This window comes from Podarcis filfolensis, assembly GCF_964270895.1.
Source record: "Podarcis filfolensis genome assembly, chromosome: 2".
Classification (NCBI taxonomy): domain Eukaryota; kingdom Metazoa; phylum Chordata; class Lepidosauria; order Squamata; family Lacertidae; genus Podarcis; species Podarcis filfolensis.
The window spans coordinates 79,748,052-79,820,140 of NC_139605.1; the positions used below are offsets into that span (position 1 = coordinate 79,748,052).

The following is a 72,089-nucleotide window of genomic DNA, read 5'->3' on the forward strand; positions in this document are numbered from 1 at the left end:
TATGTAAAAAAACAACAACCAACCTTTATGTGACGGCATATGTTGGTGTATCAAGGTCCCTTTTTTATGTAGTGTTTTACTAACATGCAGGAGCACATGTGCACTTCAATGCAACATTGCCCCCAAAGATGTGGGTGTCACATAAGGGGGGAAAGGTTCAAGTGAGCTGGAAGACCCAAAAACAATGTGCATGCTTCGGTTCTGGATTGTGTTCTAGAAAGCTTCCTGCTTAAACTGGAGTTGCAGAGGAGTAAAATCTGAAAAGGGAGAAGCAACCCACCCCTTTCAGCCCAGCACATTTGGCTGCCTGAAGCAGAGCCCCATTGGCAGTGTTGTCTCTTTGTTAAGGTCAACGCTTTAAAAAAGTCTTTTCAAATCGTTCAGATATGGATTCCTCCAGCTCATCAGCTTAGTTGCATCTGGCCCCAAGTTGTGCATGAAAGGAAGCTTGCAGATCCTGCTCTTTTATGAATTTCATTTATTCATTTATCAAAAGTTATAAAGTAAAGGTAAAGGGACCCCTGACCATTAGGTCCAGTCGTGGCCGACTCTGGGGTTGCGGTGCTCATCTCGCTTTATTGGCCAAGGGAGCCGGCGTTCAGCTTTTGGGTCATGTGGCCAGCATGATTAAGCCGCTTCTGGCGAACCAGAGCAGCACACGGAAACGCCATTTACCTTCCCGCCGGAGCGGTACCTACTTATCTACTTGCCCTTTGATGTGCTTTTGAACTGCTAGGTTGGCAGGAGCTGGGACCAAGCAATGGGAGCTCACCCCGTCGCAGGGATTCGAACTGCCGACCTTCTGATCGGCAAGTCCTAGGCTCTGTGGTTTAACCCACAGCGCCACCCGCGTCCCTATCAAAAGTTATACATCACCTTAAAAAAATCTAAAAGACCTTGACTTAAGCAGGGTACATAAAGGATGTTAAGGTGTTATTCTGAGTCTGGTTTGCTTTGTTATAAAATGCTACTGTCCCTGGAATATTTAAACACAGCATTAGCTCATGTTTTCCCATTTAACTTGGTGGGACAAAGGCTGCAGTCCTGTGCACATTTACTAGTCTTATGCACATTTACCAGGGAGTAAGCTAAATTCTGCAGGACTTACTCATGAGTAAGTGCTCATAGAATCAGGTTTTAGGTCAGCTTAATTACAAGTGTGCTTGTCTGAATTTTTTGGTTAAGTGGCAGCCTCTCACCCTGATGTTTGTGCCAGTATTATTCCACCACCATGCTATGCAATTTGATACATGGCCTAGAAAAGCACCTTGTAGGGAGCAACAATTTGAGCATAAGTGAATAATTAAGCCCAAGCTTCAGCCCTGAGCTATTTAGAGACCGAGCTAAAACACAAAGGGAATCAATAGAAGGACTTGTTCCAGTGATCACCCTCCATGGGGTACATACTTTACATGGATTGTGCCAAGAGTTCATAGTGATGTCTTCAAACACTGAAGTATTTTACATTCAGTGAACAGAGCCCCACAATTGTCTTTAGAACCAGTCACTTAGCCCGGTGAGTCTTTTGGTCCTTTGTCACACCTGAGTTTGCAGCCATCAGTTGGTTTGATGGTCATTTCGAAGATGCATTGCAGTAGGTTCAAAAAACTGAAAGGAAAGAGTCAAAGGAAAATTCAGTAAAATACTCCCTCAGGGCAGTCAATCAGCAACACGGGTGCTATTGATTTTCATTTGTCTCAGAAGACCTAAATCAGCAGCTTATTGTATGGAAGAATCGTAGCTGACGTGACTCAATAAGGCCTGATATGAAGTGTGCATGGCAATGACTCTCTAGCTATTTCTTTTCTACACATTCCCCTCCCACCTGCCTAGTAACTGAAATGTAGCTCCATAAAAGCTTACATGTGAATAATTCTGAAGTTCATGCTTAAAAGTTTTAAGAACTGTGCCATTGTCCACATGCCTTGTTTTCAAAGCACATGGGGGAAATGGGTCACCTGACGTCACTGTGATGTCAGGTGAGCAACCCCACCAACCTGTCAAACATGGCCCATTAGGTAGGGGTGGGGGAGACAAGAATCCAGCCCATCAGTCAGATCCAGTTCTCCACCTCAACACAACTTTTTATTTTATTTTATTTTTCATCTTTTTGAAACAAAGAGCAAACAAGTACAGTGGTACCTCGGGTTACAAACAGCTCAGGTTACAAACACTTCGGGTTACAGACTCCTAACCCGGAAGTAGTACCTCGGGTTAAGAACTTTACCTCAGGATGATAACAGAAATCATGCGGCAGCGGTGGGGCGGTGGTGGGAGGCCCCATTAGCTAAAGTGGTACCTCAGGTTAAGAACAGTTTCAGGTTAAGAACGGACCTCCGGAACGAATTAAGTTCGTAACCAGAGGTACCAATGTATATGTTCCATTGTCATTGTGCTGGCATCCATCTTCCTCAGAAGAAAATGGAGGAGCGTGCCTTTGGGGGTGAAGTCAAGCTGTTGGGAGGTCGCAGAGCCTGCTGTGGCTGTAGAGACCGATGTGGGAGAGACATGTTTTGTTGCAGCTGGGGCAGATGAAGATGTCCAGTTGTGCTGCTGCAGATGCACCATGTAGTTTCTTCTCTCTGCGTTCCTCCCAGCAGATATTTCATTATCATTGCAAATTAGACAATATACCATAGGTATACTTATACTTTATACTTAACAATGCTCTGTGGCTGGTTGTTTCAAATAAGAGTGTAATATCCAGCTTCCTGCTATTCCTGTGTCATTGGATTTCCTGGTCAACAGGGTCCATGACCTTCCCCCCCCCCCCAAGCTTAATTTCCTTTTCTTTTCATCACATTAAATAATATATTCTTCCTCCTCGGTGTAAGGCTTTCCCTCTCCCCCCACTTTTCCTTGTACTCATAACTTCCTGTTCTCTCAAACCATCCTTTATCTAGCCTGTTTACTCTTTTACCCATCCTATCTTTCATTTTTCCTTTTCTGACCCTTCTGTCTGCTCTTGAATTCCTCTTTCCACACAGCCCCCAGATTGCAGCTCTGCCTCCCTGGGCTCCTGTCTCTCCCGCCCAACAAAGCATACAGTTACAGTGTGAAGTTTATCTTCAGCAAAACATTAATCTTATGCTTTTTTCTCAGAAACTGTGCTGTTGATAAACATTCTGATAGTGAAATTCCCTGGCATCCTAAAAGCTCAGCTAAAGACCTGGGTGAGTGGTGGCTTGAAGACTAAAATATTCATTTGTCTATTTAAAAAAATGTTTATAAACTTTTTTATTTTAGGTCCACATTTTTTTGTAGCAAATCTTCTTGACATGAGAGAATCTATTTGTGGTATTTCCAAAAATTAATGTTCTTTTGTCCCTAATTCTACATTCACACAGGCAGCTTCTTTAATGGAATGGAAAGGAAAATCCGTACTCCATCAATCTCTGTACTTGGCTTGTGACTGTCTGTGCTAGTTTGCAGAGTGGTAAATCCCACTGTGATTACCAGAAGTGTGTGTTTGCATTAGATAAACTACGAAATATATGGCATTCGTCCAAAGTCATGTGCGTATGATAGAGAAGCTGTGTACTGCAACATTCCATCTAGATTAATTGCAAATTGATCTTGCGTAGAAGGGGATGTCTGTCCTCTTAAAACAATGATATTAATACTTTGATTTTGCAAATTATAAACATCACCAGGCATGCTTCTGCAATTAAACATCTGTCAGCATTTCAGTGGTAAACCCACATTTCCCCATGGCAGCAAAACCTGACTTTCACAAAGTGCTGTAGTCTAAATACCTCCGCTTATAATTTTACCTTGGAGATTGTGTTTTGGATTTGTCACTTTGCCCCAGATAAATTACACTTGAAGAAACACTATGTGGGATTCCTAAACCACACAACCAACCAATTACTCCTCAAATAGAATTCTTTTCCTGTGCCTGAAGATCTAGGCTACCACCATACAGTTAGGAAACAACTTATTTCCCCAGGAGTCGCTATTCCTGTTTGTGGGGAAACATGATTTAGCTTCATAGATAATTTCACTGTAAGTAGATTTTCAGTTTTAAAATGCCCACCCCATATCAGCCAAATATATTATAATATTTCATTGCCAGGTATTATTATTATTTATTCCTTGTGAACAGGGGTAATGCAACTAGTAGGCTGTTTTCAAATATAACTGGATGCTTCCTAATGCTTTTATTATCACATATGAAGAGTCAAATGACATCAACAAGTTCATAGGTGATGGTAATCATATGAGGGCTCAAGGCAGCAGACTGTTCTATCCATCCTAGGGGCAGCCAATATGATGCGCTGTAGATGTTGCTGTGCTACAGCCCCCGTAAACATTGACCTCTGGCCATCTTGCCTGGATGGAAGTTTGGAGACCCAACAACATCTGAAGGGCTCTACATTGATTACCCCGATTCAGCCCATCTCCTGGTCAGATTAGCTGGTGACTCCCAAAGCAAACCACCAGGTGTTCATCTGGCTTTAACTTCTGAACAACCATTGCATTTGTATTGCCATCATTTGCCACTTTCAAGTACTGTTTGGTGGAAAGGCAAGATACAAATTTAACAAACAAATACAAAATAAACATATTGGCTTGGATCCTAAAGAAGAGTTAACTTGAGGAAGTTTACAGAAGGAAAGTTCTGTATCCCATCCCTGGCCTACAACTACCCCACCCCACCCCATGCCCCATTATTCAGGAGAGGCCCCAGACCCTATAGAGAGGCTGGCAGGGGTGTTGCAGGAGAGAAGGAATGTGAAACTTTCTTATCTTAGGAGTCAAGCTATATTCTCTAGCGCTCTCTGTCTGTCTGTCTGTCTCTCTCCCTCTCTCTCACTGTGTATACACCGCTGTGCAGAAGGAACTCCTGAAGGAGCCAGCTTGCCCAGTCACTTTAATAGAAAAAGAAAATCCATGCTTGCACCCTCCCTTTTCATGAATTGATTTTTTCCTCCGTCAAAATGAAAAGTAAATCCCTTTTGGTCATGGCCTTGACCATGACTTTAAGATACCAACTACAGTAAGCCTGCAAGACAAAGTTCTCCACTTCTCATTTATTTAATTCCATCCACCCAGCAGGTTTTCCTTGCTTACCAGGCTTTGGGAAGGAGGTGTGAGGGCTCTGGAAGTGTCCCTGAGGCTGGTAACGAAGGCACCTCCTCACTTACAGGGGTCTGGGAAGGTCGAGGGAGGGCTCTGGGAAGCTCTCATGGGCCTCCCGTGACCTTCTCAGATCACAGTAAGCAGCAGTCCACTTTGTGGAGGCAGTTCCAGGGGTTCCTGACTTTTGCAATTTGGCCTTTGTGCGTGGACCCCTGGAAGCAAACTCTTACAGTACTTGTATGTGGTGGGCCCATGGTATAGCTATTCATTCAAAAACTTCTCCTTTAGTGTTAAATTCAGCTCAATACAGATTCAGGTTTCATATTGCTGGAGAATACTGCTACTCACTTCCATAGTGTCCTTTGAAAGGTAAACCACCCAGTATACCAGGTTGAATCCTGCAAATGCCACTGGAAAGAGGATCCTGGAGTACTGATCTATTTTACTCGTGCCTCCAATTAGTGGTGGTGGCGGTGGTGGTGGTGGCGTAGTAACAGATGTCTGTTGACTTTGAGATGCACTATTGGACAACATGCTTGTTTCGAGGGATTGATCTGTTTGAGACGTCATAGAGTTGACTCGCTTCTTCAAGTTGCAGTTGGAGTCGGAGTGCTACAAGGAGAAATACAGTTACGACACAGTTTACAAGAAACTCGGCTCTGTGGTTTTATTCACCATACTTAATATTTAAGAATATTAAATTCTTGTTTTCCCCTCTTCCATTTTTTAATCATTCTCCCACCCCCTAGCTGCCACTGCCTGCTCTAAAATCAACATGAAACAAACAAGCACAGAAACACTGGAAGTCATTGCTGTCACCCTTGAAATCTATGTATCTGCATCTTATCCCTCTGATCTCCATTCTTTGTTGGCAGGTTATATTTGGTGGAATGCTCTGACATTAAATGAGAAAACATCCTTATAGAAGAATCCAGAGACGTCATATTTTGTTGTGTGTATGCTTTAAAAAAGGAAGATTGGAAGAAAGCCAACAACTGTTTAATTTCTGTAGCGAACTGCACTTTCCTCTAATAAATTGTAATTTTCCAAGGACAAATTCAAACATCAAATATTGCATTCACTTAAAAACTGGACCAAAATGGTCTCCATATGCTGTCCCCCCTCTCCTATAATTTCCTAGCAACCTCTCCTTTCTGGACTTGAAGAATACTTTGCTCTCTCAATTTCCACCTCTACCAAACGCACATTATTATATGGCTTTGTTTTCCACATCTCACTATGGCCTGCAGCATTTACAACAGCAGTTTGGGGCTAATATATTTAAGAGTCATTTCATGTTGTGTGTCACCCAGCAAGGATACATAATTGTGTGTGAGTGTCTGCAAGGGAGGCTTGAGGACAAACACATTTAAGAGTGGAAGAAACCAAACGGAGCCTCAACGCTCACTACTGAGGGGATACAGTCACGGATGCAAGCAGGAGAGTGAAGCTTTCGGTTCAAAGCAATGGGAGCCCCAACACTGGTTCTGGGCTAAGTGCTTTCACCTGGTTTTGCTCTGCATTGCCAAGTGTTCTTCATAAACTAGAAATGTTTTGGAAATTTTGCCAGTCTAAATTTCTCTCAAGATTCTGGATTATATTATCATATTTCTGAAGTGAAGCCAATGCAGTCCGGGTTCTCCTTTGTCCCACTGTTGCCTTTTCAAAATTTGCAAACTGCACAGTTTGCCACAGATTTCAGTTCCTTTGGTCCTCTCTTGGGACATTCCCCTCTCCCTTTCTCTGTATTGATGATGTGCACATGGGCTTTACAAAACACTATTAAAAAACAGCTGTCAGCAGTTTAAGGATTACATCAAGATTTGCTTTCTTCTATGCTTTACTGATGTAGAAAGGATAGTTGTATGCTTCAATGGTCAATACAATCTGGATATGAGTGTATAGTTATTTCCATTAATATATCATCATCATCATCATCATTATCATCATTTCTATACTACTTTATATTTTTAAGAAAAAAGTTCAAAGGGGTTTACAAACTACATTAAAACATGAAATAAAACAATCCAGAATAAAACATTACAGGAGAAAGTCAAATATAAAGTTAATATTCCAAGCAATATAATTAACAAGAAACAAAAATATTATCTTGCCAATTTAAAAATAAAGCATTACAAAGGAAATCAACTACAGAATGCACACTTAATGCAGCAAAGTTAACAATATATACCGTATTTTTTGCACCATAACACTCACTTTTTTCCACCTAAAAAGTAAGGGGAAATGTATGTGCGTGTTATGGAGGGAATGCCTACGGGTGGCATGCCTACGGATTTTCCTCCTCTAAAAACTACGTGCGTGTTATGGTCGGGTGCGTGTTATAGAGCGAAAAATACGGTATATATATTGAACTTTTCATAAGAAAAGCCCTCTCCCACCATGCAGCAATCAGCACTGTGTAAAGTGGGGGACAGTGGAGGACACAGGCTGAGGGTGGAATTGAGGCACATAGGCTTTTCCTCTGCAAAACCTCCCACTTCACTAACAAACATATCTCAGAACCAGAATAATCTTCCTAGGCCTTCGCTGGCTGTGGTGCAGACTCATGGTGGCAAACTCATTACCAAACAGAGATGCAAACTTTCCCACAGGGAAAAAGAATTAACGTCACATGTTAATTGCATTAAATGTAAGCACACTTTTCAATTATTTAAATGTATGCAGATTTTTAAATTGAGACTGAAAAAGGAAAACAAAAGACCTAATGCAGCTGTCTCAGTAGCAAAAAAAAATGGGTCTGTTCTTAGACAGGTCTCTTGCTTTCCTTAGTAACGGCCCACATCTCTACAGGGAAGACCTCTTTGTCATCCGCAGGCCATGGTCATTGACAGAGAAAGCTGGCACATGATGGGATTATTACCAAGTGATCTGTTTACCTGAATTGGCCCTGGGAGAATATTGCAAAGCTTATGAAGCTCATTTCCACTGTGGTTCCCTGCCAGTGATCTGATAGTGTGATACAGTGATAGCACCAAGTGTTTCCATTGCAAAAGCAGAAGATTCATTCCGTGCTACACAGCAAATGCCACTGACAACTTAAGATGGTGTCCCTTTACCTAGTCCACTCCAACTCCATTCATCCCTGCCTGTGGAACATACTAGCAGGGGCTGATAGCACACCAAAGCACTTGCCAGGTTAGAGAAGGCCGGCTTAAGTGCTGTGCTTAAGCACTGGCTCCACAGTTACAAATTAGCCATCCAGGAGGCAACCCTGTTCTAAAATATCCACTGTATTATTGCATCTTTGGTTAGAATATTCACATAAAGAGGTACAGTGGTACCTCAGGTTAAGAACTTAATTCGTTCTGGAGGTCCGTTCTTAACCTGAAACTGTTCTTAACCTGAGGTACCACTTTAGCTAATGGGGCCTCCCGCTGCCGCCGCGCGATTTCTGTTCTCATCCTGAGGCAAAGTTCTTAACCCGAGGTACTATTTCTGGGTTAGCAGAGTCTGTAACCTGAAGCGTATGTAACCTGAAGCGTCTGTAACCCAAGGTACCACTGTATATAGAACATGAGAGTCTGTCTCTCCCTCTCTATCCATACATGAAGCCTTCACACTTTTGAAAGTAGAGATGGAGCTTCTGCTACAATCCTCTTTCTCACTGCAAATATATTCACTCATGTGCTACAGACTGCCATAATAAAAGGAGGTATAGAGAACACAAGGATATCTTCATATCCCAGCAATCCTGAGACAAACTCCCAAAAAGCTAAGATAAGGGGTGGGGGAGGGATTGGAGAGAATTCCCATTTCAATAGCAACTGGCAGCACCTCCTAATAGAGGCCTCTTTCAGAAATGGAATGGAAATACAACATTTGGATATATGCACAGGATCCCCAGTGATGGGGATAATTGGGTGTTCTCCCATCGTATTTGATTTTCAGAAAGAGAAGATCTTCTAGTGACCTACTTTTCTGTAGACCAAACAAACTCAGTCACTCCTGCTCCCCCCCACCTCCCCATTCTAAAATGTCCATTTCTTGAATCGTCATTCCTTCGCCACTCACATTAACCCAAATAACTGGCAGGGAAAATGCTTTGCAGAAGGTTCTAAAGTCTACATGTACATATATACGATGGGGCTCTGCCTATCAGGAACACAGATGTCTGATTTTCTATTTTCCCTCCTACACAGCAAGCCGAAGACAGATTTAAAGGGGAGATCATCCACAGATGTGTCACAGAAGCAGAAAGAGGGTTATCCATGTCCACTTGCACTAATCATCATAATAATCCTGCTCTATAAATGGAGTCTTTGAGCCACTGCTTTCAGTCACAGTCACTTTCCGATTTGGCTTGAGGTGCCTTTGCTTTACAAAAGGAATGAAAGCGCTGCCGCCTGCCTTATTAGAATCCTTGTCCCTTCTGAACAGAGTTACACCGCATGCTAATCACAGCACATGTCACACACAGGTAGGTCCAGAATTCTGGGGCCTTCTTCCAGTTCTGTTTATGATGGAGGGGGGAAGGGAGGAGAGTCAACAATGTCAGGATAAGCAGGAAAGCTTTGGACCAAACCCAGTCTTTCACGTTCCAACAAAAATTCAGAATGGATATCCACTTCTATTGCAAAGACTGCCCGTGCCATAACAGCAACTACAGATGGTTTCTTAGTGGGAATTATTTCTAATGGATGAAAGGAAATCTCATGGACACTGGGTCAATTCATATATTATATAAATAGTGACCCTTACTTTCATCCATGGCAGTTAAGCTGGGGTGTTAGTGTTGGTTTTAGCTGTTAAGTGTTCTCAACTTGAATTTCTATGAGATTTTATATTTCTTCTTAGTATGCTAATACTTTCTCCAAGAGGGCAATAAATTTGAGCACATTTCTTAGATAGGGGCTTGAGGTCTTAAAATGCAGCTACTATACTTTATTGCATTGCATTCTGCTAACACTTGTACTAACTTATTTTGAGGGTATTATTTATTCACCCTGTACTTTAAAGAGGCAATTTATACCTACCATTCTATATTTCTGTGGAATACTTTCAAGGGGTATTCATATTAAAATATCACCAAATTGTGTCCTCTTTGTGCTATGGATATTTGATTCCTGCTATCAGTGCAACTTGTAGTCAGGCAGTCACATAAAATGAATACTTCTCTATGTTCCTAGATGCCATAAAAAGTTTACACCAAGACATCGATATAGTTATTATTTCTACTTTCCATATATCTGCGAATTATGTACCTTAGTGGCATCTCCAGTAAAGTTAAAAGAAATCAATTACAATAACATCAAATTGGCAGTCAGGAAATGGACCTCTCTTATTTCCTCTGTAATGTATTAGATTCAGGATATAGGTGTTTGATGTTGTAATGCTATTGTGGGAAAAAATCAGATTATTACCTTTGCTCAATATGCATGCTTCACATTTAACAAGCAGATATATCACTAGAAGAGCCTTTTGGCATAATTGCCATAGATTGCCAATAGAGTTCCCATTCTTGCAGTTCTTCTTAAAAGAATAATGTACAAAAAATACAATTCCCACCTCCTAATCCATTTAACTAGCTTACGGCAAGAACTGCCTCCTGTTCCAATTGCGATGCCAGACCTCAGTTTGGGATCAAAATATATCTGCAATTTATCTCCAGTGTCTACAGGCTGCCGGTTCACACTCAGCTACTCCTACTGTCCAAGATAACTCAGTCAGTAGAGCATGAGACTCTTAATCTTAGGGTTGAGGGTTCAAGCCCCATGTTGGGTAAAAGATTCCTGCATTGCCGGGGGTTGGACTAGATGACCCTCATTGTCCCTTCCAATTCTATGATACTAAGAAGCTTCCTAAAGGTACCCCTGCCCGTACGGGCCAGTCATGTCCGACTCTGGGGTTGTGCGCCCATCTCACTTAAGAGGCCGGGGGCCAGCGCTGTCCGAAGACACTTCCGGGTCACGTGGCCAGCATGACGAAGCTGCATCTGGCGAGCCAGCGCAGCACAATAGAACGCTGTTCCCGCTGGAGTGGTACCTATTTATCTACTTGCACCCGGGGGTGCTTTCGAACTGCTAGGTTGGCAGGCGCTGGGACCGAGCAATGGGAGCGCACCCCGCCGCGGGGATTCGAACCGCCGACCTAACGATCGGCAAGTCCTAGGCGCCGAGGTTTTACCCACAGCGCCACCCGCGTCCCAAGAAGCTTCCTATATTTCACTAAATCTCTCTTCGTAACAGCAAATCCTCTCCTTTGGTTCATGTGACTGATCAGATCAGCTTCACAGTTTTAAAAATGGAATTCCTAGTGTGATGGCATAATATGAAATGGAGCTTCCAGCTCTCAGGCCTTGAAGTCTATCTCCATTCTCCCACCTTTGGTGGTTGGTTGGGAGGGTAGTGAGTTGTTTTCTGGCCTTTTTAGTGTTCATCTTTTAGTCAGGTGAATAGGATTTGTTCTTTTAATATCATTTAGGTATTGTGTTTTACTCCTGTTTTATACATCTGTAACGCATTTTATGCTGTAAGTTGCTTTGGAGCAGTCCTGCTTGTGAAAAGTGACAAACAAATTTAATAAATAGAAACAGAAAATAAGGGACTGGCTAGCCTGGGTAACTATGCATTTTGGCCGATTTGGAGGCTGCCATTTGCTGCACCTCCTCAGGCAGTATAATGTCACAAGACAGCACTGACATTGGGCAATGCGCGATGATAGCCCTGGGGTCTCCAGGGTGATAGGACCACAGGTCTTTGTACTTCAGCAATTATTACAACTGCAAGTACATGGATAGCTAAAGCTGATATTACCTATGGGTAATTCAGTTAAACGGAAATTGCTGCAAGTGACAAATATTACCATTAAACAGCATGAGTTCTGTGAAATTGATATCATTACAAGAACACAATCTAATCAAGCAGTCTGGAAGTTCACAAACAATGGATGGTGGGTAATATCCTTCTTGGTCTCCAGTATTTAGTAATCAGAGGTATACAGGAATCCTATTTTTAAGGTGGTGTAGCTAATAATCATTGATAGATTATTCCTCCACAATGGTCCCAGGTCTCATACTATTAGTGGCAATCACAGTATCTTAGAAGAACTGAGTTTATATCTTGATTTATGTTGAAGATATAATTTAATTGTGTGTTGCATGAAAAACTGTGGCCTCCTTGTGTTCACTCAGTCTGTTGGCAAACAGGTGCATTGAATGCCCTGAGCACCAGCTCTTAGAGAGGGTTAAAAGGAGAGAATCTCCCTTTACCAAATATCTGAGCAGCACTTCCCACATTGTGACAGCCACGCTTGGAGATTACAACTGGTAAAAGAGAAAGCCTCTCAATAGGTGGGTCCTATCCCATGGAAAGTCTCTCCATCAAGAATCATCCCAACAATAAACCATGCCGGCAATAAAAGACTGACTAATAATATGAGAGACAATCACTTAAATGATATTATTGTTATTATTGCAACATTAATATCCCACAGCACTGCTAATTTATAAAACACGTGTTGATCTTCTTCTTCTTTTATCCAGGCCTGTTCCAGAATTCTATTCAAATCTCCAGTCTAAATTAATTAAAGGACAGCCTACATTCATTTTTCTCTCTCCCTCTTACCCATTATCTGCTTCTATATTTGGGAAAGAAACTTCTGCAATTTGGTCTCTTGATGCTATTAATGTCAGTAGCACTAGCAGCAGGAGAAATATACAATCCTGGCAGGTAAAAAGCTTTTCCATGCGCCATTTAAAGATGCATTATCTCCCGATGTCACTGCAGTCTCATGGAAGCAACAGATCAAGATTTGCACAGACACTAGTCAACCTGATGCATCACTTGCTGGGTTTGTTTTACTTGTTTTTAATGAGTTGTTATGTGTATATATACAGAGAATGTAAATACAGAATGTAAATATAGGACAAATCCAGCAATTTAAATGTAGTATATTGTCTGCTACCAGTATTACTGTGAACTGTGTGCTGCAATTCTAAGAGGAACTGAGATATTCCTTCAATGTTCTTTACTTTCACAGTTGCTCTATTTTAATATAGTCTCCTACAACTATAACACATAGCTCAGATCGAAATCGGATTATAAGCAGAAATATCTATTGTGCAAGAATGAAATAGAAAACATTTGTTTGTTTGTTTTTGTTTTTTAAAAATCCCCGCAAACAGGGATATATATATATATATATATATATATATATATATATATATAGTTCCACCTCTCCTTTTGTAATTCACTGTTCTTGATGCCAAAACGTTTAGTCCATAGAAAGTGAATATATTCTGAATTCCCATAAATTCCCCATAAATAGACCTTGCTGTACTTGACTTACAGCATTATGCATCAAAGGAGTTGATGTTACTTGATACCCTTTTAGAAGATTTGGTTGGGGGCCCAAGCAAATATTTTGCCAATCACCACCATCACACATGGAGACTCCAATACCCTTCTGCATGCATGTTGGTCATTGTTTTTCTACATAAAACTACATAATACCACATAAAAATGTTCCAATTTGAAATGTTCCTGCTTATGTGTTCTAGCCAGCCAGCCATCCCCTTATCCAGGATACTCCATTCAACTCTCCATTTCATGGAGAGCTTCGGTTCTGAAAAGTGGCACTCAAATAATGCTAGTACTGTTAAGTTGCACTCCATTTGCGTGCCTACAAATTCAGAAACAGAGTCCAGCACATCTCACTCCCAGATAAATGTGCACAGCATCCAGCCCTAGTCATTAAAAGGGCCATCCACTCCTGTTGTCTGGCATTGGTTCATGTTGCTTTTGTAAACCTTATTTTGCTCTTACGCTGTGTACCTAATAGGCAATGTGATACCGACAAATCAAATGATATTTCAGTCATTTCTACTGAGCCCTTCTCAAATGTCATGACATTTTTTAAAAGCTATATAGCATTTTCTGAGCGTTGGCAAGCCTATTATGTGCGCTTATTCTTACAAGTGTCTATAAGGCATTGCAATGAAAAATGCAAACATTAAGGTGCTGCCTTAGGCGTACAGGCCCTATCAACTGCAGGCACTGCCAGCTATCATCAGCTGGCAACAGAGCTGGAACCAGCTTCAGCAGGATGGCAGGCAGGCTTTATCCCTGCTTCTCGAGCTGATCTTGAACTTGGGGAGAGGGGTTATGTTGTCACCAAAAGGCAATCTTTCCAACCACACTAATTTAAAGTGTGTGTGTGTGTGTGTGTGTGTGTGTGTGTGTGTGTTTAAAATACATAGGCATATTTATAAGCAAAATGCCAGCTCTCCCTTTTGTTTGAGCACTCCTAATGGCAATAATGAAGGGACGCGGGTGGCGCTGTGGGTTAAACCACAGAGCCTAGGACTTGCCGATAAGAAGGTCGGCGGTTCGAATCCCCGCGATGGGGTGAGCTCCCGTTGCTCAGTCCCTGCTCCTGCCAACCTAGCAGTTCGAAAGCACGTCAAAGTGCAAGTAGATAAATAGGTACCACTCCGGCGGGAAGGTAAACGGCGTTTCCGTGCGCTGCTCTGGTTTGCCAGAAGCGGCTTAGTCATGCTGGCCACATGACCCGGAAGCTGTACACCGGCTCCCTCGGCCAATAAAGCGAGATTAGCGCCGCAACCCCAGAGACGGTCACGACTGGACCTAATGGTCAGGGGTCCCTTTACCTTTACCTTTAATGGCAATAATAGCCCTTCAAGAAACTATGGCATCCTGCTATCTCCCTATCCTCTCCAGTCAGTTGTTACTACAATGGTACCTACGAAGTTGAACGGAATCCGTTCTGGAAATCCATTCGACTTCCAAGACGTTCAGAAACCAAGGCCCAGCTTCTGATTGGCTGCAGGAAGCTCCTGCAGCCAATTGGAAGCTGTGGAAGTTGTATTGGACGTTCTGGTTCCACAGAACATTCACAGACTGGAACATTCACTTCTGGGTTTGCGGCATTCGGGAGCCAAAACGTTCGCAAGGCATTCGGGATCCAAGGTACGACTGTATATGCAATGTTGATCGCACAGAGGAAGAACAGGGATGAGCACTCATGCCCTGTCCTCTTTGGCACATACCCAGCCATTCACAGTAGGAGGGTGGCCATCAGCACTGTGTATCAGGGAGTCTGTAGGAGTTGAGCAAGCTCCCTGCTATGGACCATCACCCTCCAACTCATGGAGGGTGAACGGAAATGCAATGGAACAAGTGGAGTAAAGGTGTTCATCCCCACTGCCATATCTATATGAAGAGGAACAAATGCCTGAGTAGGGTTTCTGTCCCTCTTGATCCCATACTAAATCCAACATTGTTATATCACACGTAGGGATGGGGGAGAGATTTGATTCAGTTTGCATTTAAATGAGAATCTAGAAAGTTCACAAACCAAAACACAACCATCTTTCAAAATCTGCACTTTAGCAATGCAGTTCTTCAGAAAAGTAATATATACAAAAAAGCACATGCTAGGATCCACAACAGTGAAAATAACACACAAGCATGCATTATATTCCCCACCTTGCAACCAACTCCAAAACACGTGCATAGAAAAACAGCATGCCAGGGAGCAATATTTAGCCTAACTTTTTTACTAACATTTTTCCAAATGCAGGTGAGGGAGATTTTGGTGGGGAAGCATTCAAACATGCAGGAAAGTCACAGTCCAGGGGAAAGCCTTATCACTGGAATGTGCTGATTGCAGAAATCAGTGAAAAAACCTGGCCCCTGAGTGTGGTACACTGACCAGAGTTCGGCTTCCTTTTCTTTTTGTGTTCTTTAAAAATTGCCATTTAACAAGCAGTAAAAGGTAAAGGGACCTCTGACCATTTGGTCCAGTCGTGACTGACTCTGGGGTTGCGGCGCTCATCTCACTTTACTGGCTGAGGGAGCCGGCGTACAGCTTCCAGGTCATGTGGCCAGCATGCCTAAGCCGCTTCTGGCAAACCAGAGCAGCGCACAGAAACGTCTTTTACCTTCCCGCTGGAGCAGTACCTATTTATCTACTTGCACTTTGATGTGCTTTCAAACTACTAGGTTGGCAGGATTAGGGACCGAGCAACAGGAGCTCACCCCGTCACGGGAATTCGAACCACTGACCTTCTGATCGGCAAGCCCTAGGCTCTGTGGTTTAACCCATGTGTCCCTCCTTGACAAGCAGAGACTCAGGTAAAGCTTTTCTTCCCACCTCAACATTGTGATGCAGTGAGTGGTGGAGGAAATGTCCCCTGCTTCTGGTTTTCTGCATCCGTAAAGACAAAGAATGTTTTGTCCATAAAAGAGATGAATACAAGGTGCAATCTAAACCCACCTCCCTTCTCCACCGCAAGCAGATATGACTAAACAATAATATCAGCGTTAGTAAAACCTACACAGCTTGATCATCAAACACATGGCTGACCTCCTACACTTCAGCAGCCTATACAGTGAATAACTGGCATGCAGGACTACCAGCAGGAGTAGAAATGAAGAGGGAAAGCAACTGGGGTAGGGAGTAGGATATATATCCTCAGCACTATCCCATTCCAAGTATCATGACTCCTCTTGGACGGAATTCATTTCTGTAGTCACGCTCCAACCCACTAGCAGTAGCTCTTAAAACACCCAAGCCTGTGTTATCCAAAGAGCAGCACCTTATTTTGGGGTGTTCTAATATCTGAAGGGGGATGCGAGTGGTGCTGTAGGTTAAACCACAGAGCCTAGGACTTGCCGATCAGAAGGTTGGCGGTTCGAATCCCCGCGCCGGGGTAAGCTCCCGTTGCTCAGTCCCTGCTCCTGCCAACCTAGTAGTTCGAAAGCACGTCAAAGTGCAAGCAGATAAATAGGAACCGCTCTGGTGGGAAGGTAAACAGCATTTCCATGCGCTGCTCTGGTTTGCCAGAAGCAGCTTAGTCATGCTGGCCACATGACCCGGAAGCTGTACGCCGGCTCCCTCGGCCAATAAAGCGAGATGAGTGCCACAACTCCAGAGTCGGTCACGACTAGACCTAATGATCAGGGGTCCCTTTACCTTTTTAATATCTGAAGGAGTGGAGGGTTTCCCCCATCCTTCACTTAACCTGTCCGTATGCATCTGGCTATTATCAATTCAATATAATTGAATTATGCTGTCAACTCCATAATGTGGTCAAAGCATTGAAGACTTTTTTTTTCTTTCAGGGTTCCTGTACTTTGAACAGCTGTACAACTAGTAAATGTTCAACAACAGAACCTTTAATGACAGGGAAAACTTCAGCTCCTCAGTTGCTTGCCTGTCATGCAGGCGTTAATGGAACAGGAGGTACAAGTTTATTAAAGAGCATTTCTCCCTTTCCTGGTAGAGCTCCTGTACCGTAGGCACCTGCATAAAATTCAACAGATGTTTTTCAGGGCATGGAACAGTAGCAGTGTGGAAAAGTGTATCCATTAAGCATCTGCCCATCCAACATAAAATTGTTTAAAGTTCCGGAAATGCTTCCAGGAAAAATATACCAATCATGGCATAGAATAGCATCATAAACCGATTTGGAGTTCAGTATGTGGTAAAACAGCCCTTATGTTTACTTCACCACAGCAACCCACTTTAAAGGAAGTTACCCAAGGAAATAAATAAGGGGGGAACCCGTAACAGGTTATGTATGCCATCTTCTAGCTTCCTGGGGCCCTATCTAGTATCAACACAGAAAGCAGCCATACTAAGCCAGGCCACTGACCCAAGTGACAACTGAAGCCACAATCAACTGAAGATGCTGCAGTAAGGCATGGAAATGCGCCATGACACAGAAAGCACTTGCATCAGCAGGAATGATTGACAGGCAGTGGCATAGCAAGGTCAGGTGGTACCAGGTGCAGAAAATTTCTTGTCACCCCCCACCCCACATTGAAGTCTAGTTGGACTCCCAAGAGACTGTGATCTAAAGATAAAGGTAAAGGGACCCCTGACCATTAGGTCCAGTCGTGGCCGATTCTGGGGTTGCGGCACCCATCTCGCTTTATTGGCCAAGGGAGCAGGCATACAGGTTCCGGGTCATGTGACCAGCATGACTAAGCTGCTTCTGGTAAACCAGAGCAGCACACGGAAACGCCATTTACTTTCCCGCCGGCGCGGTACCTATTTATCTACTTGCACTTTGACGTGCTTTCGAACTGCTAGGTTGGCAGGAGCAGGGACCGAGCAATGAGAGCTCACCCTGGCGCAGGGATTCGAACTGCCAACCTTCTGATCAGCAAGTCCTAGGCTCTGTGGTTTAACCCACAGCGCCACCCACGTCCCTTTTATACTGCGATCTACTCACAGTATAAAAAGACTAGCTGTGATCTACCCATTGTCATTGCCAGGAGTTGTTCAGCTTTTTTTAGGGGAGGGTTGGCCAAAGTTGTTGAGCTTTTTTTGGGGGGTACAGGGTTGGATCCTGAGTTGAGGGAGCTTCTGCTTCTCTCCTTCCCTCCACCTGCTGCTTGTTTGTTTGCCCGCCTGCCTCCTGCATGCCTCCTCTGATGACACCCGGGGCGGTCCGCCCTCACCACCCCCACCTTGCTCCTCCCCTGTTTACAGGTAACATCAGATGGTGTCACCTCAATGATAGGTGGGTTTGGCTTGCAAGAAATGACCTCATGGGCCATTTGGAAGGACTACCTGCACTCAGTGTTGTGAAGAGTGGTAAACAAATGGAATAAATAAGAAATGAATGAATGAATGAGCTGTTCCCATATCCCTGATCTAGCTCATTGTTGTCTGTAGGACTTTCCCAGCCCTATTGAAAGATGCCAGAGATTAAACAAAGGACTTTCTGCATAGCTAGCATATATTTTACCATTGTGCTATTGTCCTTTCCATCTGTGTGGCAAGAATTTATCAGGCCACCACTGTAGGGCTGGGAACCTGTGGCCCTCCAGGTATTTTTCAACTCAGGGTCCCATCAGTTCTAGGCTAAGTTCACCATCCCTACACTGCGGGCTCCCTGTTCAGTGAAGTTGACTGCAGGCTTCCTCACTCTTCTTCCTGTACCAGATCCGTGTGGAGGAAACAGGGCAGAGGAGATGGCTCTGTCCCTGTGACTCTGCATAGAGGTTCAGGAGCTAAATTTTCCTTGACACAGAAAGAAGTGATGGGGAAAGCTTCACCTGCTTAATTTCTCTGTGCTGGGTTGCAGATGCAAATGAGCAGGGGTGGGCAAAAAAAAGGTAGGAATCCCAGTGAGGAGACAGGAAAGAAAGTTTAGAAGTATATTGGGGCCATCTAGGGAATCTCTGAACCATGAGGGCATTGAGGAATCAAAGAGAGGAGTGGGACTTTGCCCAGAAGGGTCTCTCTCACTGCTGCATCTGCCAAGCAGTTCTTAAATTGCATTTCTATCATGATGGAAACACAAGATGTTTGAAATTACCAGCGCAGCAGCTTTTCCTTCTATGAAGTAAAGCCCTTTAATATCTCATGTGAGTTGGGCACTGAGAGATTCCAGCCATTCCATAACTTTTGCTGGGCTGCATCCAAGACAGCCAAGCGTATGGGAAGATGCCAAGTTTCTGTAAAGTCTAATCCCCCCTTTCTCCCCCCCCCCCGCAATGACCCACTTAAAGAATGCCAGTTACAAACTGATCCAAGAATATATGGCGTGTGCACATCCCCTTGAAGGGTATACTGCGTTGCTTTCCATGCCAGTGACACAGAAAGCGCTGGAGAAATTTGCCTGGCAATATTTCCTGCCGTGCAAACTGGATAGGCTGAAAATTAATATTCTGATAAAATGGATATGGAATACAGTCATATATATAAATACACACACACACACACAAAATAATCCCTGCGCTTTCACTTTTAAAAGTTTGGGGAAACAACTTACTCAGCTCCTGCATTGATGATGCGATTTGATTATGCAATCTCTCCCAGACTAAGATCACTTTAATATTGTTCAATTGTTTGGCATTCACTACTTTGGCTGTCTCTTCCTATACGATGCTTATTATCAGAAATGTGAGCAATTACCGAGACTATCTCGTCCTCCGCCGGTACGGTAGCTGCTGAGAGCGCGGCTGCTAGTGCGGCTGCCCTGGCTGCCTTCTTCATTGCTCTCTGAGTCTGAAGATTGGTAAAGTAGTTGACAGCTGCAAACTCGATAAGTGCAGAGAAGACAAAGGCAAAGCACACAGCAATGAACCAATCCATGGCAGTAGCATAAGACACCTTGGGCAAAGAGTGGCGGGCGCTGATGCTCAACGTAGTCATTGTGAGGACAGTGGTGATCCCTGCAAAATAAGGGTGACAAGGAAGCTGTTAGGCCTCTGTATGTATCCTTTTTCAGGCTTCCAAGCTCTGCACACACCAACTTCTCTTTGTGTAACTGCCATGTACCCAATAAACAGATTTACAGCCTGAGCTAGAAGCCACAGCAAGTACTAATCATTTCCACTGGCAGGAGCAGAGAAGCGTTCAGTGGCACTCAATTCCTAGAGCCGCAGAGCTACAGGCTTGCAATGAGATCCTATGGAAGTTCATTAGAAACCATCTCCCCAGCAAGAGTTCAGTTAGATCCATGACTACACAGAAGATTCAGTGGCACTTACCCCCAGGTAAATCCTCAACACATAGTTTTCCTCTGTCACATTCTTTAATTAAAAACAATGCTAATCTCTATCGCAGTACAATACCCTGAACGAACGAAGCAACGAGCAAATGAAGGTCATGAGAAGAAAGCATGAATACCAGCCACAGTTCTTGCTGGGACAGCTTCTTTGTTGATCCAAAACACAACTTGGGACAGGATTACAGTCATAATGCAGGGGATGTATGTCTGAATGAGATAGTAGCCTATTTTCCTTTGCAGATGAAAATAGAGTACCTGAAGTGAATACTCGCCTATGAGAAACACACAAAGCAATGAAAAATGGTGGATAAATGGAATGATGCAGAGTGGTTTCGGGCAGAGATGATAATACCAGCATACCAAAAACTGTCCTAGCTGGAACAGACTCCTTATTAATCCAGAAAGACACCTGAGAGAGGATGACTGTCATGATGCAGGGAGTATATATCTGAATCATGAAGTAGCCCATCTTCCTTTGTAAGTGGAAATAAACAGTCATTATTACGTATTCACCTGTTAGGAAACAAGTATATCAGCATTATCTTTGTCCATGTATTAGAGAATCTTGGAATGTCTTAAATAAACACATAGGGAGGGCTGTGTGTATTCATCATTAAAAAATAATAATTCTGCTATCAGGAAAACCTGCATTTGCAAACATATTCTACCCTTTTGCATTTCCCCTGTATTTTTCAATGAATTCTGGTTTATATTAGGGAGGCCTTGTCCACGTCCCTTTGAAATGCTAGGCTTCTCAGATTTCAACAGACATTGTCCACAAATTTCCAGGCATAACTTCACAACCATATGGACTAAACAAATTTTTTTGGGGGGGGGTAATGAAAGAGAGCACAGGAAGCTGAATTTTACACCCAAGACAACATCTTGTATTTCCCAAGTGTTCCTGCTGTATATAAACCTTGCAAATAAAATGGAATTTTAGCTAGTTTTGCCTAGGAAGCTTTGAGGCAAAGTGTGAATTCATTGTCCCATAACACACCCGCTTCCTTGCCTTTGCACCTCAGCCTATAACCGCCTTCTGCATGGCAGAAAAGAGATGTGGCCTGGAACTGGGAGGAGCAATCAGAACTCCCAGCAATAGATTCATTATCATTTATTCTCCAAAGGACTAGCAGTTGGAGCAAGCGTGCCATTGGACACATAGACAAGTCACACTGTGAGCATGTAAAAAGTACCATGTTGAAAATCTCAGTGGTCATATTCTAATGTTGGCACTCTGCATGCAGATGTGATCTTACCTGTATTGGATTTTATCGTTTCACTAGAGACTGTTTGCCCTATAAGATCATACTGGAGAAGACTGGAAGATTCTTGTGGAATTTCCACCGAATACAATGGTCCTTTTTTCCAGGTGTAAATAATCTCACTTTTAGGATAGGCATCTGAGTCAGGCAGGGAGAGAGAAAGAGAGAGAGGAGGGGGGTTGTCATGTGCTAATTATACTTAACTCCTAGTGCAAAAATAAGCAGCAAATCTCTTCTTTGGTAGACGCTGCTGCTGAAGCACACAGTGTGGTGTGATCTATGTTCTATGCACTGTTCCCGTTGCTGTTATTGAACCATCACATGCTCTAGTTCAGAATGGCCAGAGAATACTGTACTTTGGCTTCTGCAGACTCCCTGTTTGGGCTAGGGGGTCTGAGTATTGAAAATGCAAGGAGAGGTATTTCAAACTCTCCTGGTTAAAGAGACTCAGGGATTTGCTCCAGGCTTATCTCACAGTCTAGATTTAAGGGGGAAATAGACACCCCCATATTTCATTTGCTGTCGGAAAAGCCAACAAGGCAAACGTTTTCTGCTTCTCCAGCACGACTCTTTAGTTTCCGTGCAACTTTCACACTTGTGGACAGGAGGTCCTAAAAGCTGGGAAACGCAAAGGGTACAATGCAGGCCCTGGCACAATGCAGCCACTGGCGGAGGAAGAGGAGTGCGGGGGGAGTGCACCGCCCCTGCCAGCGCGATCCCCAGGGTGCCATCAGGGCTGCTCCCCCACCCGCACTGGGCGCCCTGCCCCCGCAGGTGGTGCGTCACACTCCTGAGACGTGCGCCAGCCATGCGCCCGCCTCCTCTCTGCCCCCGGTGCCAGAGCATGAAGCTTTGCCACTGAATGCAGCTCTCCAAGCCTCTCTGTCTGGCTCCTGGCACTCTGCCCAGGCCACACCCCTCACTGACCCTGTTTTGCACCCTGAGTGTTTTTGCCAGGCTGAAATCTGCCCATGAACTCAGTTACTGCCTCTTGTTTGCCTGGATGGGGGATGCATGAGGGTATGTGAGTGGGTGTAGAAACTAGCCTATTCTACAAAGGTAAAATTTACATTAATTGTTCTGCCCACTTCTGCCGCTGGCCTCACTGCCGTTGGCAGCTTGCCCAGAATGCAGTACGTAGTCCTCAGGCTGAAAAAGGTTCCCCTTCCTGGCACAGCATAAAATTTAAACGCACACCAGATTAGCACAGCAGCCAGTCACAACAGCATTATTATTCCCCCATCACGGTTTTATTTATTTATAATATTTCTCTTACCCGCTCTTCATTACCAGAGCAATCCCATTACCATCACATTGACATTAAAATCACGTACACGTTTAAACAACAACAGGCAGGAAAATATCCAAATTAGCACGCAACCAGCAATGTAAAATAGCAACGCAAAAAAGGCATTCAGCTGATGCCAAAAACTCAGCAGAATCAGCACCAACCACTTATGGGAAGGGAGGGAAGTCTAGAAATGGTTTGGTGAGTTTCCTTCATAGATCTTAACTCATAGGCAGGTCTATAGAATGAAGACTCTCTGTCTTCAGTCAGTGCAAGCAGCTTGAACTTTGCTCAGCAGCATGTGAAAAACATCCATGGAGCTCTTTCAAGACTGGTGCAATATGTTCATGGTGGCAATCCTAGCCATGGCTGTTCCAAAGTAACTTCAAAGGCAGCCTGGCATATTACATTAATCCAGTCTTGAGGTTACCAGTGCATGGATCATTCTGGCCAGACTATCCAGGAAAAGCCACAGTTGCCTTACCAGCCAATGCCAGCAAAATGTGTTTCTCTCCATAGAGACCACTTGTGCCTCCAATGACAGTGATGGCTCTCAGAGCATCCCCCGGAATATGTGTCTGTTCCTTCAGAGGAAGTGCAGCTCTGTGCAAAACAGGTAACTTGCCCAGTTTCTGGGCCTGGGAACCAGCCACCAGCCAAGTCTCCATTTTATTGGGAACCTGTCTCAATGTTGGTGTCCATTTCAGCCTATGGGCAATCAATTTTATTCTCAAGGTACCTCAGAAACTTGTCACAGCAGCTTTCTAAGGTTTCTAAAATCATATTAACAGGAATCAATCTTTAAAAATTCCCCTATGGTGGAGTCAGCTGGCAGGGGTTTTTGTTTTGTTTTATTATTTTTATTTTTATTTTTATTTTTATTTTTATTTTTATTTTTATTTTTATTTTGTTACAACTGCAAATACAAAATTGAAAGAAATAAAAATTCCCATACCACTCAGAACAACTCTGCCACATGGCTATCTGAGGATGCAACAGAGATCCTTCTTTGCCACCTTCACCACCATGTGGTAGGAAAAATCGTGTGCTCTAGCAAACTTTGTGTCATCTTCCTGCTGAGATTTGCTCTACTTGCATTCCAGCCATTGTCCAAATTGCTTCATTTTCCCAAGCTGCCTTGAAAATAAGGGGGAAGATGGGGCTCCGTGCCACTAGAGAGGGCGCATAGGAGCGGTCACATTGATTACCTGCTTCACCACACCGTTCCACAGCAACAATAGGGCTCAATAAGATCACCGCCTCTGTCACAAAATCCCTAAGAGTATTCAGGAATCCATCAAATTCCATTAGTCTCTGGGAGTGGACCATCTTCATGTGTCCCCAATCCCTGAAGTGGAAACTGATGCCATCAGACCAAACCTCACCAAGGAATCGTCTGACCATGACAGTGGATTAACTTTCCTGTAAACCATTTAGACATGACTGTTGTTAAGTGGAAAACAGATACAGTGGAACCTTGGTTCTCGAACTTTATCTGTTCCGGGAGTCCATTCGACTCCTGAAACTGTTCGAAAACCAAGGTGCGGCTTCTGATTGGCTGCAGGAGCTTCCTGCACTCAAGCAGAAGCCACGTCAGATGTTCAGGTTCTGAAAAACATTCGAAAACCGGAACACTTACTTCCAGATTTTCAGCATTCGGGAGCTAAAATGTATGAGTACCAAGGCGTTTGACAACCAAAGTAAGACTGTAAAGAAAAAGAAACTACAAGCCCCCTGCTCCAGACTATCCTCTTTAAGTTCTGGCGCAAATACCAAATCAACGGCATGCACTGCAGCATGCTCCTTGGCGGCTGTGGTAGCCGTGAAGTCCTGAGTTGGGGTGGGCGAGGAACCAGCAGCACCCCTATTTTGCCTCCCGGGCCCACACAATCCCTTGAATTCTACACAGGAGTGGAACGGTCTGGTGAGTGAGACAGAATCCTTATGGACCACAGTGACATCCTCCTTGCCCTGCTGTTTACCAAAGTACTCAGGTAGATAAAACTGCACCAGGCCAATTCCACCCAACTAGTCCACCCAGGTCTTGGTAATACACACCAGCTTACCTCCCTCATCTATGACCAAATTGTGAGTGACAGATATTTTCTTAAAGACCAACTTGGCGTTAAGTAACCATACCAGAGTGGCTGAAAGGACAACCTAGGTCTTGGTGGATGGAGAAAAGACTCAAAAAGGGCACAGCTATCAACCATCTCACTCCCCCTGCTCCTCACTTTCGTTGTATATGGTCACTGTGCTTATCTTCCATATATTTATTCTTTACACAGAACTGTCGCCATTTGTACTTCTTGCATTTCATGGCCACCTGGCCCCAGTGGGTTAGTTCCGAATGAAATTGGTTGAACAGAGATCCCACTGAAATCAATCCAACAAGTTAGTCATGACTTAAGTCCCATTAATTTCAATGGGATCAACTTAGCAACTAACTAAGCACTGATCCAAGCCTATGTTTTATACATTTTTTTCTATAGGGTGGGCGGTGGATGAATGGACAGCTATCTGCCAACTGAGATCAACATTTTATGCATTTGATAAGATGAGTTCTAGTCCACAATAGCTTACTCCATAATAAATCTATTAGTCTATAAGGTGCCAAAAGACACTGTCGTTTTTGTTGCAGAAGGCTAATGCCATCCCTGTGTTCTAATTTTCAAAGTAGATGAAACTTCAGGAGGTATTATACTGCAATTACAACAGGACACATCCACCTCCCTCAGTAAATCATTAATTGTAACTATTCCTATCATGCATGATAACTAAGCAATAGTGATGATATCCAGGTTTATGCAGAAACCACTGAAGCATCTCTCCAACCCAAAAATGTTGCCCGTACGTTTTAACCTGTTGCTGAAAGAAAGGAAGCCATGGTATCCTTCACAGAGCATTTTGAAGCCTCATTCATCATGTCTTTAGGTACTCTCCCTCCTTCCACACCAGCAGGTGAGAACTTCCATATTCCTACTAGACTAGGTGACAAATATCACTTCCCTTGCCAAAGAACTGGAGAGGGAGATGTGAAACTAAGAATTAAATTCAGGAAAGATCCTTTATTTTTCCATCAACTTGGGCAAAGCACCCTGAAGCGAGACTCAAGGCAAACTTGTTTTCACATCCTAAATCAAATTCCATGAGACAGCTTTTCTAAACTTGAGATCTGAAACATGGCATCTTTCATCCCCAGCTTCCAATTACAAGGCTTCACACAAGCTTTGATAGGTAAGTTCAGTGCACAATGGCTAAGTTTCTCTCCCACTGTTAACTCGTCCTTGTGCAGCAGACTCCTAGGCAAATAGTTTGGCTGGGAAAGAATAAAGGGTTGAGTGTGTGCCCATTTTCTCCCTTGGCACCGATTTAGCACAGGATGTGAAATCTTTGACTCCCCAGATGCTGCTGGACTACAACTCCATTTTCCCTTACCATTGGCCATGCTGGCTGGGGCTGATGGGAGTTGAACAACAACATAGGTTCCCGGCCTATGAGTCCTTATCTTAAAGCCTACTGACCCAAGCAGGTATCATTCTTGAGGATAGCCTAGTTTTACCAAGTGATTTTCTCTAAAAGGTTTACAGCAATGACTAAAATTGTACTCCTGGTTGTAACTTAAGATTGGAATAAGCATTTCATTCTCCTCTGCCCCTTAAATATAAAATGCTTCTTAAAGGAATAAATAAGGAAAGTGGCTGTGGGACTCAGTGTCAGTTCTGATGGACCCCAGACTTACAACCACAGACACTGAAAACTTATGACTATTACCTATTATTATTATTATTATTATTATTATTATTATTATTATTATTATTTCACCAATCATTACAAGTTACTACCAAGGCCATGTTCAGCTTATGGTAGCAAAGCGCAATGGAAAGCACAGTCCAGGAACTCTGTAAGAAAGCATTGCTTTGTGCAGCCGACCTAGTTGCCTAGTCTAGAAGATCCTACTGCTGCAAATTATTTCATTAAGGGCCCATTTTTAAGAAACATACTAGCATTATAAGTGATTGTGCTAAAGACACTATTTCAAGAAACAGTATATCAAGAGGCTGTATATTATGTTGCCTAAGACTTTGCTTCTATTGAAAGGTAGGAACTATTTGCAGACTTACAGCTCCCAAACTTCAGGGGACAAGCATGTCCATCCATAGGGAAGTTCACCAGACGCATAGGACAGTCAGCATTAATGGTAAGTCTACAAAGGAGAGCAAAATTGAGCTGAGTTAAATCACCAGCAGATGGGGAGGGGAAATACATGCCAGAAGAAAAGTACATGCCATTAGAGTGCTTTCTTACCTCATGGTATAGAGGATGGTGCCATTCTGCATTATCCTGAAAAGTTTGTTTGGAGTTGTCATATTATGAGCAATTGACTTCTTCCCGTTTCTAAAAAAGGTGTCTGGTGTCCATATTTTACTGACCATTAAATTGTTCAATCTCAGAATTTCAGTGGGCCCACCAAATTTCAACCTCTCATCAATCCACATTTGCCGAAAGAAAACATCCATGGTATATTCCTATTGAGAAAACAAGTGAGCTGAAGATCAGGACCCAGCCTCTCTAGTAACAATATATGGTTACTTAGTGGGAAGGCTTACATGCACATGTTAACCACACTCCATTCACTACTTAATCACTTTAATCCTATTATCCTTAAGTAATTCCTTAAAAAGGAGCCAGCCTATGAAAGGAAAACATATCCTATTTCATGATAAATTGCCCCAAATTAATCAGTGAATAATGGATAATTTGCTATCACAAAAACAGATATCTTGATATGTATTCATAAAACAGAATGTAATTCCTGAAACTAATGCCTTATAACAGATATGTGGTATTGATTTAGGATGACATTTCTTTTTATTTTTTAGCAGAGGTTTGGATTTAACTGGGTTGTGGTTGGGTAAAAGCTTTCCTGGAGTGAGAGCCAAGGGAGTGGGTGGGAAGAGATTTAGTGGATTTTTATAGATTTGTTTTTGAACTAATGTATAAGAAGAGGAAGAGATTCAGGAGGTTTGAAGTATAAGCAAGACAGTCAAGACTGTCTGGCCCAAGGCATTTGCTACAAATGGTGCCCCTGTGCTTGCTGTGCTATTCAAACATCAGTTCCTGCCTTCTTCTATCCCCTCTCTTCACACTGATAGTACTTCCTGAACTAGGTCCCTTCCCCCTGCAGGCAGTTGTAGGATCAAGAGTTCCATGTTCACTGTAGATGAGTAGTGGGAAATCTCTAACAAGGGGGTCTAACCCAGCCCACCAAGCTTCCCCATCCAACCCCCAACCCAAACACACCAGACACCTATAGAAATCCAATATAATGAAGAACTTGGAAGGGTGATTGGAGCCTTCAGGACAGAACACTGTGTTTTATTATTCTGGTAACGGTGCAACTTATAACCTAACTTTTGTCCTCTTGGAAACACCAGGGCTGTTGGATCATAAAGATTTTGCCTTCAAAACCCCAGTTCACTGAGAAGATACGTCAAGATACGGTATGGCTGAGGGGGGAGGGGGGAAAAAACCTGCCTTCCTTTTTCTTATGTGATTTAACAAGAATCCCCTCCCCTAATGAGTCAGAAACTAAGGACTTAAGCTGTGGATTTAAGGCTGTGTGCAGATAAACTTTTGAACCAAAGCAATGTTTCAAGATGAAGCTAGAAAGCCAAGAGTTTTGGAATGACGCAGTTAAAAATGCCATTGCCATTTTGGGAGGCATTGTTGGAGCTCTTGGGTCTGGGAGGAGAAAGAGAGAAATAGAGTTGTTTACATATCGTGGATCAACTTCTCGGTGGAACTTAAGAGCGACAAATGCCAAATTTATGATGGAAAGAGCGATGTTATCTACGAAGGAGATATATGGAAACCATCTGGACTTAGTGGAGGAACGGGAAATCCACACAGGATTATTATTTTGCTTATCGGCTTAAGGAGACTAACAGAAGAGATCGTAAAGGAAAAATAGAAATTATATGAACAAGATATGATGTGGAAACACCAAGATAAGATTGGATAGAATTATGAATTTTGTTTGGACTGATTGGGACTGATTTGGACATTAACGCAGTAATAAGAAGATGATCTGAATCCCCCTTTGGATCTTGAAGTATGGGTTCCCCCAACAAAATTTAAAAATTTGGCTTTGTAATTTGGAATTTATGTGATGTGATTTAATTTGATGTGATTGGCCAGTTAATAAAAATTATTTTTTAAAAAAAAACCCAGTTCACATAAATAAGAATCCTAGTTTTTGGCTGCTTCTCATTCAAATTCAGGAATGCCAGAGCAAGTTGCCAGCAGGCACTGACGTACTCACTAGCTGATTTCAGACACAACACTCAAGTATGATTTAACCTAATGTGAACAAGCCTTGGGCTCATCAACTCCATTCTCCTCTGGTACAGCCACAGTTTTGTCTAACGTCCAAACCTGGGCAAACTCTGTTTAGTCTTAACTATGGTTTACTGAAAGCCAATTTTAAACCATGGTTTCTGATCCTGGTTTATTTCTTTAAACTATAATTAACAGTAACCACAGTTTGAAGTTTGGAAATTATGCTAAATTGCCATTAACTGGAAGCAAAAGTGATAGCTCCAGATATCCTCTTCAAAGCCACACCAGAAGAGGTGAGAGGAGCAGCCAAGCCCAAAGGTTGTTCGGATGACCCTTAACCAAGTTTAGCATTAGGTCTGAATACACCACTCCATGTTCCCTGTGAACATCAGACTGCACTTCTAAGTAAATAAACTGGTTATAGAAAGCTTCACTTCTGTTTTTCCCCTATAACATATCCCTGCTCATCAAAAGCCTCACCAACTTTTATGGCATTATACGGTGTATTGTTTTTATTTTTTAACAATCATTTATGCCACCCATATTTGTGAGATTGTACCTCGTATTTCACTTCTCTTCTCAGCGCATTGCGATGCATTTTGTAAGAACTTTTTAAAATCCTTGGTAGGTAGAATGGACAGACAAAACCCAGGACTGAGGTTGGAAGCACCTTATTTTACCAACCAGCCTTTCGCCTATACAGTGGTACCTCAGGTTACATACGCTTCAGGTTACATACGCTTCAGGTTACAGACTCCACTAACCCAGAAATAGTGCTTCAGGTTAAGAACTTTGCTTCAGGATGAGAACAGAAATCGTGCTCTGGCGGCGCGGCGGCAGCAGGAGGCCCCATTAGCTAAAGTGGTGCTTCAGGTTAAGAACAGTTTCAGGTTAAGAACGGACCTCCGGAACGAATTAAGTACTTAACCCGAGGTACCACTGTATACTCAACAATAAGTCTCAATGATGCCAGGGGGAACCACAAGCATGATTGCAGCCTTTGGATCATTGATTGTTCAGACATAATAAAGAACATTCTAAGAAGATTCTAGATGCATACACACTACTGAGTTTGTAGCACAAAAATTTAGCTCCCCCCCCCCCAATTTGGAATAGTTCTTGCTTGTCTTGAACATGCTGCTTTCAATTTAGATCCTAGATCCTGCCATCCAAGGGTGGGTGTGGTTACTTAATACATGTTTGAAAACCATTGATTAAGTTGTCCATGTATTTTCCTCCCTGCACATGCCCCGGGTGAATGAAGAAGGAAGTAGGGATTGCAATCTTGGTATACACGCACCCAGAATGCCATTGGGAAGGTGTGTATGTGAGGTTCCATTGCCAGGAACCACCTATATCTGTTCTCAAATGGATACACTGTTGGTAATGCAGAATCGCTCTGCAACGAGCTTCCATTTTTGGAACAAATAATGCTTCTCAGGGGCAAAAAAAATATGCAGCAGATCTAGACTGTGTGTGGACTACAGTGGTATCTCGGTTTACGAACTTAATCCGTTCCGGAAGTCTGTTTTTAAACCGACACCATTCTGAAACCGAGGCGAGCTTTCCCTAATGAGGCCTCCTGCCACGGGTGCCCTTCCACCATTCGGATTCCGTTCTTAGACCGAGGTAAAGTTCACAAACGGGGACACTACTTTCGGTTTTGTGGAGTTCATAATCCGAATCGTTCATTAGCAGGGCTGTTCTTAAACTGAGGTACCACTGTACATGCAAAAAGCAAGCACAAGGTCTCCATTGATTCTAGAAAAAAATGTCACGTGTGCATAGCCAGACTCCAGAATGTCAGGGATCCTAATAAATACTAGGAGGAAGTTTACAGCATCTATCAAGGGCAAGCACACAACATACTGATGAGCCCACCCCAGGTTCCATAAATGAGTGCCTGTTGCCATCTGCTCTTTCACCGAGCAAAAGGAGCACTCCCTGCCTGACGTGCATTTGGCGAAGTTTACTTCCCCTGCTCCGAGCTCTGCTGTGTATAATTCTCCGCATTGTGGTCCAAGCGGCCGCAATCTTCTTATAGCTCTGATGCCCTCTTAACCAACAAACCCTGCTTTCCACCCAGGAAGGCCAGAGAGCAGTGGGGGGAGTGAACCCAGACATTTGCATTATGATCTAAATATTTGATTTGCAAGTGTGCTTGAACACACGCACACACAGCTCTCCTCCCCTCGAAAAAAAAAGATGCATGCTAAAACTGCCCCGCCTGGCCCATCGCAGTCGTGCAAAACCGTTTCTCTGTGCAGCCCCAACGGGAAATGCACGGCCGGGTCCCTGCAAGGCAGAGATTGTCAAGAAGATTAAAGCGAGTAATCTGCTCTAATGACAGTCCACTCAGATGCCACCGTAATGAATCCTAGAAAACAGGGGCAGAGCAAGCTCCCTTGCAGCCGAAGGGCTTGAGAGGCAGAGAGGGAGAAGGGGGGGCGATCTCCTTTGACACTAAGGCTCCTCTCACAGCTACGGGGGGGGGTGAGTTGCTGGTGGGGGGTGTCTTACCATTTCCACATCTGACACAGGACCAAAGCTGGTCACGTAGATGTCTGTCTTGACTTCCGTCACGGCTCCTGGGAAGCGGTTCCAGGGGGCGAAAGTTTGCGTGCGCACCGTCGAGGGGAGGAAGGAGAGAGTTCAGTGAGATGGGTGGCATTTATTCTAAGGTTGCTTCGCCCTCCCCTTCCACCAAGGGAGGAAACAACTTGTTTGCACGTAGTTAGCAAAAAATAGGGTTTGTTTGGCTTCCCCAGATGCCCAAACAGGACTTTCTTAGAAGGGGTGTCTTGGCGATACGATCCTGGGAGGGAGGTGGACGGGGTTGGTCTTGCCTCAGTGAAATCTCCCCCCAAGAAGCCCCCATCCCACAACGGCCCCAAGGTAAGGAGCAAGCCGGGTTTTTCCCCCGCTTGCAGCGCGACCCCAGCGGCGCATACTCGGAAATCCAAGACCCACAACCCAAACGTCGCGGTGTCCGATGGGGCTCCCTTGAAGGGACGTGTAGGGTCGCAGCCCGCCTTGCAGGCAACTGTGGCTCGCAGGCTGCGGCTCAACGGGAGAGGTCAAACGCCGTGGGGAAAGAGGGAAGGTGCACAAGACAAGTAAGGACCTGGGCTGCCCCTGCCGCCGAACCCGGGTCGCAGCCGGTTGTCGTAGCCGTCCAGGAGCTTGTCCAGGATCCGGGAGATGTTCTCCGAGTAGAGGTCGCCCTCGTCGGCAGCGGGGTCGTCCGCCAGCACCTTGTGGAGGCTACAGAGGCAAGCACAGAGCCCCGCCGTCACCCACAGGCTCCCTTCTTGCCCCAAACCTACTCCCACCACCACCCCTACTCCCCCCCCCAAAAAAAGTTGCTTCACTTTGGATCAACAGCAAAGCAGCCCTCCCGGCCATTTGCTGTCCCAAGGTGTAGAAGAGCAAGGCTGGCCCCTACTTTTTCTTCGCCCAAGTTTGCTTTACTTACCACGCAGTGAAACAAATCCAAGGAAGCCACCAAGCCATGCCTGCGTTCTGCCCAGGACCTGGATGCCAACCTGGTCAACTGGAGCAAATCTGAGTAGGACCCATCTTCCTTCAGTTTTGTCCTCCCACTCGGCGTTTTCGTTACTACCAGTAGTATACCCGTAGACCTAATGCTCTAGAGGAGTGTGGATGGGCAGATGGACTTGGGCTGGTTCCCCCCCCTCTCCCTGCCAGCCCCGCCTTCCAGGGGCTCCTCTTCGCCGTGTGTGTGTGTGTGTGTGTGTGTGTGTGTGAGTGAGTGTGTGTGTGGTCGGTCCCTGATATTCCCCCACCGTCGTTCAGGCTCATCTGAGTGCTTCAGTTGTGGAATTACAGTATGAAGGGACGGTGCCCGGTCGGAGAGCAGTGACAATAATCGAATAAGGCATTAGGGGAGATTAAAAGGAAGAAATCCACTGCTAGTTTTGGCATGGAATTAGCAGGGACCTGTTAGGAAATCTGGAAAAGCACTGGCATCTTGCTGATAGAGATTATGTTGGAAATGGCCTCAGCTTTTATTATTTTTACGGTTCACAGATATATTATTATGCAGCCTGCACATCATTAGAACCCTCCCGCCCCACCTTTTTTTTTTGGGGGGGGGGGTGTTCCTGTAAAATTCATTTGACCAGTTTGCTCTTTTCTGCCCTTTATGACCAGGCCTTGAACGCCTCAACTAAATTTGTTAACATTTCCCTCAATAGTGCAGGCATGCTCTCAAACACATATGCATCGATTTTTGAAAGGAAGAAAGAAAAATCTCATCTCTTCTGCCTGACCTCCACCTGGGCCTAACATCATGTCATCCTGTTCTCTGTTGCCAATGCTGCTTTGTCGTGACTTGCAATTTGGTGTGTTAAAAGGTAAGAATCACTGCCAGCCCAATCCATAACCCAGTGAAAGTGAAGTGAGGCGATTTTTAAGCTGAAGGGAGCAAATTGTTTGGAATCCAAGCACTTCAATTAAACCGGACTGTGAAAAAAAGGTTATTGTCCATTATATTTCTGGAAAGAATCAGTTGGTTAACTGGTGGCAACAAAGGTTGTAAATTAACTACTACTTGGACGTTGATATTACACTCACTTGGGATATTGCCAAGTTGGAAAAGGTTCAGAAATGGGCAACTCAAATGATGAAGGGGGTTGAGAAAAGGTTGCAATGTTCAGGATTTTTCAGTTTAGAGAAAAAGCAAGTAAGAGGTGACACGATAGAGTTTATAAAATTATGCATGGAATGGTACCAAATAAACACAATTGTGTTAAATAAATAAATACTTTTTTAAAAGCACCAAGCACTTAATTCCCTATGAACATATAAGATCCCAATGTCTTTCATACTTTAGGACCTTAATGTGCATCAAACCAAGTGTGGAGTAGTGATCAAACTATGGGACTGGAACTGAGGAGCTCCAGGTTCAAATCCTAACCCAGCTATAAAGCTCACTGGATGATGTTGGGCCAGTCACTGTCTCCCAAGCTCATCTACTTCTCAAAGCTGTTGTGAAGGAGGGAAACCATGTACCCTATGTTGAGCTTCTTATGAAAGGCACAATATGAGTTTAAAAAAAAAACATGGCCCTAGTACCCTATGAGAAGGCGATGGAAGAGTTTAAAACTGCCATCACCACACAATGCCTAGTTATTTTTGGACCCACCATCATCAACAACAGATGGTGATGCTTTCAGCTTGGGATGCCTCTCCCATACATATCCCTGTATATGTGGGCCAGTACAACTTGGGACACCGAGCACTGAACCCGGGAACTGACTCCATCTCCACATGTGCCAGCTGCCTAAGACTGGAAAAACAGGAAGTTGGACAAATGCCTGACACTCCACAGACCTGGACTCCACAGCCTCTCACAGTCATTCTATTTACACAATGACTGCTCCCCACATCAAATGGGTGGTGCCTTTTGCGTTGTCGAGCGCAGCCCCCCAGATCCCATTGCAGCTCCTGGTAGTTTGGGCTGGCTTAATCCTCCCCAGGCTGGATACCTGGAGGTCTCCGCCTACCTCAGCCAATTGCCCGATCCCGCCTGGGGAGGCGTTGCCAGGGGATTGGCAGGTAAGGGGAGGGACCACCCTGCCCACACAACAGAAGGTGAATTTTACCTGCAAAGCGACAGTTGGCTCAATAGCTTCTCTCACCCTGCCCTCCCTCAGTTAAGTCTTCTTTTGCAGGTTAACTTCTTTTCCACAGGTATGCAGGTGCTGCTATGTCAGGGTTGCTGTTGAAAGGCTGGAAAGGAATTTTCCTGCATTGGCAGGTTTTGCCTTTCCCGTAGCAAAACGTCACAACTTTGGCGGTTTCAGGCCTTGGGCGGAATCCTTTAGTCTACCTTCCTAAAAGGGGGGGGGCATGAAACAGTGATCCATGCCCCCCTTGCAGCGGCGATCCCAGGGTTCCCAGTTAAAGGGGTCTTGAGCGGGGAGGCATTGGCCATACGCAGAGAGGTTGTCATTGCTCTCCCCTGTGATTGCAGTGAAACGGGGGGGTGGGCTCTCTGCTTGAACATATGTTCTCCAGAGCCAGCCCAATCCCCACACATTCTGGATAACCCTGATGTCTCCCAGATCCCCGGCTGGGGACTGGGAAGGATAAATGCCCAGTGCCTGAGCCAAGGTCTCCCATCTGAAATTTAGTAAAGTTGTGCCCAATTTTAATCCCATAGCACATTGTCTTGAGTTATTATTCCACTCAGGGGTCACCTGGAGTGGGGGGGACTCCACCTGTCCATGCAATAGAACCTCAGTGAAGCATCCAATCAAAGGAAACCCCTTTCCACAACCACAAATCAATATAGATGCTAAATTAGAAAACAAACAAAAAGAGATTCAAAATATTGAAATGCATGTAGCTTGAAAACATGCTCTTATACTCACACAGAAGTGGGGGGAATGTTTTTTAAAAAAACACAGAGGTGGATACATACAGAGAGTTTAGTTGCACCCAAGAATGGTTTGTTACATTGCAACATATGTTGTTTTGAAATGTTTAAACTCTGTTGCAAATTATATTTCTTTCTGAACTGACTGGGTTTTAGTTCAGTGCACTGTATTATACTATTTTGTACAATTCGGCCTCCGACCGCTTCATTGCTGTCATTGTCGTCCAAAGTTTTTTGTGTGACAGTTAGCATTGACTGTCGTTCCTTCAGGGACACAACAGTTTCCCTTCCTTTCTTTAACGTAACACTACTGTTATTCACCCTGAGCCATAGGGATAGAGCAAACTATATAAATCTACTAGTCTTGAAGGGATGGAACTTCAGGATTCCTCTTTCAACAATATTGCAAGCTCTTGCTAAAGCCAATTAAAAAGGCAGAGCATGTGCCTTTGGGGCCCACTGTCAGCCAGACAATTGGATCTGTGTGTATGTTTATAGCAATATTCCAAAACGTCAAAGCAATCTCATTTTTCATTATCTTTCTAAGGCTTTGAATCTGTTTCTATCCTCAAGTCCGTAAGCAAATATGCTGATGGAACTATTGACAGATGGCAATCCATGTTTTTTTGTGTCTGTGAAGATTCATTTGTTACTAAGAGCATGCTCATAGCTCAACTTTGGACTTGCTGGGATTCTTCTTCACATGTCTTCATGCTAAAAAACAACAACTCCAAATCCACAGAAACTAAATAGCTGGAGATCAGGAAGGTGAGCAGAAGAGGGGCATGTTTTTCTTCCCTCCTGAATGGAGGTAATGCCGTCAGTGTGTCTTGGCAATTTTAAGAGAGAACAATATCTAGGCAGTCTTGGAACTGGGACAGAAAGAGAGACAGAGACCCGACTTGTTTGTGAGTCACCAACACTATGGTGATGGGACACTTCCTGGAAATCTGATGGAACGCAGTGAGCATTCTCTCTCCTCCTCACCCTGTATATATGTGTAGATAAAACTTGTATCACAGAATGCCACCAGTCCCTAGTAATCTTCAGTCCAAGGAAGCCAAATCCAAGGTGAATGCTGGGATCACCTGGGTACACAACAATTTTTTGACAGTTAACAGATGGTCAAGTACAACTATCTAACAACACAAAGTGATCATAGATTCCAGAGCAACCACTTTTGAGATTGTAGACCCTCCTTCTTTTAATACAGCCGATCCTTCTTCCTTATAATTGATACTTTATTTGTACCCAGTCTAGTTAGTCTTCAAAACTGCATATATCCAATTAATGGCACTATTTAGGTGTGGTTACTTACACATTTTCATTAGTATTAAAAATTAGAACATCTCTTTCATCCTAACAGTTTTAGACTGAAAGTTTAGACTCTTATCTAGCTATTTAGATGTTACAACATGTGATCTGGTGCTGCTGTTGCACCTTCTATGCAAAGAGAATAAAATAGCCTTTCCTTATAAAATATAAAAAGCCCAGCACAGCTCACAGTTCTATGACAATTCTGGAAGATTGCAAGATGGCCAAGGAAGTGGACATGAATTAAGATATCAGACTATTTTGTAATTGTGGAGTTGTTGCACTTGCATACATATATTTTCCTGGGGAACAGGTGACACACCTCTTCATGCACAGCTTGCTTCCCAAGAAACCATTAATACACACAATTGACTGCACCTTGATCAGTATTATTTGACTTAATAGTTCAAGCTCCATAATTGTTGTTTACACAGCTCTGCGGCTTGATGTGCACTCAGGCAACTACAGTGTTGGTAGAATTTGGTTTCTACAGTATGGGAACAAAGTACCGTACTTGAATCGTGAAGCAAAGCAAGTGAAATGAGGAGCCTAGTCTACTTTTCTCAGACACCAAGGATGATATACCGATGAAACAGGCCTCACTGTCCAGGCATTTAACAGATCAGAATGTATTGGCTGTCAATTTAATTTGGCCACAACTTTATTGAAAAACCCTCACCAGCACCTTTGGTGATTGTGTTAGGGTGAGACAGCTAGTTTTAGGCGACGAGGCTTCCCAGACCGTCTACCTTTATACATTTTATTATAAATCTGAGCATCTTTGACATATCCCTGACAAAAAAACAAGGAGTCAGCTCTGTGGACAGAAAAAGGATGCTGCTCAGACACAAAGAACCATGCAACTGGCGGATGAGACTCCTTGTGGAGTTTGCCCCCTCGCTAATAGTGCAGAAGCAGGGCTTTTACACCTCAGGTGCCAAAATGCCTCAAGCTACCCCTACCTCTTGTTGTCCTGCATCCTGTATAGGTAAAGGTAAAGGGACCCCTGACCATTAGGTCCAGTTGTGACCGACTCTGGGGTTGCAGCACGCATCTCGCTTTATTGGCCGAGGGAGCCAGCGTACAGCTTCCGGGTCATGTGGCCAGCATGACTAAGCCGCTTCTGGCGAACCAGAGCAGTGCACGAAAACGCTGTTTACCTTCCCGCCGGAGCGGTACCTATTTATCTACTTGCACTTTGATGTGCTTTCAAACTGCTAGGTTGGCAGGAGCAGGGACCGAGCAATGGGAGCTCACCCTGTCGTGGGGATTCGAACCGCCACCTTCTGCTCGGCAAGTCCTAGGCTCTGTGGTTTAACCCACAGCGCCACCTGCGTCCCTTCCTGCATCCTGTAGGTACCCCCATTTGTTCAACAGTAGAACATGTGCCATTTTGTTTCCTTTATCAAAGACCACATAGCTGATTATAGCATCATAGATCCAACATGGCAGCCAAGTAATGGGCCTTGCTGTATTATTGCTCTTCCCATGATAACTAATTCTGCCCTCCAGCCATAACTATTAGACTTGTAATGCACTTTCTTTTTTCTAGGCCTAGCAGGCATTTTCCAGCCAATGAGTTTACAGTGCAATCCTATGTATATTGACTTGGGGTGTTTATGAGGGGTGGAGGAGAAATTTAGTTTTATTTGCACTTAAACATGAGCTTAATTCACACTTCCTGAAACAAGATGCAAAGCGAAACATAGCTGGCCTTTAACATTTGCATTTCTTCAAATTCTGCAGTGCAGTTTCCAACCAAGTAATATATACAAAAATGTAACCTGGGCAAAATGTGCAGAGAAAGACCTGCATTGGTGAAGGAAACATACAAAAATCCACTGTATTACAGGAAATTGATTGGCAAAATATGTACGTTAGGCAAAACTGCATTAAAATTCACCCAAAGATGTTGATTTTCATGAGTACTTTTAAGGGGGAAATGCAAACTGATGTGAAAATGTGGAGAAGTGATCTTCAGATTGAAAAAAGTAAGAAACTGAGAGAAACTGAAATTGACAAATTCATCCATTCCTGGTTGTGACATATTGAAAAATGTATAGCTTTTTAGGTGTAAATTGTTTGTACTTGTTTTTGTTTGTTTGGTATGGCATGTTTGAATCCCAGGGCCTAAGCCTCAGCATTTGTTTCTGTCATTTAAGAGACATAAAATCTTTCTAATCTGGATTTGAATATGCTGCAGAAATACAGTTCAGAGTAGCCTATTTAAAATTTAGTTTATTTAAACAATTAAGCTTAATTCCTCCCTCCCCGTGGAACAGGATGTGTTAATTGAATGTTGTTATGATACATTTCTTTCCTGAATAAATCAATACAGTAGTAGCCAGACGGTGTTTGATTTCAGGAATTAAAAGTAATGGTTTCATGAATTATGAATATATTTACACATAATAGTAAATTATGTTCAAATTTACTGCACATTTGAATTTTAGGAAGTGACTAACTTGTTTAATTAGCATGCTATTGAGGGATTTTGGCATTAAAATGCAAATGTGACAAGTCTTGAGAATGTGGGGCAGTGGTCCTCCAGAAATTGGTCTACAGCTCCCATCATCCTGAAAACAAAAGCACTCTCCCCTCCTGCCTCCTGCCTCCTGCCTCCTGCCTCCTGCTATGGAGGTTGAACACAGCCACTGATAAACTCTACCTAAATTTATCCTTTACTTTTGAAACCTCCCTCAGCTCAGGACCAGTCCAGACTTCTGGGGGCTCTTGCACACAAAGGATAATTGGCCACTTCTTCCCTCCCTGTGCTGGTCCTGGGGGCTAACCGAGAGGCGAGGTCCAAGTCCAGTCCGAGGTCAATGGTGCGGTATGGAGGCTGTCCATCAAAACTGCAGCTGGGTCCAAGGCAGGGAGTCGGGAGAGGTCAGGAACTCTGGCAGAAGAGCAGGACAAGATGCAGGCAGGAACAGGCTAGCAACAACATTGCTCCCGCAACCTGGGACTGGGGCTGACTGGCTTTTATCTGCCCTGAGGCATAGGGTGGCCCCGGTCCACTGGTGACTCGCCCCTCCTGGCCTGGAGGCGAGCACTCCTCCTGCAGGAACTAAGTTCCCTCCGCCTCTCTGCCCTGAGTCTCTGTAGCTCAGGAGAGGCTGGAGGGTTACCGGACCCAGAGGCAACCTCCTCTTCCCCTGACAGGGCTGAGAGTGCAGCACCTGCAGGCAATGGGTCCTTCATCACCTCAGGGGCCAGAGCAGCCTCAGCTGGTGCCTGCACCTGAGGATCCAGCACAGGTGAGGACCCTTCAGGCTCAGGCCCCAGCCCCGGCTCAACTGGTTCTGGAGGTGGGGACACCTGCACAGGCTGGGATTCCTCAGGTTCAACCTCTGAGTCCGAATCCCAGGCCATCACACTCCCTTTCTTCCTGAAATCACACCCTCCCTTTTGGTCCAACCCTTTTAAACTAAAACCAAGATTGGCCAATTGACCTCTATTGTCAAATAAAAACAGTACAAGCAATTTCACTAGTTGCCTTTTAATTCTTTTGTGTGAACAGGATGACTAAGAAATATAACGTAACATGCAGTCCTGTACACACAAACCCAGTGTGTACTCCTTACTCCACATTTACAAGTGCTACAGTAGGACTTGGGTTCACGTCCCATAACAGCCATGAAGCTGACTGGGTGATCTTGGGCCCGTCACTGTCTCACAACCTAATCTACCTCACAGGGTTGTTGGGAGGATAACATTGGACGGAAGGAAGAACCATGCATGCTACTTTGAGCTCCTTGGAGGAAAAGTGGGATATAAATGTGATAATAAATGAACAGATAAAATCTGAGATGTATAACTAAAAGTTGTAACTTAATCCTCAACCCTATAGAAACTTACCAGTAAGTAAGTCCCTTTGAACACATTGGGGACTGCTTCGGAGTAGGCATGTATGTAAGGAATAGACTGTGAGATGAACAATTAATGTGTCTGTGCAGCCTTTGGTGTTTTCATGAAGGGGTTTCAGACCAGAGACTAGAATCTCTGTGTTGGAAGAACGAAAAGTATGTGAGTCCAGCACCATACAGACTTGCTGCTGACAAATCACTGGTGAAAACACCTTAAGAGGAACCTATTCTACCACATTTGCCCTCCCTACAGGGGCAACTGTGGAAAGACCAGAACATGCAATATTATTCCCTCTAGAATCATCAGCACCCTCAACAAGAAGGGCCAGAGAGTGTGGGGGTGCATAACAACCAACTAATCATTTGTTATTTGCATGTGACAAATTTCAATAATTCCAGTGGAATAGTGCAACACACTTACGGTGATAAAAAGCTCATGCAGAAAAGACACCATCTGCAGCACACATCTAGAAATCTAGAAATCTGCAGCATGCACCTTCATTCAAACATTTTGAAAACCCTTGTGTTGAATAGGATCCAAAATGCAGCAGTCTGATTGGTCCTAGAACAATGCAGCAGTATGATTGGTCTGCAGGAGCCACCCAATCCAGCTCCAGATGGAAGTGAATCCACAACCTGATTGGCCTACAGGAGAATTCCAGAATTAGCCAATCACGTGCAGCCCATTGTGTAAATAATGTATATAAAGCAGATACTTTGGGGAAACGTTCATTCCTCCTCACCATATGAATAAAGAGCATGAAATCCACTCTCGACTCTGAGTATATTTCACCTTGAAACAATTTAACCCCTCAAGAGGACAACATCCCTCCCCCCAAAAAAACTTTGCAAAACGACTTTGTTTTTTGCTACCGTTTTCACAAAAAGTAACAGAATCTGGGAGGGTAAATTAAAGGTTATGATAAACAGCTTAAATATTTGCTTTGACAGCCACATAAAAGGAAATCTACCACATGTCCTGGTTGACAAGGAAGCCAGTTTATAGTTTTAGAATTATTATTTTCGCCTTGTATCATACTGCTAGCAAAACATTTCATATTAATGCTTATATTTTATGTCACTTCCAATAAAAAATATCTATACCATTACAATCTATATTTTTAGCTGACCGTTTAGTGGAAAAAATATATTTCTTAGTTGAGAATATTTGGCCCGATGTAAATTATTATTATTATGATTATATATATATATATATATATATATATATATATATATACACACACACACACACACATACAGATATGTAGTTATAGTTATAGTAATTGCTTCCTCAGTATTTATAGATTTCAGTGGGAAGATGGAGCTGGCAAGAGCTGCCAGAAGTGTGGAGAGGCAGAAGCAAACAATTCTTTTCTCCCAAAAAATAAAATCACCAGATGCTATTAGACAAATCCTTATGTAAAAAAACATGGTGACATAATCCAGAGGAACTGCTCTGGTGCTACCCAACTGAAGTGAGTGCAAAGAAGAGCATTGTATGCTATCATAGCAATAATAAGTAAGTGGATTTCAACACAGCACCAAGTTGGGTACGTGTACTTAAAACAAGGTCCATTCACAGTGTGGGACATTTGCTTCCTCTCTGCCCCCACACTTCCCACACTTGCTCCGTAAAGAAGTTCAAGAGTTCCCTCAACCCTCCTGAGCATGTGAGGAAAGAAGAGGGAGGAGAAAGTGTCATTGTGTGAGTGGACCTCATCTGTCAGGAATGAGCCAGCTCCCTCTGAGGGTTTGCAGCCAGCTCTCAGCCAACTGCAGGAAGCAACCAGGAACAAAGAGGGTTAACTGTCATGCAGGATGAACAGCAGAGAGAGCTAACTCCCCCGCCCCTTGGAATACAGGATGATAAGGGGAGGACTGGAGTGGAATGGAACCCAACCAAAGTTCTCAGGAAGTTCAATTAGGTGGGAACAGAGAAGGAAGTAGCCTGCCAGACCGGGAAGAAGTTTGGATCGGCTCAGAGGCAGGCTGTTAGACCAGAAACAAAACAAAAGATGTCAGAAGCAAAAGTACAGTTGCTTCTGGTCACGCCGGAAGCAGACCTCAGAAGGGTCATTGTGACTGATGATGCCCGAGGCGGTCGGAGTGATCTTTTTGTTTCGCAATAAACCTCTTTTTAATTATTGATGCTTGGTGTGTTTTCAAGCCAGGAACTTGGACGCATGACATCATCCCTTGGATATGTTGAATTCAACATAGTTGAATTCTGCCCTTAAGTTATTATTTGTATAGTTTTGCAAGAAGATGGATCCCTGCCCTGAATTCAGTTACACCCTGAGGTCCAGAGGTTAATTTAATGCAACCTTTGAGCAAGTGAGTTCAATTCCCGGGATCCTCTGCAGCATTTTGTTTTTCCAGCAGCTCCTACATGGGGCATCCGTTACCACTTCTCATGCCGCCAGCAGCTTTGGGCATGTCCTTCACACTTACTGTACTCCTCCATGTGTCACAGTCTCTTGACTTGATTCCATTGATTTCACTTCCTATCCCTCTGACCAGCTCCATTCCCAGCTATCCACCAAAAAGGGTTTATCTGTGGAAAGAAGACTTCACTAATTAATTGCTGGTTGTTGCTACAGACATTTGGAAATATTTTGTCAAACATTTTGCTCATTTTGAAATGAGTCAAAAGAGGTTCTGTAAAGAACTGGGCGTTGGGACTGGGTACAACCAGCCTAATGCACTAATATTACTTACTCCTTGATACCATTCGTCTTGTCTCTTTAGATTTATAGCAGTGATAAAAAATGCAGTCCCTAGGCTTTCTTGGGGGAAAAATAATTCCATGTAATTCAGCCTGCCTATTATAAACACCATTAACATGTATGTGGCAGCTTCGTTCCTTAGCTTTTAGATGCTGAGGTTTTCCATTAAACCCTTTTCTCACTCTATTAGTAAACCAGAAAGCTGGCTAAGCAAGTTTTCATATTTGTATGTTGCTTTCTCAAAGCATAGGGAAGCAATCCAAGTATTCTTGTTCATGTTTCATTTAGGCAAAAGTCTTGCTGAACATGAAAACTACAAGCGGCCCTGGTTTTCTTTAGATGACTTGTCCCACCTGCTGAGAGATGCTGAAGTATTTCATCATACACTCACCACAATCTGTTCCATAGGTCAATTATGTAGCCTTTTTTAAAGGTAGCACTATATAACATACATAAAATCTACTCATCACTTTTCTGTCCCTGTTTTTTGGCTGCTCGGGTTATACCTGCTGAGGTTGTGGACTCTCCTTCCTTGGAAGTTTTAAAGAAAGGGTTGGATTATTAATAGAGTGGTACATCGGGTTACATACGCTTCAGGTTACAGACGCTGCTAACCCAGAAATAGTGCTTCAGGTTAAGAACTTTGCTTCAGGATGAGAACAGAAATCGTGCTCCGGCGGTGCGGCAGCAGCAGGAGGCCCCATTAGCTAAAGTGGTGCTTCAGGTTAAGAACAGTTTCAGGTTAAGTACGGACCTCTGGAACGAATTAAGTACTTAACCCGATGTACCACTGTATTTATTCAACTTATACACTGCCCTATACCCAGAGGTCTCAGTGCGGTTCACAAGACCACAACATATAAAATCCAACCAAAAGCAGTAACCCAATAACCTCCCCCCGCCACCAAAAAAAGCCACATTCTAAAAGGGTGTTGGATGCCAATAAGATCCACCAAATGGATGGACATCTGTCATGGATGCTTTTGTTGAGATTGCTGCATTGCTGGAAAGAAGAAAGTGTCCCAGCTAAAGAAGATTGACAAGTTAAATTAATGAAATATGCTGAAATGGCAAAATTGACAATGAAATTAAGAGGAAGAGACAACAATGAATTTAAGGAAGAATGGAAGGACTTTACTGCATACATACAGAAGCAATGTATACAGCTTAATACATTGGCAGGGTTTTAATAATACTTGTAATTTTATTATGAATGGAAAATAAGTAATTCAAAAGGTTGAAACTTTATAATGGACATGTAATACATTGAAATGCTATGGAACCAAGGAAGGGAATAGGAGGGAGTCAATCTGTTTTGTTTTTGTTTTTGCTTTTGTTTTTATTGTTGTTTGTTTTGTTTTTGTTATTGTTGGAAAATTAATAAAATGTTATTTAAAAAAGAGATTCCTGCATTGCAGGGGGTTGAACTAGATGACCCTTGGGATCCCTTCCATCTCTACAATTCTATGATTCTGTAATTAAATCAATTGACCAAAGTTAGTCATGTACTGTATATTCATTTCAGTGGGTTTGTGTATGATTAATATTGGATACAATTCTTTGTCTCCAAATTTTGGTAACACGCAGCACTAATTTGCTTGAAGTATCTTAACATAAAAGTTTGTTGCAATAACAGCAAATGCACAGTTCTAACAATGACTGGCCATGAGGGACTGGGGGAACAGGATTTTACTATTAAAGAGTTTTGCTTGAGAAACAGTACCAGTAAACTAGTGAAATTCAACACTGGGATCAGTCTCATATGCACAGCAAAAAAGGAAAATCAAAGCAATGCCCCTGTTTGTGTGAAAACAGGGATTTTAAAGCAGGTTATTGTTAGTAACGGTCATTTTCTTTAAATGCTATTCATTCATTTATTCATACTGCAGCAACATAGTGCATAGACCATAAGCTGAAGAGAAAGGCAGATCAGTTATCCAAACAGGTCACATTCTGAGGAACCAGATTATAATAGGAGATTTGAGATGCTTCTGGGAGCAATATGATTTACTGATTAATCTGAAGTAAAAAAAAAAGTATTTTAAAATAAATCTTCACTATTTAAATCAACACTATTACAATACTTTTATCACCCTTCTTGTGTCAACAGAACGGTCAGATGAAGAAACAGTTGAAAATAATCTTGTGAATTTCAGGATGGTAGGAATAAGTCCAGTGGCGTAGCGTGGGGGGTGCAGGGGGGGCGGGCCGCACCGGGCGCAACATCTGGGGTTAGGGCAAATCCATGGGTTAGGGGGCGCAAATCCACGGGTTAGGGGGCGCAAATTACTTGCCTTGCCCCGGGTGCTGACAACCCACGCTACACCACTGAATAAGTCATCTCTAGAGGAAGGTAGCAGGTACATTTCTCTTGTCCCCACTTCCTGAAAGGTTATGCCTTCCCCTTTCTGTCCCACAGCTACCCCCAGCTTGGTGAAGCAGCTACATTTCAAATGATAGCGAGGAATAGAACAAGTTTCTATTTTCCATTTTTCTCAGAGCAGAGGTATAGCACAGGGTTACAAGCCAAGTCCCATATTTGTAATGAACTGTACTTGATGTAGAAGTTATCGTTTATGTTTTCAGAATATCATTCAACCAGAGCTACCTGTTACATATAGTTTATGGATTTATGGTTCTGAAAAAATATACAGCTAGGCATAAAGAAGGGATGGCTCAAATTGTTTGGTCTGAAGTGGTATATTTCGATGCACATATATTTTGTCTATATTGTCAAATATCTCTGAGCTTTTATGAAGTATGGCCATAAACTTTTTCCTTTGGTCAGGAGCCAGGAACAACACCATAAAACAAGACTTGATGATGAAGAAGAAGATGGCTATATTAGGCTTTTATTCTCTTCTGTTATATTTTATGTCAAAAATTATATCAAAAACTGATGGATCAAGACAGATGCCATAAAACCATGATAAGAGCCATTTTTCTTATCTTGCCATGCTTGAAGCGAGAGTTATGTTAAAAGTTTGTTCTAGTCAAAATTAGGTGCAAATTTTAGTTTTTCAGCAATATCACTTTTAAAAATTCCCATCACAAATTAATCAGTTTCTTTTTTAAGCCACTTGATCTATGCAAGTGCACATTCTTTACAAAACTGTGTTTCCCACTCTAACTTTGTCAAATATTTTCACTCATCATAAAATTACAATAGAACACACTCTGTTGCAATGTTTTTTTTTACCAAGTTGCATCAAATAACTTATTAATCATACCGTGTTCCTTTTTCAGTTTTCCCTGCAACTGAAACCCTTAACAAACAAGTAAAAAGCCTTGAAAATTCAAGTCTTGGAAGCAGAATACATTATATAAAATAAGATAAAGAAACTAACTGTTTTGAGCACAGAGCTGGGCTTACTCACACCAGAACTGGTTTGTTTGTTTTTTAGTATATGACCCACAGCTCCTAGGGAAGGACTGAGTTTGTCCAACTATGGAAATATTGCAAAACATTCCTTTTTAGTAAGGTCTCCGCTGACTCATTGCAAATTGAATTGAATTGATCCGGAGTGCAGATGATAAACTGGAACTGAAATCTAACATTGATACTTTTATCCCATTTTATTGGGCACCTCCAGATGGGTGTTTTATTGTGGGTGTATTGTGCAATGTGTTCTTAACACAATAATAGTGCATCATTGGTAGATTTATTCTGCTTTCAATTTGTTCTGTGATACTTCCCCTGTACTCCCACATTATTGCTGTTTGGAAGGACTATAGTGCAACAAAAGTGGGACAAAAATAAACCAGGAACATTGGTGGTATAAATTTTTTGCTGGATTTCTGCCAGAACTTACAGATTTGTACTGACCGGAAGTGGCACAATGTGACCACCCCAGTTTTTTTGTAGGCACAAATAGTTTTGAAAGTGAGATCACATGTGACCTCTCCAATCGCATCAAGAGAACAAAGGGGTGTCTGGAGAGAACCCATTTCTGTTATTAGGGGAGATTTAAATATTTTATTTTTATTTTATTAATAAACTGTCCTCCTACCCGTTAGAAAACTATATCACCAGTGTCAAAGCAATGATTCTTCAACATCAACTTCGTTGGACTGGTCATGTTGTGTGGATGCCTGATTATCGTCTTCCAAAGCAACTACAGTGGTATCTCAGGTTAAGTACTTAATTTGTTCTGGAGGTCCATTCTTAACCTGAAACTGTTCTTAACCTGAAGCACCACTTTAGCTAATGGGGCCTCCTGCTGCCGCTGCGCCGCCGGAGCTCGATTTCTGTTCTCATCCTGAAGCAAAGTTCTTAACCTGAAGCACTATTTCTGGGTTAGCAGAGTCTGTAACCTGAAGCATATGTAACCTGAGGTACCACTGTACTCTATTCCGAACTTAAAAATGGAAAGCATAATGCTTGTGGTCAACAAAAGAGGTTTAAAGACTGTCTCAAGACAATTTTTTAAAAATGTAGTATAAATACCAACAATTGGGAGCTCTCCAATTGGAGGTGTCACAAATTTCAAATATAAAATATATCAAAAATACAAAAATGCATCAAGAAAAAAATGAAATAGTAGAGTACAAACAGATCAAATTAAGATTGAACCCTTTCTTTCTTTCTTTCTTTCTTTCTTTCTTTCAAAACCTGTGAAACTAAGGCAGCCTTTGTCTGGTGCTGAAAAGATGGCCATATAGTTTCTAGGCAAGCTGCCTTTAGGAGCACATTCTACAGCTTGAGTGCCACCAGTAACAGCTGAAATTAACAGGAGCTGTGCAAGGGTTCATCTTCAATTCTCATTCATTTCAATGGAGTGTGCACAAGACATTTTCTTGGTTGATTTTTGTGCCCATACTCATGGCATGCTCTCTCGGTGACTGAAGATGTTTTAAAAAAGACTTGTTGGTACAAAATGTGAGTGATCTGAACCTTCTTCTCCTCTCTGTGAAGTGTATTTAAGAAGATGACTTTGGCAGTTCTATGTATAGACACCGCTGTGGAAAGCTCCATTAAACACACTCCAGAACCAGCGAGATGTAAAAATGCATTGAAGGAAAACTAAGTAATGACAGAACAAAAATTGGGTCTGAAAGTCAAAGAGCTGGAAAGAACTCCCTGGCATGCTTTTGCCCAGTTCATATAGCTGGCAGGGTTCTGGCACAGAGAAGCAGTGGGCATTGAGGAGGGGGGAGTTATGTACATATACTCAACCAACAGATGGAAATTGCTCGTGCATGCTGTGAAACAGGATTTGCAACACTTTGTGTTAGGAGACGAAGCTGCCAAACACACAGCGAGCAAATACACACAGAGAAAGGAAGAAACTACAAGAACAGCGTTCTGTGTGTCTTAAGCATCTGACCATACTTACATTCAACCATACTTTTGAAAAGAAGTACATGTATATTTCTTGGTAGCAGTGTGTGTAACACACACACACACACACACACAGAGAGAGAGAGAGAGAGAGAGAGAGAGAGAGAGAGAGAGAGAGAGCATGTTTATTCATTTTGCTAAAATCTGAATATCTGTCAGGAGCAAGCCAGCAATAAATCACACAAAGTAAGTGATGCTAACTCTTGATTAGAAGAAACAAGGTCTGCCCAGGAGTGCCAGACCTAATGAGCACAGCTCCTCTTCTTGGTAGGTCTTGTCCCTATGAGGAAGCTATGGAGACTGAAGGTCCCCACCTTCCCACAGCTGCCTAAGTCTCCTCCTCTCCAAGGTCCTTCCCAAGCAAACTGCAGCTATGCTGACACACCTGTCTCTGCTCTTCCAGCTTCATACCTCACCTGGTCCTGGGAAACAAGTGGGGAAGGGAGCTTGTCACCGTAGGAGCAGGAGACACCAGGGCTTCTTTACCAGCCTAACTCATCTCTGCCTCTTGGCTTCTCTCCTCCCCTGCTTCCATTTCTGATTCTGATTCTAGACATCTCTCTGCCACAGACTCTCCCTGCTCACTAAGCCCTGTTATCACTTCAGGTTCGTATACCTCCTGCTCCCAATGTTCCCCCTCTGGCCACTCATCATTATCCCACCACCAATCTCCTTGCTCTGAGCGTTTTTCCCTTTGGGGTTCCCCAGCTGTTGCTTCCCATCATTCCTCTGCATTCAGCCAGTCCATGACAATATACAAATTGTAGCAATCTGGGATGTGCCCATTGGAATCACTAAGTATGGGCTTGCTATTTTCTTGAAAACTATACTTTCGACAAGCAGGTTGACATACGTTTTAAAGGTCATAGGTGACTGGAACAAGAAAATGGAACTTGATATATGTAGGCAAGAAGAGGAAAAGCCTGTTGACATGCTTGGCTAACTCTTGTGGTTACTGCTGGGACATCTTGGGTCTAAAATTGAGAATAATGAGGGTGGTGTTTTGTCGGAAGGTAAGGAGAGACAAGCACTTTTATATGCATGGATGATTGTTACATAGGAAAAGTCAAAGCTTCAAGTGAAATTATGCAAATCTATGTCCAGCTCCAAAGTTCAGGTGAACCTAGCCTGATAATGCAAAATGTCAAGGGATGGAAATTCAATTTGGGGGTTTCTGGTAGTTTCCACAGAAAAAGCAGAGTACCAAGACTCTGTTTTAGTAAAGGTCAGTACCTGGTTTAACTCAGATTGTGGGAAGAAAGACTAGCATAAATTCAAGAGTCTGAGTGGGACCGAGTATTCCTGCACAGCTCATATCACTCCTGTTGCTGCTGCTTCTGGTGTTAAGATTGCTTGTGCTAAGAATGTATAAGTAAAATTTTTGCAGTTCTAATCTTCTTGTTCTGCATCAGACCTATCATACAGAGATAAAGCTGGCAGTTTGGAGAATCTCACCACTGTGGATCAATAGTTCTTTGGAGTAAATGAGTGCAAGATCTAAAATCACTCCCTGTAAATGTTGGTTGAAGGGTGCATTCATAGGAAATCGGTAGCCATTCTAGCCAACCAGGCAAAATCAGAGGCATCCTTTGGAGGTCAATCCATAAATTATAGTCAAAGCCAAATTAATATTCCTTCAATACGTTAGATTTGAAAGGTGACCCCAGTATTCAGCTGCTGGATGTTCAAACATGATTTCAAATATTATTTAATGTTAGTCTATTGGCTTAGAATTGAGAGTCTCCTCTGGTGTACTAAAGCATGTTGGCACCGACTGCCCATGAAACCAAGCACAGTCCATGGAACTGTACTAGGAGCTTGACAATCATTTTGCAGAAGGTGTTCATGCCAACATAGAAGTCAACTAAATGGACTTGGGCTACAATCCTATGACCTCTTCCAGTGCATCTCAAGGGGCATAGCATACATCCTATCTCCCTCTTAACGATTGAAGAGACAGAGGCACAATGTTGGAAAGGGATATTTAGATATTGGATCCCCAGCACAAAGGAAATATCCACATATCTGGTCCTCTTAGTACCCTAGCTTTGACATCAGTAGAACCAAAAAGGGTGTGGTGGGTGACATTGTGTTTTATGGGCATACTGGGGAAAAGCATGAATCCAAAAGATCCATAGCTTTCTCAATACTCTGACATGTCCCTGAACTTGGTGTAAATCTATCCTATCAATTTCCCTCAAAACCGTTTAAAAGCAGGTAAGAGGATGGGAAAGCACCAGAGACCTTCCTTAACCTCACTGCCATCCACAGATAACAGGATAGAAAATATCCCACTCAATGTATTTTTTAGGTTATTGGGACAATACAGCTTATAATAGATTTAAAACTGTTTATGAATCTCTTGGTAGCAGCAACGGCAATTGTGTTCTACTGGAAGAGATACTACAATGACTGACTGGTTTTATAGGATTTGAAATATAGCCATCACAACTGTACTTATTCTGAGTCATTTAGAAATACTATTTAATGGAACAATGGTTGTTATTTGAAATGTTTTGGAACAAAAACTTTCAAGAACAAATTAGGCTGCAAGCAGTCTTCTTTGCCATTTTTAAAAAGATTTGTTTTAAAACCATGTGTTTGTTTTGTTGATTCAGAAAGTCAAGCATACAATACAAACAGTAAAACTGAAATAGTCATTTCATTTTGAACATTTGCGAGTATTTCCATTCATCTTTAAGGGTGACAATTGTGTGCCTCCTGCTGTTTCTTCTTGGCTCCCATATTGGAAAAGTTAGTTGGGCACGTTTTAACCCAGAAGTGGGCAACCCCAGGTCTAGGTGCTGAACATCTGGCTCTTGGGACTCTTCCTAGCCCCCTCACCAGCCCTGCTCTACACCCTATTTCAGTGTTTTGGCCTAGCTGGAATGCGTCCCAGAACTGTGATAAAGTCTCTTGCTTGCCACACTCAAGGATGAGATGTTGTGTAGGTGCTTGTGGGTGGAGGTATAGAAACTTCTGACTTTTGTATGGATGCAGTGTAGCCTACTGTATAATTATGAGAATCACAACCATTGCTCCACACATCTTTCCCTCTGGCTCTTCCCATCAACTGGCACACGGCCCCTGGAAAGTTGCCCATCTTGGAACATGGCCCTTGGAACGCAGCTTTAATTTTTCAGTGACACGGCATTTTATTTATCTAGGCCTCTTCCACACCATACATTTAAAGTGCATGAGTTCCCACACCCCACAAACAAGCAAACAAACCCAGAACTTTGGCTTACCCCTCACAGAACTGCAATTCCCGGCTGCTTTAGCAAAATGCAGGCCCTAGGTTTCTTTGGAGGAGGTAATGTCCTTTAAGGGCAAGATTCAACTAAGTAGTTGCATGCATGGAATGAGGGCCACTCACAAAACAGGGTCCATGGGGAGGGGGGAGACTCATTCCATGCAGAGACCCTGTTCTGTGCACACATACCCCACTTAGCACTATGTTGAATTCCACCCTAAATGTCTGGCATGTGTGCTGCCTTATATGTAAATTTAAGGTCTGCTTTTTCAGATGATGGGGCTCACAAAGCAACTTGCAATTAAAAGGCAATAGAATAAAACCATATAAATATAGCAAAACAACGACACTAAAATAATCAACAGTGTTTAGTAAGACAGCGCAAGATCAAGAACCAGAATTTTAAGAAGCAGCAGGAAGAAGCAGCAACAAAGTAGCAAGTCAGTGGTGGGGTAGACAACTTCTCACTCCCAGAATAGAACAGCCTTCATCAGACATCAGAATGTGGGAGAAGGCAGCTCCTGAAGTCCCAGTTGGAAGTGTGACAACCAGGACTTTGCATGGGGCTTGGAACACACAGCAGGAGCTAAGGAAGATCAGATAATGATCAGAGCAACGTCCTCCACAAAATAGAACCCATTTGACGCTCTAACTGAAGCATTCTGCACCAGCTGAAGCCTGCAGACATTTTTCAAAGGCAGCCTCAGGAAGAGTGTGTTGCAGTATCTTTAACCCAGATGTGACCCAAGCATGGGTGGTGTGGCCAGCAAAGGGTCATCAAGGGTCTTCTACCCATTTGGTGTGCACCTGCTCAAAATGGGCAATGATGCCTTGACTTGGCAACCTATGCTCCAGCCTCTTCGTGTGGCTGCAGCAGTAGTTGGGTTGGGTGGGATTCAGGCTGCTTTGCATCCTTCTCTTGTGACAAAAAATGGCATTGGGGGCTCCTGTAAGGAGCCTGGGGGGGCAGCCTTGCCTAAACTCTTCCCACATTTGCTAAGTTGGATCCTGGATGCTTGGCCTGCATCACATTGGGTCCAACACTGATCAACTTCAAAGGGTACATTGGGAGGTGGAATATGGTTCCAACAGGAAGGGCTGATTGGAATGATGAAATGAACCTCACTCTGCTGCCATGACAACCCCACTTACCTGCTGTATAATCAATGAAGTTGTGGGCTGTTTTTGACCAAAACCGTCATCTAGTGTGTATCATTCCTGCTACACCCACAGGCCACAATTCTGAGACTGCCAAACAAAAGGGAATCCTCCATTGATGACATCCAGATTGGCCTTAGAGTGCTGTTGTAATTATGTATTATAACTAGATAATACATGTGACACATTTTGAACACTTGAAGATGCTGTTCAAATCATAAGCATTATCATTGTTATCATCTCTTCTTACTCATCAGGCTTGTTTTTCATATATTTCCCACTTCCTAGGAGCACATAAAAGCTGTTATTCCATGCGGACCTACTCATTATTTCTTCTTCCCAAACCCACTTGCCTACTGTCCAAATGTGCCTGTAATTGTTTTGGTGTAGCTGGATTTTGAAAGCTAGAAACTGTTATTGTTGGGGGGTTTCCTTACATAGGGCAGCTTATTATGATAAATCTCGAGAATCTCTGTTTTAGCTGAATTATTGTTTCCAAAGATCTGTCAGAACATTATTGTGCCCTGATGCATGCTGTCATCCTCTCAGGCAGTAGGCTTTCCCTCTTGCCTAAAATAATTCTGTTCTGGGCATCAACCCAACAGTTAGATTTTTTGGATCAAATGCAATTATTTCTTCAATGACCTTCACACTTGATTCCAAAATGAGTTTTGGCCCACAACACATTTGCTAATGGATATGTTGCACCCTCTCTAAAATTTTAGCGTGTTAAGTGAGTGTGCAATGTACACATCTTTGGGGCAGAATTCAACTAACTAATCCCGTCAGAGAAAACTCACACACTCAGTAGGCTTGCCCCCAAAACTGGAGCATCCCCACCTGTATTTAAGGGGTGGATTGGTAAAGCACATGCCTTGCATGCAAAAGATCAGAGGACCATTCCCAAGGTCTCCTGCCTGAAACCTTGGAGAGCTGTTAGACATTCCTGCACTAGATGAGTTTATGGTCTGGCTTGGGATACAGCCATTTCCTATATTAACAGCTGAGCTGTCAGGATGCTATCAGCAGCTCCCAGCTGGTTGCCCAGGAAAGTATAAAGACAAGAAAAAGTTTCTTACTGTCCTTTTTTATTTCAGTCTTTACAGAGAGAGCCTATAAACCCAGACTCTTGCATAATGGTGTTGTCCTGAATAAGTCTCCACACACACACCCCATCTCTCCCAATTCTTCATTCATCATTTTCATCATCTCCTCTACGGGTACTGCTACGTGCCCTCTGTCTTTGAGCTCTTTGCTCTCCTACTTTTAAGGCTCACCGGGTTCAGGTTCTGGGAGATGGAGGATCTGGGATGTTTTCTAATAACAACATGCCAGCTGTGTGTTGTTGTTCTGGCTCTCCCATGATTTCCCAGCTTTTCCCCTCATCTGCCTTTGAGCTGCTACCTCCCTCAAACCCCTGTTGTAAATCTGTACTGTCTTCCTCCTCCTCCTCCTCCTCCTCCTCCTCCTCCTCCTCCTCCTCCTCCTCCTCCCTGCAAGGGTCAGGGTGGGGAGGCGGTCTCCACCATTCCTCCTCTGCCCAGTCCCTGACATGAGCTTTCCAAGAAGAAAAATATTCATGTGAAAGCAAAAATTAAGAGCATCACTTATCTTTTTTTTCTTGTTCCAAGTTATCAGGATTGAAGAATGTTGCAAACCATACAAGTTAGCAGCCTCGAGCAATGTCGACAGCCAATACAACAACCACAGTTTACCCAACACAACAGCTCCTATTAAGAGTAACTCCCCAAGCACAACACTAAAAACCCAGTCCAAAAACATTCACTTTTCTCATGAGTACTTCATCAGAGACTTTAATAAGCTACTGCAGTTCTCAAGGCACATTGTTGGCACCAGTGCTATTTATTACAAAGGACAGACTGCATATTTTGGAATAGACAATTGCCATTGTGTGTGCCAAAAAGAATTATGCAAGAAGATCAAATGGCCAGAAAAACCACGCAGAGACACAAGTATTACAGACATTGTTATGGACGCAATATCTCAGGTTGTCAGGAACGCTGGACACCATTAACAACTGATTGTTCAACATTTGAACTAGCTTTTTAAAAAAGAGAAATTGTGGAATCACATTACTTGATGTGGTTTCAAATGGTTGGAAAGGCATCACTCATGGCTGTAGGGTGCAGCTTCTTCCAATTCTTCCAATAGTTTTATAGAGTTGGGCTTTATGTGTGGTATTATTTGTCTTTATACACGGGTGGGGGACTTGTCAAGTTTTTCTCTAGAGTTTAGACCAGGTGTGCCCAACCTTTTTTTCAAAGAGGGAGGCCAGATTTAATGAAGTGAACATGCGTGAGCGCTGACCAAAGTTGTTGAGCTTTTTTTTAGGATTGTTAGCTGTTGAGCTTTGCTTAGGTGTGAGGGGCTGGAAGTGGTCTGAAGTTGTGTGTGTTAGTGGAAATGGATTTCATGTCCCTGGAGTACAAGTCCAATCCTGTGTGGAACTGTGTCCTTACTGGATGGAAATGGGGAATGCTGAGTTTTTATCCCAGGTGAGAGCTGGAGTATGAGTCACATCCGATATCGTTTCTTTGTGTGTCCCCTGACAGTATCGTCTACTGTGTGTATTCAGTTTACTAGAGGTGGATCAGGGAAGTTGTGTGTCTTGGCTAGGACCGAGGCAGGGGATGGGAGTGGGACTGCCATCCCTATGATGGTTGGTAGGGGGAGATATGGAGGTGGTCACAGGAGTGAGGAGGAGGGCTAATTACATCAGAGGCTGTGTCCACTCTGTTTCTCCTGCCATATTTCAGAATTTGGGGGTGGCCTGGTGTTGAAATCATCCACAATTTGATCATAATAAAATTAAAATCATGATCTTTTTTCTTTTTAAGTCTTGCTAATCTTGTGTGGAAGATAACCACTTAACTAAAGACCAGCCTATATTTTCACCTACAACAATCGCATGGAAATTACCTTTGTCAGCAACAGAGCATATATATATGAAGTCCTGCTTGGTACTGAATGGGGGAGTGGAGGGACAGGGAAAGAAGGGCCATTCATATTTGCACTGGGAATGAGCAATTCAATGTGCCCTTTGCCTGTGCTCCAATTCATGCAGGAATGGGTAGAACTCATTTTGTTGGTCTTTTCAGCTCAGTTCAAAATATGGCCTCGGTTAAGAATTATCTGCTGCCCAGAGCATTAAAGGGAACAACAGCAGATCTCCCAAAAGCACCTGAAGAATAAGAACAACACTGGATGTCTTTATTTCCTATTTGTAAAGTGGGGAGGGAAGCACAAAGATGGATATCTGGAGGCAGCAAGCCATATAGAGAAAGAGTTCAGCATAATCGCTTGCCAACTACCAATGTAATGGTCCTCTCCCCAGACAGCTGCTGATATTTGAGTGTGAGAATGCCGAAGCAGATCCTGAATATTAACAGAGCCTGTTTACCTCAGGGGCTTAAATACCAGCTGCACACTATTCGGGTTTTTTGCATTTGGTATATACAGAAAGCAAGGTAATGCATCTTTAAGTTTAGTGTATCTTTAAGTGTTTCTTGTTATTTACCTATAGCACTTACTCCTAGAAGCTGTCAGCATGCAACAGCGGCCACACCCCAGGAATGGCTTTGACTGGCCAGCTAAACCAGGTGATGATAGCCGATGGATCTCAAACCCTTGGTGAGTTAGGGAGTTTATCTGCATGCAAAGGCAGGCTCTGGCAGATTGAGAAGCCGAGGCCAATAGTGGGTCCAATGGTCAAGAAGGTGGTTACTGCACATACTGTAGAGGGAAGTCAGGAGTAGATGGGGCTCATCAAGCTGGGAAGTTGGCCCATATAGAAGGAAAACTCTGATCCTAAACATCTGCTGCCTTGTGGGATATCCTCAGGAGAAGAACCAGTGTGGAGTCCCTAAGACTGTTGAATGGCCTCCTTCTGGCAGCTCCAGCAGCCAAGCTGGTGCCAAACATGTTGCTCTGCTTTCCTTTGGACCACATCAGTGATGTCAAGAGTGGGATCTTGTCAACAGGGCAGCCCAGGACCTTCATATACACTGCCAAGGCTTACACACTAGGGAAGTCGCTTTGGTGCTGCTAACACAGCAGTTTGACTTCACCCACGGAGACACACTCCATTGTCCCTCAAGATGGATGGATGCCAGTAGCAACTCACACTTGCAAAGAAAAGAGAGAAGTCATTTCCCATATGTCAGTATCCAGCTTCATTTCTGGCTGTGTTAAGTGGAAGAAGGTGACCAAATGCAAAAACAAAAAGGCTCCTGAATGAGGAACACCAATCCCACAATGAACACCTGTCTGGAAGCACCTCAAGGCTAATCTAGAGATTACATGGGAGATTTGTGACAGAGAATGATTTTCTTATCCAAAAGCAACCATGGGGACCCCAATCTGTATTGGACCCACAGCAGTGGGAATAACAATTGCAACCTGCACTGTAGTCCTGATCCAAAGTGGGGGTTTTGTGGTTGCTTTAAGAGAGCCACATGACTTTAGGAGTTCCAGGCTTTGCATCTAGTTAAGATCTCAAATACATGATCAAATAGGATGTTGCAGCATGGGCTGTACCCCAATGAAACACCTCCTCAAATCTATAACAATAAGTAGCTGGTATAACGTACAGTAACAGGTTTTATTTAACAGGATTTCTACTAGATCCCTGGCAGGCAGGGCCAAGCTGGCAGAAGCCCGCAAGGCTGGCTGCCCCATATCTCTGCCAGCAATGGAGAAGCAGCACTGGTGTTGCTGATTTCATGTGAGATCTTACTCAAAATTGGCTGGTGCCAGCAACAAATGTGGCAGGGTGGGTGGTGCAAGTGATGGCATCATTAGCAAATATGGTGATGCTGGCAGCAAGAGGGCAGGGTGGCAGGGCTCCTAATGCAGGCCTGCAGCAAAACTTCCAAAAATAGAAAAGTGTGGGTAGGCCCTGGCCTGTACCCAAGAGGACAGCACCCAAATAAAACACAGTCAGTTGCTGAGGGGGTTCAAATTAACAATGTGGTTCATTTAGCAATCCAGATGAAACACAACTGTTGGCCTTTTGTCATCTTGTGAAAGAGAAACAGCATTTGAAAGCCTGGGTCCTGGTGAATGAGTGTTTCAGCTTTCAAGAATGTGGCTCAGAGGGAATATAGAAATTAAGTGTGACGTTTAGTCAGTTGGTGACCTGTTAAAAGTGTCTGTGTGTATTACAGTCTGCTGACACAACACATTTAGCTGGAGCTGTAACCAAAGCAATGGTAGCACTACAAATGACTGAATATCCAAACTCTATTTTTAAATAAGCACTCCAGACCACAGTTCAAGCTTAGTACCAGCAATGTACTGCTGTTAAACTAGTGGTAACCACCCCAGTCCTAAATACATATGTGATGGGCCTGCAATTGTGTGTTCTGACATTTCCCTGTAATGCATTTATGTCAATTACTTATTTAATTTGTTCCTGGTCTACAGAGGCACAGAATGGCCTGTACCACTTCAAACTGACAGCACATGATCCCATCTTTGGTTATTGTCCATTTCCTGCGTTAAAACTGTCTGCAAATAGAAACATAGAATAGCAAGTCGAAGACTGGAATATAATATTTTTCCCGGATATACTAGTTTCTATTGCAGCCCCACCTTTTTCTAACTTGGAGGGGAATTAAATACTGGAATCTCCCTCCAAAGTGGTATAGTCTTTTCTACTCTCCTGTAGGCATCAGTCAACCAAATATCGATTTGTTATTTATTTACATCAGAGGAGGGAAAACAGTATCTCTCTAGATACTATTGGGCTACATCTTCAGTTTATATATTCCTAAAATTAGAAGCTGTGGGTGAAAATCAACATAGCACTAAGTGGAACATGCATGTGTGGAATGAGGTTGACTCATACAATGGGATTTCCCCCTTCTCTCCCATGCACCCCCTAAATCTGTTCTATGGGTTCCCCCAACCTTCCAGAGCAGATTTAGCGAGCATGGATTTAAACTGCCCACCATTTCTCTAAGCCAGTCTGTCAGGTGTCTCCTGCTAAACCAGGCATGGCCAAACTTGGCCCTCCAGCTGTTTTGGGACTACAACTCCCATCACCCCTAGTTAACAAGACTAGTGGACAGGGATGATGCGAACTGTAGTCCCAAAACAGCTGGGGGGCCAAGTTTGGCCGTGCCTGTGCTAAACCTATATGCAAAAAGGGTACTTAAAGGGCCTGAGGAACAGAGACAGCTGACCAATTAACTCTGAAGCTTATCAGTCAGGAAGAGTCAGAGAAAACTTTATAAAGCTTAGTTGCCCCTGCAGCCTCATTCACCTCCCATAACCAGGGGATCCTGTTGTTCTCTTTCCAACACCAGGATTCCAAGTTGGACTGTCTGTAAAGTTGACAATTGATGCTTCTTATTGGTGAGTAAACCTGAACAGCTAGTGTAGTGTGTAGTTTCAGATTAGTTCACTTGTAGAGCTCTGGTTTCTTTTGTATTCTGTTTTGACCTTCTGCCTGCTTCCCCCACACACCTGATTCCTAACAAAGTTTCTTGATTTGACTGCTGGAGTGTGTGTGGTTGCCAACCTCAGGGTTTTAGAATCCCCACATGCCCAGATGTTTGGCATTCAGGCTACTGGCTGTTTAGGACCGGAGTTGTAAGTGACCAGGTCTGGGAGACTCAAAGAGAGCGTTGGGCTGCCTTAACACTCCACGTAACTCACAAGGGAAGCTTGAAAATTAATTGCTTACCATTTGGGTTGCAGAAGTAAATGGGAGGGTGGTAGATGCAACTACTCAAGAGTAAGACCCACTGGAGCATTGCAGGGCTTTTATGTTGCAGTTGGACAATGAAGAGGGTGGAAGCGACTCACTGGGGCATCTCCCTCTTTGTTGCACTGGGGGGAAAGAGTGGGGAAAGTCCATATTATTTTTGCTGGTGCAACCCTTCCACTGCATTTTTTATTTTCTGAAGACTCTTGATTAAAAAACAAATCTCCAAACCTTTTGACAAATGCATAGGTATACAGTATTAACTTAGCCCCAGAAAACAATGAGCAAGTTGCCTATTATTCTTCTGTACATAACGTTCAGCCTTGTCTTGATACAGAAGTAAGCAGAAGTAGAAAATAGGAGAATCATGCAAAAATTTACATTGGTTGCTAACAGAAACCAAACAAAACCCCATGATAGAACACCGTGCTGCCTATGTAACAGGATCACATTCCTGAAACACCTGCTGTGGCAATATGCAGAATCCATTTCTCAGAGCTGCTGACCTGCCTTAGCAGGCAGATATATCAGTATAACAAATACTTAATAAGAATACATTGAAACCAAGGATACTGTGTAGTTTGAGGGTAGCCCTCCAGATGTCTTTGGACATCAGCTGCCATCAGTTCCAACTAGCTTGACCAATGGTCAGGGATAATGGGAATTCAGCGACATGTGGAAGGGAAGGCTCCACACTGGCTACCCCGGCATGGTTTATCTTGCTTTCTTCAGGGTACAGATGAGGCTTGATTGGTAGAGCCGGTTTTTGTGAATATGGGCCAGATTCAACTAATGAGTCCCATCAGCAGAAGCCCAAAAAGGACTTCCACTACTGCAGTGGGTCCTCCCTGCACTCCCTGCCCCCCATGTGCCTCCCATTGGCATGTTTGGGGAGGAGAGGAAAGCAGAAATGCTTTGCGCTGACAGAGTGGTCTCCTTGGTGCTAGGTTGAATTCCTCCCTCTGTTTTGCTTACCGAGTTGTTACTGCCAGAGAAGAGGTTATACCTCCAACATTTTGTGTGACAGACTATACTGTTATTCAGGCCCAACACCAGGACCCACCATCCTTAGTCAGCTGCAGAGCCCCCCCCCCCATCCATGTAGCTGAGGCCTAGTCTGCCCCCCTCCACCTTAAACTATTCTTTCTAGGCTATAGTGCCAGCATTTCATATTATAATAATAACGATTTATTATTTATACCCCACCCATCTGGCTGCGTTTCCAGCAGAATATTAAAACACAATGCTTCATCAAATATTAAAAGCTACCCTAAACAGGGCTGCCTTCAGGTGTCTTCTAAAAGTCCAATCGTTGTTTATTTCTTTGACATCTGATGGGAGGGCGTTCCACAGGGCCGCTACCAAGAAGGCCCTCTGCCTGGTTCCCTGTAACTTCGCTTCTCGCAGTGAGGGAACCGCCAGAAGGCCCTCAGCGCTGGACCTCAGTGTCCGGGCAGAACAATGGGGGTGGAGACGCATTTATTTTCCTCCAATGCTCCCAACATAGCTTTGCTGTAGGGCATTATGGGAAATTAAAATGGACATCTCTGTTGAAGCACAGCACTGTTGCCACCTGCTGTTGCTACCTCCAGGAAAACCCTCTGGTGAGGGTGGAGGGGGAATCCACTGAAGTAGGAGAGGGCCTCGTCAGTGGGCATTTTGTCCAATTCAGCCTCAGACCTGGAGCTTTCCCTTGGTTCTGTGGTACAGGATGCTTTACAAATATGAAGTTTCACATTCAGTGTATCTGTTGAAACACCCCATGTACCAGGGGCTCAAAAGGACCCAGAAAAGATACCAGTCAGAGCTTTAAACACAGTACAGGGCAAGATGGACTATGAGTATAAGGCAGCTGCTTTGACTCCAAACCTTTTATTTTCTGCTCTGTCGTGCTGACAGGCATGACGGGGCTAAACCTAATTGTTTGTGACAAGGTGTCAATAGCTTATCCAGCTACAATCTAGGCATCTACTGAGGAGCAACAGCGCTCAGATGAATATTTTATTCCCACAGTACAGTGGCAGGCAAAGTTTAAGGTTACCATACTGAATTCATTAAATCTGCTCCATAGTTTTTGACCTTAATGCTGTATCAGTGCTCAGAATATGGAAGGGTCTTCATGAACTCCACAAGTCCCACCCCTTGTCCTCCATTTCGGTCAACCATGGCTGTCACATTGCCTTCTAAAGGCAGTAGCTAAGGATGCCAACTCAAATGGTAAGTGGCTCACTCTGAGCTCCTCTGCAATTTGAGTATTGTTCCTTCTCATGCTGGGTCTTGCTTTAATAACTTTAATTGGCTGCCTGTCATAATTTCTGCCTGTGTTTCTGGAAGTTTGCTATAGGTTCTCTTCTCTGAAGCCATTACATATGAATCCCACCAGGAGTCAATCACAGGCACACTTGTCTGGTAATAAGAAATACAATGGGGATTACCATTTGAATAGAATTGCATTGCCTCACCTCCTGATTGACAGAACATGAAGCTGACAAGGGATGGGGAAATAATTCTGGCTTTCAAGACCATTGATGCATTGATGGCATTAAAGGCTTCAGCAACCGTTCATAAATCTAACGAAGGAGCACTGTTGTTCTTTATTGACCACAATAGGACAAACAAGTAGTAGTTTTGCAAAGAAGAAAAGAAAAAGAGGAATATGGCATTGCATTTCTATAAAGTAACATAATGCAAAGTGGTCCTCTCCTAAGTCTCGGTGTGCTCTGTTGGAGGAGGAAATGAGCCAGCAGAGAGAAGGCAGAAGGCCTTCTCGGTAGCAGCACCCTCTCTGTGGAACACTCTTCCTTCAGATGTCAAGGAGATAAAGAACTACATAACTTTTAGAAGACATCTGAAAGCAGCCCTGTATAAGGAGGTTTTTAATGTTTGGTATTTTAGTATGTTTTATATCAGCCCTGAGTGCTCACTGGAAGGACATATCCTGAAGCTGAGACTCCAATACTTTGGCCACCTCATGAGAAGAAAAGACTCCCTGGAAAAGAACCTGATGTTGGGAAAGATGGAGGGCACAAGGAGAAGGGGATGACAGAGGCCGAGATGGTTGGATAGTGTTCTCAAAGCTACCAGCATGAGTTTGACCAAACTGTGGGAGGCATTCAAAGACAGGAGTGCCTGGCGTGCTCTGGTCCATGGAGTCACAAAGAGTCTGACACGACTAAACGACTAAACAACAACAACAATATATGCTGTAAGCCGCCCAGAGTGCCTGGGGAAACCCAGCCAGATGGGCAGGGTATAAATAATGAAATAATTAATAATAATTATTATTATTAATAATAGATTAATAAAAATAAAAATAATTATACCTTCCTGCCTGTGGAAAGACTAAAAATTGGGATGGCTTTTGGTCCATAATTGGGCCAATAGGAGAAAGCAGTTCTATTTTTTTATACTGGTTGGAAGAAAAGTTATTGGAAGTTAAAGGGTGCTTTCTGTTGAATTTGTACTGTTGTTATTTTTTGTAGCTTGCATTGCCCGACTAGTCCAGCTTGTTCACTACCTACTCAACCTTTATGGTTGTAACCACTACAGAACAAAACACCTGAAGTCTCATTTCCAAAAGCTGCTATAGAGCTTTCTCAGGGAAAGTAGGAAATAGGAAACAAAACAAATATTCTTATTTTGAATCATGCCTTGTAATATTCTGCTCCTATTATTGGGAACATATCCTACCCATCAAGCTACTCTTTCTTAAAATCTCTGCTTGAAAACCACGTTTGCAATGCTGTTGAATGGCTCAGCCTAGACATTTTCAATTTGTTTTCTTCTGTTTTCTCTTATATCATCCTGAAGAATCTTGACTTTCTCCGTAATCTTTGCCCCACCAATCTACTCTATTTATATTGTACTTGTGGCAGTGGTGCATCTGCCACCAATTGGCTGAGTTACTGTGATGGCATTTTGCACATATATGTTTAAAAGATTTCCATCTTGCGTTATGACTGACTGAGCTGATATTTGTGCTGGCATTCACCTTCTTTATTCTGCAGTATCTAAGATCCGTCACATAAAGTATTGTTAGTTTGGGCCTCTGGCATATCCCATATTATTTTTATTTTTATGTAATGTGCTTTTATTGCCAATTGTGTGCAAAAGAGAACAGAGATTGTAAGTACCTGCTACGACTTACATGTAAATTATGCTTGCTGTAGTCATACCGTTGCACTGGCTGGCAAATCCATGTTTAATCTGGTGTGCTATAGGAATATTCACTAACTAAATCAAAGACCAAAATCTTACCACGTACCCAATCTAATCTGTCAGCTGACAGAGCTACCAGTATTTGCACACTGAGGCAAGATCATCAAGGCTGCTTGAGTGCTGCAAATGGAGATAGAACTACGGTATTTGCTGAATGTTGGCAGTCCCGCAACTGCAAATTAATGCAAATTAATAGTGAGTGCTGGGAAAGCCAACTTATGTGATCACTTGCCTGGTGTTTTACCACTAGTGACTGGCCTCTACAATGCAGTCACTTCAAATTGTCCATGTAGTAGGGTCTAACTTTAAATGACTGTGTTATATTGGTGCCATAGAAAGGTAAATTCCTTATTATTGCTGGATAGCACAGCCATCTTTTCTAATTCCCCCTGAGCCTGCTTGCCTGGATCAGGTTTGATTTCTGACCTAAATGGAAAGCTGAATGGAAAAGGCCACCTGTCAGATCCTGAGCATAATGGCTGGATGCCATTTGGAGTTATGTGGACCACAGCAAAAGTTCTCATTAAAAAGCAGCAGCTTTAGAGCAAGACTTGGAAGAGTACAAATGCTAACTGGCTTCTGAAATGTTCCATCAGAGAGAGCAGCAGCCTTAATTAAGGAACTAAGCAACTCACAGCACATGACAAGACTTGGAATCATGCTTGAGCCTCAGCCTGCGAGGTGCAGAAAATGAAGGGAGGGTATTAGACAGCAAGCACAAGGTTAAGAGTTATAATGAAAACCTGAGCAGCAACTGGGAAACTTTTCAGAAGATACCATAGAAAGATAGGAATCAGCCTTGTACCATTGGTCCTTCTAGCTAAGTATTGTCTACAGTGACTGACAGGCTCTTCAGGATTTCCAACAGTGTGTCCCCCCCCCACCCCCCCACCCTACCTGGAGATGCCAGGGATTGAACCTGTGACCATGCAAACAAGATGCTCTACCTCTGAGCTATGGCCCTTACCCAAGGCTCCATTTGATACAATTATTTGTAATTCTAATGATACTAGATATGAACTGGATAGGGCTGGGCTATTGAGTTGGGACAAGAGCCACTTAGGGCTGAATTGCATGTGTACAGTACTTTAGAAGTGGTGGTATAGGCAACAGTGGTGCTTTAGAGAGCTGTCTGTGTGACTTGGCTCTTCTGTCCAGCCAGTGTGGTATAGTGGTTAGAGTGCTGGACCTTGGGAGACCAGGGTTCGAGTCCCCACTTAGCCATGGAGCTCACTGGGTGACCTTGGGCCTCTCAGCATAACCTACCTCACAGGGTTGTTGTGGGGGTTAAATGATGGGGGAGAGAACTGTGTATCTCTTTGGTGAGCAAGGTGGGATATAACAAGCTCAAGACCAGACACAGCAAGGCCCCTTCCTTTTGATTCTTTTAATTCTGACTCTTCCCTATTGGTGCTGTCCACAGCCCTAGTGCTGAAATGGCTATATATATGCATTTGATGCAGCCAGCATTCTAAAGTAATAAATATTAATTATATATACACACAGCAATTGGGTGCAAAGGTCTGACTGTCTGACTGAGCTGGTAAACTTGTGCGGTGGGCTCGGTTGCTTCAGATTTCAGGTGACAAAAGTTCTCCTCCATATAATAAATTAATCCCTTCACACAGAAAACTGGCATGTCAGGGAGAACCCTTTCCCTCGACATTTAGTTTTTTGCATTGATGGAAGGCGCCAGTGTACTCAAGCCTGGAAATTGGCTGCAAGGCTCTCTCTCCCCGCACCTCTACCAGGAGGGGGGCCAGAGTCTTGATGCACCACAGCACCCCCTACAGTGGCAGGAAGAGAAGCTGCAGCCAGTCAGCCCCAAAGGTATCAGATAACCTATGGAACTAAAATGGGCTGCAGCTGGAGAGCCTGACTTCCATCCCATCTGACCACATTATCCATCTCTGGCCCTTTAGAGCCCTGTCTGCCACTGTGGAACTTGGCCACTGGCCAGTTTGGACCACGCCATTTGTATCTGAGCCCAGATAGTAGAAATTGGTCACCTTACTCAGTGTTATCTACCATGGCTGGCAGCAGCTCTCTGTGATTTCAGATAGGGGTCTCTTCCAACCCTATCTGGAGATACCAAGGGATTGAACCTGGGACCTTCTGCATGCAAAGCAGATGCTCTTCTACTAACCTACACCCCAATAGGGCTTTTTAAAAAGGGGGTCGTGCAGCAATAAAACTGCTTGCACATTTACAAAGCAAAGCAGGGTCTGGCATGGTTTCAAATTGGATGGGGAACCACGTGTTGAGATTGCTACATTGCACATGACCTTTGGGTCCCTTCCAACTCTACAATTCTATGATTCTTTAAGAACATTCAATGACATCCACCTCCAGCCTAAAGTGGTACAAATCTATCCAGCTCACAACATTGTATGCATGATGTTGCATATGGCATTCTTTTCCCCCACCCTGTTCATGCTTACCAGCATGTTAAGTTTTCTTATGGCCTAGACCATGTCCACCACGCCTAGTGAAGGGTTAAGGAAATAGGTTTCTTTGGGGGGTATTGGAAATGATGGTTAAGAAAGCCCTGTGCTGAAAATTTGGAGCATCCTTCATCTTGGTAAACTTCCATACAGTTGAGCCAGAGAAGGTGTGTCAGATTAGCATTGGCCCTACTCTGTATAATATTTAAAGCAGGCCTGACTACAAGAAATTCAAAAGGAGAACCTTGAAATCAGAATGGATGGGATATGCCCATATGGACAAATGGAGGGTGGCTGGCTTTATTATGTTGTGAGATGGATGGGTTCTGGATGCATGTGGAGCCCATGCCTCTCTCCACAGTGGGGATGGGCTGGGGATGTGCAGCTTGCTGCTCAGCACATTACACAAGAAGCATGAGTCACTTGCAGTTCCTCTGTCAGTGCCTATTATAAGCAATGTCTAAAAGCACACAGAACCTGTGCTCTTGTTTTAACACTTGCCTTTGCAGCTATCTCACCTCCAGACAGAAAAGGCAGTGTGCATCTCTCTTTTGGACCCCACCCCCACCCACCCCCCTTAGATGCTCAGACCTACAGGTCTAAAGGAGAAAATTGACTGTGCTGGTTATCACTCTGTTAACCCCAATGATTAATTACTTAGAAGACTGGTCTAAAAATAGACCACTTGTTTTGCTTGCTCTGCGCAGGTAAAAATTAAATAGAGAAGACTTGGAATTTCTACTAGTACTCACAGGCATTTTTAATTTTATGAGGATGTTATTCTACGTCACATGTATTTATAAATGATCTTTACTTCCTTGAGGAAAAGGTTTACCTTGAATTAACCTAGGCATATGTTCCAGAATATATATACAGGATCTGACATCTTCACAAAGCTCATGCTGATTGCATGCATGCAATGTGCTTCATTCTAGCTAATATAATCTATTTTAGTAACTTACATTTGGGTCAATCTGTTCTCATACAAATTCTTTATAAATACGTCTCTTCCCCTCCACTACTCCCCCCTGCAGTCTGAACGGCTGACCTAAGTATTGCAAAAATAAGAGATTCGAGAACAAGTAGTTTTTAAAGAGATTCTTCTGTCCAAAATACTGTTTTATTTTTTAAAAAAATTAAAACATTTTATTTAAAGTATACAATTTCTAGGAAATAGTTTTTTGGCAACACTACATCTAATCAACAATTTCAAGACAGACACTTGAATTTAAACCAATTTTCTGTCTCTAAATTCATTGGGCATATATTGAATTTAAAAACCTTTACTGTTTCTGATGTTTACTTGTTTTGTCTCTGTGATAGACTAAAATTATGGTCTCCCTACACAGCTATATAAACAGATAGCTCATTCTTCTGTCACATAATCTAGGGTAAATTACTAGAATCAAAACTGAATTCATGAGTTTCCTTACAGCAAAATCCTGTGTATGTCTACTCAGAAGTAAGTCCTACTGAGTTTCAATTAGACTTAGTTCCTAGGCTAAGTGGCTATAGGACCGCAGCCTTGGTACCCAAGTCTCCTTTTATTTAGATATTTACCTGTTACATAAATAACTAAAACCCCAAGTGTGAGAAGAAGCTATGGACATTGCCAAAACTATTGCTATACAACCTTTTACTCTCCTTTCAGAGCCCCACTGATGCCCTCAGGTCATTTTCTCTGCTTTGATGCAACAGTGTGGATCTGCTTGCACATTACTTTGTTTTTCTGGTCTCAGGACCACAAAGCCTTTTAAAGCATCAGAAGGCCTGATGCATGTTTAGGAGTTGCAGCCTCTGTGACTGTCACTGGGTCAGCAGTCAGAGGGGGCCCTGCAACCTTGGGACAGAACAATGAGTGCCATGGAGCCAATGTGAAATGTTTAGGTTTTGAATTCCAAGGCCCACCAATGTAGCATCCAGCAAAGGCGCTCTGCAGCCAGAAAGAGCAAGTCTCCTAGTTGCAGTGGTCAAAAATGGCCAAGGGAATTTCACAGACATTTAAATCTTGGAGTAAGAACTCATTGGCTAATGTCTCTATAGTTTCCTCTCCTCAATAGCAAGAGATATGCAGGCTGAATTATGGAAAATTGGCCTGATGAGGGATTAAGACTGGAGCCAGCTTGTGGGGTGCTGCAGCTGCCACCATGAAGTGGGGGACTTCCTCCTGGTAAGATCTTGAGGAAAGGTGTGACAGCAGCCCCTTTAAAGGGGTTTGTTACCTGTAGAAGCAGCTTCTTTCTCACGTTCATGGCCTTTCCTATCCCTCCTTCCCTTGCTTTTAGAATCTTCCACTGAGGCTTCAAATGACCACTAATTCTAGAGGTGGAAATAAATTTTTACACTCAACCATGATTGGCCTTCAGATAAGAGGGTTGTGTTTTTGTTTTGTTTTTCCTTTTCCTATGTGGATAGCAGATGATTGCTGGGCATATTCTACTTCACTGTCACAACCTGGTGGAAATGGCACTGGGTATGATGAGGAGAACCCTCATAGGGGGTCTCGAGGAGGCATTCCAGCTTCTGGCTGAGCTCAGGGTGGGCCAGGCCTGGCACCCCTCGTCTCAGGTTACCAGTGGAAAGACAGACACTGTCTCCTTTTGGCACTCCCCAGTGGGCATTCTGGGGTGGTGTATCAGGCTTCAGCTTGGGAATCATAAGAGTTATCCAATCCTGACCCAATGCCATGCCAACCTCTCTTACCTTGCTGTAGTCAATAAACAGTTATGGCCAGTTTTCTCCCAACCCTGGTCATCAGTGTGCCATGCAAACAAGAACTCTAAAGCAACATAGTGCTCTAGTACATAGAAAGCTCCCTTTGGTCTGCTTAGCTCAGTATTACCTGTGCTGACCAGCAGTGGTTCTTCAGGGTTTGAGAAAGCAGCATTTTCCAGCCTTACCTGGGGATGTCTTGAACTAAACCTGAAACCTTTTGCATATAAAGTGTGTGCTCTACCAATGATCTCCAAACCTTCACCTAAGAGGAGTAAACAGTATGTCTAAGAACCAAACCATATATGTGTATATATGTGTGTATATACATTTGAAAAGCAGGGAATTGGAGGAGGGTGTTAGCGCTCTCTACTAAAAGGAGTGCATTGGAGAGGGGAGCAAAGCTCACCCTCCTTCCCTGCCTTATCTTGCTCTGCTACTATAAACTGTTCTTCCTCAGTCCGCCTTTCCTATCAGAAGTGAACAAGCATGGAGGAATGGAATCAGTTCCAGTTTAATGGTGCTCATTGAGGCCATCACTGCCTCCAGGCACGAGTCTACCAAGTGCACCACCTCTCCTGATTCAGATGGAAGAGAGGGAGGGAGGGAGGGAGATGAATGTCACCCACATATTGATGGTAATGTGCTCCAAATCCCCATATGACAGCTCCCAGCAGTTTCTTATTGGTGCTAACAAGATGGGAACTTGCAGGGCCCCATAGCACAAGTGCATAAGAAACTGCTACTGTCTGGAAGTGACTCTGTAGACAGGAGTAGAACCACAATTGTCTCCTACTCCAAATCCACAGAGTCACTCCAACGGTGTCTAACTCTGCAGAGAGATTGACGAGAATCAACACAGTAGGACTTCCCCATCTCTCCCCAAGTAAATGTTATTAGTTATGGTGACCAAGGTGCCAAATTTTGGTGCCAAAATTAGGCCTGAAGCCATCCTGAAAAGATCCAGATAATCTCCTTCATCCAGACATGTGTGTATAAATAAAGCATATCTGGGCTATATTACAGGGCTGTTGTGAGATGATCTCTCTCAGCCCCAGACAGCAGTATTAAAATAATATTAGACACGGGGTTATATTACATTGCATGGCTGTCATAATTCACTCTCTCCAACAAAGCCAGCACTACTATCTTCAGTATATTGAGATAATATACTGTGGGGTGTATTTGCATAACATTTTTTTAATGTATAAAAACCTTTGAAAGAATAAAACCTGACTTAGAAAGAACACAAACACTTTGAAGGAGTGCAGTTTGACACATACACAGCAAAAGAAACATACACATACAAAACAAAACAGTGACCAGTGAGCAAGGTCCTTAACTTTTCATTAATTTCTATATACAGCTCTCACTGTTTCTGGGTCCTGCAGTCAAGGGGGGCACACTGTCAAAATGTAAAAAGGAAGTCCCATCTCCACACAATTGAATTCTCAGTCTAGTCCTTTTCTTGAAGTCTCTCAACTGAATTTCTACCTGACATCCCTCATACCATCAGTTCAAGACCCATCGTAGCCTCACATCCTGACACTGGGCAACTTTGAGCTAAATTAAACAGCACTGGAGAGTATTGAAAACATGGGTTTACAAGTGACACATTCAAAGTGCAGATCAGTTGAATGGCCTTACAGGCTTCCAAGGAAACATATAAGGAAAGAAAGAATCAGTTGATCCAACTTGTTCCTAAAATTTGTAGGCTCTAAATAAAAAAATGCTATGTTCCAAAAATACATTAGAGAAAGATTTGATTCAAACTGCATTTTATTAACTTTACAATCAAATTACCCACTTTCATAGCTTTACTGTGTAGCTTGTAAAGAGGACTAGCATTAAATATTCAGGAATCAAATAATATTATATTTTAAATATTCAGGTGCAGGGATTTTCTGAACCCAATATGCTGCATATTCATTAGACCCTCTGTCCAACTTGGAAAACAGGCCACAGTTGGTGCTTTGTATCTCGTGCAAATATGTGTTATCTCTTGCAGGTGGAATGGAGGGCCCCAAAATAAATCAATGGCTACACACATAATAGCATGCCTAACAGATAGACTGTGTACAGGTGAAGCTTTCCCATAATTGTATTTCCATACTAGAAAAGGCTTGACCTGTTGAATTTTTCCCTACCGCATGTTTGATAAAGGCAGAAGAACCCTGATCCCCATGTCAACCCTAAACCAAAACCTAGGCTGAAATCCTGTACTAGTGAACTGTAAGTTACTGTAAGTTAGTGTACTGTAAGTTACAGTGAAGTCTTCATGTGTGTCTGGTCCTGAGCTCCTGTACAGCAGAAGACATGCCTAGGTCTCTTGGCAAAGTTTTTGCCTTTTGTGGGGGTGAGTGGGGGAATCACTTAACATCCACCCATGCTTATTGTGCAGTATATTTGCAGAAAGTTACTACTAGGGAGTGCCTG

General features: G+C 43.3%; 1 protein-coding gene across 1 annotated transcript; it reads right to left on the minus strand.

Moving 5' to 3' along the window:
* Positions 1 to 1,517: 1,517 nt before the first annotated feature.
* GABRA6 (gamma-aminobutyric acid type A receptor subunit alpha6) lies at positions 1,518 to 33,112 on the minus strand. Its single transcript, XM_083597275.1, has 10 exons — positions 32,961 to 33,112; positions 32,610 to 32,749; positions 32,006 to 32,073; positions 27,452 to 27,672; positions 27,268 to 27,350; positions 21,850 to 21,993; positions 20,951 to 21,103; positions 19,993 to 20,252; positions 5,431 to 5,694; positions 1,518 to 1,608 (listed from the first exon to the last, which is right to left on the minus strand). Exons 1-10 carry the CDS (start codon positions 32,996 to 32,998, stop codon positions 1,558 to 1,560), a joined length of 1,422 nt encoding a protein of 473 aa, XP_083453401.1. The 5' UTR covers positions 32,999 to 33,112; the 3' UTR covers positions 1,518 to 1,557.
* Between the last annotated feature and the right edge of the window lie 38,977 nt (positions 33,113 to 72,089).

Bases quoted from the DNA above. Each gene is read 5' to 3' on its own strand.
- GABRA6 (XM_083597275.1), bottom strand. From the start codon at position 32,998: ATGGCTTGGTGGCTTCCTTGGATTTGTTTCACTGCGTG. The intron at 27,351-27,451 runs GTAAGAAAGCAC...TCTCCTTTGTAG, and splicing joins ACCATCCTCTATACCATGAG to ACTTACCATTAATGCTGACT. The intron at 21,104-21,849 runs GTAAGATCACAT...GTTTCCTAACAG, and splicing joins AACGATAAAATCCAATACAG to GTGAATACGTAATAATGACT.